At 40.1% G+C, this 72,089-nt stretch overlaps 1 protein-coding gene across 1 annotated transcript; it reads left to right on the forward strand.

The window, feature by feature from the left end:
* The first annotated feature begins 27,855 nt into the window (after positions 1–27,855).
* On the forward strand, positions 27,856–58,706 carry sfrp5 (secreted frizzled-related protein 5). The gene is made up of 3 exons (XM_079843014.1): positions 27,856–28,682; positions 37,720–37,797; positions 57,527–58,706. Exons 1-3 carry the CDS (start codon positions 28,157–28,159, stop codon positions 57,853–57,855), a joined length of 933 nt encoding a protein of 310 aa, XP_079699140.1. The 5' UTR covers positions 27,856–28,156; the 3' UTR covers positions 57,856–58,706.
* The last annotated feature ends 13,383 nt before the right edge of the window (positions 58,707–72,089 follow it).

Below are 72,089 nucleotides of genomic sequence, written 5' to 3' on the forward strand. Positions count from 1 at the left end.
CTACAACAGCAGAAGACCCCACAGGGTACCACTCATCTTCACTACAAATAGGAAAAAGAGGCTATAATTTGCACGAGCTCACCAAAATTGGACAGTTGAAGACTGGAAAAATGTTGCCTGGTCTGATGAGTCTCGATCGAGATATTCAGATGGTAGAGTCAGAATTTGTCGTAAACAGAATGAGAACATGGATCCATCATGCCTTGTTACCACTTGTGCAGGCTGGTGGTGGTGGTTTAATGGTGTGGGGGATGTTTTCTTGGCACACTTTAGGCCCCTTGGTGGCAATTGTGCATTGTTTAAATGCCACGGCCTACCTCAGCATTGTTTCTGACCATGTCCATCCCTTTATGACCACCATGTACCCATCCTCTGATGGCTACTTCCAGTACTGCACCATGTCACAAAGCTCAAATCATTTCAAATTGGTTTCTTGAACATGACAATGAGTTCACTGTACTAAAATGGCCCCCACAGTCACCAGATCTCAACCCAATAGAGCATATGTGGGATGTGGTGGAACGGGAGCTTCGTGCCCTGGATGTGCATCCCACAAATCTCCATCAACTGCAGGATGCTATCCTATCAATATGGGCCAACATTTCTAAAGAATGCTTTCAGCACCTTGTTGAATCAATGCCAAGTAGAATTAAGGCAGTTCGGAAGACGAAAGGGGGTCAAACACAGAATTAGTATGGTGTTCCTAGTAATCCTTTAGGTGAGTGTATTTCATCAACTTGTCTGTGTATGACACCGAAGGTTTCTCATTGAAATCGATAAAGCACCCTGCACGTCGAAAAAATTACGCCTAGGGGTACCTTTAGCGTCTTCATTGTTATACGAAAGGCACTTGACAATGCTTCAGATTTTGACACCTTGGGAGAGAGAACGGGTTGTGAAAAACTACTTTCTGTGTCTCGTTAAAAAAAATCACTGCTAATTAATTACAGTAATCAATACAATAACTTCTTAAATGTGTCTTAATGTAAACAGTTATATTCTCTTTATTTAAAACAAAGATCTTCAGAGAAGCAGGACATCATCGCTTGTGTTCTACCAATAATTAACTTTGAGAAGCAATACATAGAATCACTATAGTACTGATAGTATAGCCAGCAACACAGAAATATAGGTCTATGAGAGTGTCTGTTTTCATATCTCTTTTAATCATCAGTTATTTCAGTTGTTGGGATTGCTTGTAACAGTAAAATGAACCTATTAGTCAATGCTTAAGTGTTAGAACAAAGTCTGTCTTGTTTACAGCCAGATTTAATGCCTTGTGTCACTCAGCTCCCCTCAGGACACTGCCATCGCTTTCTCCCGTGAATGCAAAATGGCAATGACATCAAAATCGACTTTCTATATAATAATACATTTGAACACTCTTATTTTTCAAAACACATTGGAATGCATAACCATCTGTCTGGAAGACATTTTGCCATGGAAACAAAACATATCATTAAGTTTCATTGTGTTTGACAGCTTTTGGATGACATACTTAAATCCCCCATTTTTGAACAATTATTAAATGGAATTGTAAATGAAGTGCTGAGGAAGACCTAAAGTCTAAATGGAGGTGGAACATAAATATGAGGCTAAAGACTGGATGAACACAAACTCTCGTGCTTATTGAAGTTCTGATCTCCTTCTAATGAGTTAGTCTTTCTTTCAAACAGAAGGCTTATGTAATAACCAAGGGACATTTTAGAAAAAGACAGAATGCAGCACCATCAGATTTAATAAAATCCTTCTAGAGGGAAAAAGTTTTGTTTTACTCTCCCAAAACACTGGAAAAGCTTAAGACTAAAATATTCCCATTCGCCTTTTTAGACCCGTTTACTTTTGGACATTTTGTATTCAAACAAGTGATTTTTAGTTTAAGAAATCAATCTTCAAAATGTATTTTGGATGCTTGAGCAAAACACAGCATTGATCATCAAAGCTATTATTGGTGCGTTATTGTCATCCGTCCACGTAGTTTATTTAAATTAGTACTTATTTCTGGATTCTCGGACAAAATGCATTAGAAATATACGTTATTGTAACATTACAAAAAATTGCTTTACTATCACTTTTGATTAATTGAATGAATCAATGTATATGTTTAAATGTTACTTATCCCAACATTTTTAAATGATAGTGTGTATCATGTTTTCTCAACTGTTTACAACATTGATACTAATATCTGACACTGAAGACTGACGTAATGATGCTGAAAATTCATCTTTGCCATCACATAAATATATAACATTTTAAAATATTTTTAAATAGAAAAGTCAAATCATGAATTATAATATTAATATTTATATTATTTTTTCTCCCATCAAAAAAATGCAGTCTTAGTGATCATAAAAGACTCCTTTCCAAATGTTTGACTGTTGGCATATTCAACTCATCAACACACAAGACCCGGTGAAAAAAAAATATTCTTCTTCTGAGAGTGTCAACAAGGACATTGGATGATATTTGTTGTCTCTGGGTTAATTCTTTATCTCAAGATATCTCATGGCCTTCACAGGATTTAAGAAGCAAATTTTATGGACTATGTGTCCACTCCCACAGGTCAGAGAAAGCGAGAGAGAGAGAGAGAGAGAGAGAGAGAGAGAGAGAGAGAGAGAGAGAGAGAGAGAGAGAGAGAGGGAGACAGAGAGAGAGATCCTTGATAAGATAAGCATACTTCCCAAAACATGAACTTCTATATGATTACAATGTTAGGCACAGCTCCAGCTCTGATGGGGGGAAGTGTGTTTAGCTTATATTGCAGTGCTCAAGTATTTTTTTTCATGAAGAGCTCTAAATTAGAACTCCATCTCAGTCATGGTCCTGCTGAGATACGAGACATTGACTGATGCTCTCACTCAATAATAAGAGATTACATTACAGTTTCAGATCCCAGAAATGCTCCATTCTGTTGGGAATATTTTTGAAATTCCATCAGATAAGAAAGACCTCAGACCGAGCAGTATAGAATAACCAAGCTATTGTGACAAGAGTAAAAGTCCTCAGCACAGAGACTAACTTGACACTAAATTAAATTTCACTGTGTAGATTTAACAGTGCTGTTTAGATTTAACAATCTGTTGACAAAATATGCTAACATGTTTAGGGTCCAAAACAGAACTAGAAACAATGTTTGGCAGTAGCATTGCTTCAAATAGTGATGCTATTATTTTAACTGCATTTATCAGAAACAAAGCTAAATGTGTTAAAAAAAAAATCCTCAATTTTCTTTTCAGTGAATTGCTCAAATAGGTTAGAACAATGTTCTTAATCGGTTCATGATCTAGAGAGGCTTCTTACTCTGTAAATCAGTAACACGATATTACATTCACTAAAAAGTAAACCTATGGCTGCCAACAAGGAAGAACACTTGCATGTGTAACTTGTGAACAGTTCTATAATGCGATTATAAAGGGAACTAAAACACAAAAATACACAAAAGCACTTAAAGTACCAAAACAATATTTTTATAATGCCTCTAAAACATCAACCTTCCAAAATAAATAAAAAATAAATCACAGTATAAGAATTTCTTTGAATTTCAGTTCATTTGAATATTTCCTTACACTTAAATTAAAGCCCGATATACACGATATTGCCAAAGTTATTGGGAAACCCCTTCAAATAATTTAATTCAGGTGTTCTAATCACTTCCATGGCCATAGGTATATAAATTAAAGCAGCATGCAGACTGCTTCAACAAACATTTGTGAAAGAATGTCACGGATCATGAATTCACTGTCTCTCTCTCATATGTTTTACGTGTGTGTGTGTGTGTGTGTGTGTGTGAGAGTGATTGGGCGCTGCTGCTGATCGGGATCACCTGCGGCTGTTGATCAGTGCACCAGCTGCAACTGATCATCGCATCCTATTTATTGTCTCTCTTTTTGCCATGTCATTTGTTAGAGTGTTGTTGGATGTCTCCCCGTGTGCTCCCGCCTGCCCTAATGTTGATCTCCTGCTGTCGTCTGTGTTCCCGGTTCTTCGTGTCTGGGGTGTCCTCAGCGTCCCTGTGCTGCCAAGCGTCTGGTCACCCTGGACTTACCCTGCAGTGCCACTGTTCCCTTAACCAGTTGTCTAATAAAGACTTTTACTTGCAATTTAATCTGACTCTGTCCCACGTTACAAAGAATGGGTCGCTCTTAGAAGCTCAGTGAATTCAAACGTGGTACCGTGATAGGTTGCCCCCTGTGCAATAAGTCAATTCATCAAATGTCCTCACTACTAAATATTCTACAGTCAACTGTTTGTGGTATTATAACAAAGTGGAAGCAATTGGGAACAACAGCAACTCAACCATGAAGTGATAGGCCACGTAAAATCACAGAGTGGGGTCAGCGCATGCTGAGGTGCACAGTGCGCAGAAGTTGCCAACTTTCTGCAGAGTCTATAGCTACAGACCTCCAAACTTTGTGTGGCCTTCAGATTAGCTCAAGAACAGTGGGTAGAGAGTTTCATGGAATGGGTTTTCCATGACCGAGCGGCTGCATCCAAGCCTTACATCACCAAGTTCAATGCAAAGTGTTGGATGCAGTGGTGTAAAGCACGCCACCACTGGACTCTAGAGCAGTGGAGACATGTTCTCTGGAGTGACGAATGCTCCCGATGGACGAGTCTGGGTTTGGCGTTTGCCAGGAGAACAGTACTTGCCTGACTGCATTGTGCCAAGTGTAAAGTTTGGTGGAGGGGGTTATGGTGTGGGTTTTTTTTTTCAGGGTTGGGCTTGGCTTGTTAGTTCCATTGAAAGGAACTCTTAATGCTTCAGCATACAGTACCAAGACATTTTGGAAAATTGAATGTGCCCAACTTTGTGGGACTAATTCGGGGATGGCCAACATGACAGTGCACCAGTGCACAAAGCAAGGTCCATAAAGACATGGATGAGCGAGTTTGGTGTGGAGGAAATTTACTGACCTGTCCAAAGTCCTGACCTCAACCTGATAGAACACCTTTGGAATGAATTAGATCGGGGACTGCGAGCCAGGTCTTCTCGTCCAACATCAGTGCCTGACCTCACAAATGCGCTTCTAGAAGAATGGTCAAAAATTCCCATAAACGCACTCCTAAACCTTGTGGAAAGCCTTCCCAGAAGAGTTGAAGCTACTATAGCTGCAAAGGGTAGGCCAACTCCATATTAAACCCTACGGATTGAGAGTGGGATGTCTTTAAAGTTCATGTGCATGTAAAGGCAGGCGTCCCAAAACTTTTGGCAATATAGTGTACTTCAAGCGACATCGAAGAACGAATTAATGTGATGTCATTTCGAACAAAATCAGTCCAAAACGAACTTCGTTTTGCTACGGCTGGTAAACACCTTTGTACTACCATTGGTCTGTGACAACCCGCTCTCACTCTCAAGGCGTCAAAATCCAAAGCATGGTCAAGTGCCTTCCGCGTCACAATGAAGACACTAAAGATACCCCTACACTCTAAAAAAAAAGGCTCGTAATCATAGGGGAACCTTTTTTAGTGCTATATAGCACCAATTTTGGTTCTTCAGCGGTTCTTCAGAGGTGCTATATAGCACCTTAGTCAAAGAACCGGTGAAGAACCTCTGAAGAACCGCTGAAGAACCTCTGAAGAACCGCTGAAGAACCACTGAAGCACCAAAATTGGTGCTACATAGCACTAAAAAAGGTTCCCCTATGATTACGAGCCAAGAACCATTTTTGGTGCAATATAGAACCTTTTTTTTTTAGAGTGTAGGCGTCACTATATCGACGTGGTGGGTGCTTCATTCATTTCAGTTGTTTACCCAATGCGTCAGATCAAGATGCATTTTATTCTTTGCAAATTTTGTAAAAGCAGACATTATTTTATTAATGTTTTATTTATATTTAGAGGCTACATTTATATTTTGGAGCAACTAACCTAACTCCTACCCTAAACCTACCCATTTCTAAACTAAATAAAACACGTAACAAGCAAATACAAATACAGTCACATGTATTTATTGCAAAAACTGACCAAAAACAGTATAAAACTATTAACTCATGTTGCATTCCAAGTCTTCTAAAGTCATACGATGTCTTCATGTAAAGAACAGAGTTGATGTTTTAATCGCTGACATGATGATCCTGCCGCTCCGTGAACGCACTCATTCATATTTCATTCAAATAATACACACAACTCTTAGGCATAACGCAATCGGTCACAAGACACACGAGAGCCAATGACATTTTACAATCAAAGCTAACGTAATGATGCAATCGGTCACGAGACATACGAGAGCCAATGCAATTTCACTATGAAAACTGACGTAACGGGCGCCAATTTTTGAAATTTAATGTATTCATGATCTTCGGTGGAAGGAGACGATGATCACTTTTGGGGATTTTCTTCACACAAATCAATCGTTTGGCCTCGGAACACTTGGAATATTTGTACTTTTTGAATAAATTGTTCATGCAGTCGTATCTGCCTGTTATATCTGTGTTTTATATCATATAATACACAAATGGGTAGGTTTAGGGATGGGATGGGGTTGGGTTACATGTTAAAACGTGTCTAAATAGTGTAAGTAAAATAAATGTTAATAAACTTATGCTAGCTGATTAAATTAAGAATCACACTCCAACATGTCATAATGGCAAAATCATAACTCAATATATGATCATCATGACGATAACGTTCCCATGCCCAATGTGTTTGACGCCAAAGGTTTCTCATTGAAATGAATGGAGCACCCAGCGTGTCGAAAAAAAATGACGCCTAGGGGTACCTTTAGCGTCTTCATTGTGACGCGGAAGGCACTTATCATGTTTCGGATTTTTTACGCCTTGGGAGGGAGAACGGGTTGTCTGTGACGATTACGTGATAGTAAACCTTTTACTATTTAACAATAAACCTTTTCATCTTTTCTGGTTCTTTTCTTCTGTTCAATCCGTCGAGGTCAGATGTCCGCGAGTGAAAACACGAATACACTGGAGAGCTGCTATATAGTAGAAATAAGTTGTACTTGAAACGAAAGTACAACTTCGAGACACTGAGACTTTTTTCCATGTATAATACGGTAAAGCTGCTTGATTTAATCTATTGTATAAAGTGCTATATAAATAAACGTGACTTGACTTTACAAGAGTGCCGAATTGCAGAGCTTGGGCAAACATATCCCCGTTGCTATGATCAGATGCTTTGCTTATGCTTTAAAAAAATGCTTGCTGTTTTCTCAATTATGTTGTGTGCTTATTTTATCATTGAGAGGAGAGCGTGCAGCGCATATTTACATTTTCTTCTAAACACCGCTCTCAGCAGTGTGGGCAGCATCAGATGTTCGCTAACAGTATATCGCTGGTCACGTATTTAGAACTTCGTTTTACCCTAAAACAAAAAGCGAAAAACAAAAAAAGTTGTGTTTATATATATATATATATATATATATATATATATATATATATATATATATATATATATATATATATATATATATATATATATATATATATTTACATATACACACATTAGGGGTGTAACGGTACACGTATTCGTTCCGAACCGTTTCGGTACAGGGGTTTCGGTTCGGTGCGCGCTTGTACCGAACGGTTTCCGAATGCAATCAATCTTTAATAGTTAACAGTCGGCTTGTTTTAAGCGCGGAACACTTCAATCCGAGTTCCCACGCGAACATATTAAGTATTCAGTCCATTTTATCATGAAATTCAAACAATAAATGCCGTTTTGACGCTCTTTAATGTGACGTGACTGTTCACTGAACACAGCTTCCTAAAGAATAAACATGAATTAACATCTGAAGGTATGTTGAGGATACATTACAACTTACTGTCAGGTATCATATGTGGTGTAATTGCTCAATCAGTGTTTCAACAGCGTGAAGACCTCAGTATAACTGCTTATAAACTAAACAATGTCATGTAACCTTAGCATCACATTTACCTCAGGCAGTCATTGTGTCCACAGAATTGTATTCACTAGTGAAATCAACTCTTTCACTAAATATATGCACTATATTAGCCTATATATTCATTATATTCTACTTAACCTGTTAGTGATGTCTTGATTATTTCATGCATGTTTAAATAAATCTGTCATGAAAATGACAGACACTGTGTATAAATTATTATATTTCAACAACGAATTGGAGAAAAAATTTTTTATAATTCGATTTAGAAGTTATTGCAAAAACTGCATTATGTGAAGTTTAAATGTTTGGATGTTATTGGAGTGTTGATTATTATACCAAAAAAGAATGTGCAAGTAAGGGCTTCCTATATATTTTAAAGCAATATCTTCAATAAACTTTTAGTTATAATTTAATTAATTTAAGGAAAGACATTTTTTTCAGTAAACCACTGTTTAATAAAAATAAATAAAAAGCAATTTTGTAAAACTGCTGTACTGAACCTGTACCGAACCGTGACTTAAAAACCGAGGTACGTACCGAACCGTCAGTTTTGTGTACCGTCACACCCCTAATATACATACACATACAAAGTAGCATAGAAGTAGCTATGTTCTGCCTTTAAGCTTGTTGTGTAAGTACCTACTTTTTCTAAACAATAACCTTTACCTTAGCCAACTTTTATGTAGTTAGTGGAACAACTAGCTACATATTTTGAGTAGCACATTCAAAACTGACTAGCAAATAGCAATATCTTAAAAGCGTCATACTTTGGATAATGTCCACTGAAAGTTTTTGATTTTGCATGTTTACAGATCATAAAACATGCCTGTGCGTGTTTTAAATATTGCTCCGTGTATTCTCCTCTAAAAGACCATACATCAACCTCTGCAGTTGCTGCTCTTGGAAAGTGCTGCATTTTGAAAAGGAAACAGATCATTGAAACACAACGAAACACAAGGCCACAGAAGACAAAAAACATCATCCTGAAGGTGGCCAGTTTAGCAAAGCAAAGGTAAAAATTAAAGCACATTCACATTTTCATCAATAAGGTCCTGTGTCTTCTGAATGTAAGCTGTCAGAATGGAGTTTAGAACAGCCATTAGAACAGTCTGGTTTGGTTTGAGTCCAGTTTCCTGCTGGTGTTGAAGAAAAACTACACCAAACACTACGCTCCTCAGCACACATGATTACACAGCAGCTGTGACTGATCAAATGCCGTATGAAAGCATATTCGGTAATTATACGTCAGAGTTCCTATATTAATGTTCAAGGGGATAGATCCTGTTGCACACCCCTGGATTATGTCAAACTGGCTTTAGTCAGTCTTTGGACATAATAGATTCAGTAGAAGTTTATGACTTCGTATGCAGTGACCTGTTCTGGAGCCTGACAAAATTCACTCTCAACTTATGCAAAAGACCTGTCCAGCACATGAACCTTGCCATAAGGAGCAGCTGTCTCTTAGTAATGTCAAGAAAGGCCCACTATATCTGTCCTGTTTGCCTTCATACTGTCGACCCACTCTTGTGGTCGGGACGTGTGTTTGATAATCTAACATGGCTAGACCTGTGACGAATGGCATAACACTTGGTCCAAATTGCATGCTATTGGGCCACTCGCTGTCTTTGTGACCACTTGTCTACTTACATGACGTATTTCTGGCGTTTGGCCAAAGTGTGTGAAGTTGGTGTGAATACTACAAGTGTCTTAAAACTTTTTGTTTACTCAATGGGACACATTTAAATTAATAGGCGACACCTTTTAGTGATTGAGGTGCTTCATTTGCAAACGTTTTACAAATCTCTACAGTCGCTGCACCAATAAAATGTGCAACAATTTATGTTTACAACCAAATTCTTTGTAACATCTAATTAATTTAACTTACACAGGAAAGGCATGTCACAAAATCAGGGCACATACTGTAAGTTCCTGAACATGAGGAATGATGGGATTCGCTTAGCCAAATACCTCTCTGGATTTAGTGTGCATAAAACAATAATAAAAAAAAGAATTGTCCTAGTCCACTTAGCATTCAGATTGGCATTTTAACACCAAACCTAAAGGCATAGGGATATGTTCACAACCTGATTGGTAGGCTTTTGTTACGTTTATTTCGCAACGGAACGGAATATTCAAAACAACACTGTGTGCTGGGATATATGCGGTCAATGTATGTGTGTATATGATGGTATTTTGGCCAGCTGAGAACTTAAGATCTTATAATATGTGTAAAGGAGTCAAAACAGCGGTAGGAATCCCTCCGACACACACAAATGAAGATCTGCTCCAAGGAGATGGCTGTACTGAACTGTGATGGGCAACATTAAGACTATGAAGAGGAAAAAACAGTAGGCTATGCTTGAACACTTGAAAACTATCCTTTTTAGGGTCCCATCTTGTGACATCATGTCCCGTTTAAGGTTAATTTACATGTTTTTGGTCCGTGTTGCATTCATATTTCATTCAAACCGCACCAGAGTTTGTTTGGAAGTGGACCAAGACCCATCTTTTCAGAGGTCTCGGCTTGCTTGTTTGGTGCACACCAGGGTTTGGATGGCAGCGTTCACACTTAATCAAATGAACCGCACTAACAGAGCAATCGCACCAGGGTTGGTTTTAATCCAACCAAACATGCCAAGTGTGAAAACACCCTAAGTGTACCTAGGACAGTCAGACCTTGGTCTTGTGCAGTTACTTCCTGTCACGTTCACATGCTCTCAATTGGCCCTTCGCTATTAGGACAGGCCCTTCCTGTCCAAGAAATGCATACTTTTGTAACGGAGGCCAGCTAGTAGTTGCTGTGCGAGTAAACCTCACTCCTCTGATCTCAAGAGACGCTCTAATGACTGACACTAGAAGTTGCAGCCTTTAGCCTTCTTGTTAGAGCGTCTTACTCTCAAGCCGGCGGACCCAGGTTTGAGCACCGCTTGGCGCGGGGCGGTTCGAACAGGAGGGGTTACACTTACATAAGAATGAACAACATGTAAAGCAACCAACCCCTGTTCACTTTGTTTTTTATGTGAAATTTAGGGGTAGGTTAATCTAAAATGGTTGATGCCACAATAATAAAAAAAACAAAAAAAAAAACAGATTATTTCACAGTCGAAACATGGGTCAAACATTTTATGCCAATAATCTCGCACTTATTGTATAACTTGTTAACATTGCTTTTCCAGGCAGACTGGACCTCAATTACCAGAAATTGCATAGACGCCCAGTCAATCAAATTGTAACTGCCTATTTTCAGATAGTTCTTGCCAGTTTTCTGTAGAATATGCATAATATGGTTAGTGAACACACTGTGGGCTTTTCTGTCTGGGGCTGAATTTATTTGTTCTTGTGTTGAGTGCATGTTTGTGACTTAAAATGAAAGTGCAATTTGAAATCTTCCTCACAGCTGCTTTCTGGCTCCTCACACCACAGGCAACCGCGTGATCTTGTTTCACCCGGCAGCTACAGGAACCTGAAACGCTGCATGAAAAAAAAGAGAGTGAAAAAGAAAAGGATGACATTAGTAATACAATAGAATGAGGGTGATTCTGTCTGGTGAAGGAAAACAGTTGAGATCTGGCAGACCTCTGGGCATCTGTAATTGTTCAGCAAACAAGGAGGTATAATTGCATTAGAGCGCTTAATGGAATATGACAGCAAATTATAGAATGAGCATGTCTCCCTCAAACAAATGTTCTAAATGCTCAACACCTTTCAAACAAGGACATGTGAATTATGTAAGCAATATATACAAATCTAAAAAATAAAAATAAAAATTCCAAAAATCTCATTTCAGTATCAGCAGCCTGCAGGGAAATAAACAATGGTGCAAATTATATTTGGGGGGTTGGAGAGTTCTGATGTCTCTTTAAGAATTAAAAAACACAAAAATATAGTCATTTGTTCATATACTTTGCATCCAATATGGATGGTTCTGAATAGTAATGTTGTAGTCAAGACCTCCTGAACCAAGACCAAGTTGAGACCAAGACCAGCGTGTGCCAAGACCAAGACTTTGTGGGGTTGAGACTAAGACAAGACCAAGACCAAGGCAGGGCGAGACCAAGTCAAGACCAAGACCAGACCAGCACTCCTTAAATTAATCTAAACAATTCATATCTACTGTCTGAGAAATGTCTTATATTTAATAAATACAATTAGAATAGTAAGACACTATAGCGCTGTTACCAATCAAATCACTAACAATAAAATTCATGGCACAGAAGATGCATCTGAATTGGTACAATTACACCTGCATACATAATGTTCAGATTAGTTTAACATTAAAACATTAACAGTCACTGAATCATTTATTCAACCGATTTGTTTAAAGCAGCTGATTCATTTAATAACGAAATGTTGCAGAATTAGCAAAGACACAGTTTAAAATTTGTAATTTAATATTAACTTCTTGTTTATTGAACGTTTGTATAGATCAATATTATTTGCAATCACTCTTATATTCATGAAAACAGCTCTCTTGCTCGTGATATTGTTTAATCATATTCTATTTTATATTAAAAAAAATGAAATCGCAGAATTTTGTGGCCATTTATATTAATTCTGGGCATTTTTGAGACAATGCTGCATTGATTTTGAACCCAGCAGCACAGTAACAAAAGAAATCACATTACAAAGAAGTTATTGATTGCATTTTAAGCCGTGAGTTTTACATCAAATCACATTAATGATGTTAAATCAGACAATGCACCGGCAATTTAGTGATATCCTTGCAGTTGTGGTCTTGACTGGTCTTGAGATAAAATCCTGAGTCCTCTAAGTTTGAGACCAAGACAAGTCCGAGGAGAAATGCAGTCGAGACCGAGACAAGACCAAGACCTTCAAAAGATGGTCTTAAGACCGACTGAATAGACAACTGCACACAGAAGATGTTAATAATTATTAATAAAGAAATGAACTCTTTATGAAACAAACATCATAAGTGTAATCATTTCATAAAAATGATTCAATAAAGTACTCCAGTTCTTAAACTTTTTTTTACTTTAGTCATGTGACTCGTGTTTGACTGAATGTGCCGGTTACCTCAAATAAATGAGATATGAACATCAAGTTTGCTCCCTGACTTATAAAAATTATTTTAGAAAAGTTTGCCCCTCCTGAACGTCATTTTATAATCTGCCCGCTGGAATAGAGGAACGTGTGAAAGTGGTCAGTGTGGATCAGTATGGATATAGGACACATAGGTTACACACAGAGTAAATAATTCACATGGTTTGCACTCTTGTGTGCTGGCATACTCTCAGGAAAACTATGAGTCATATGAGAAGAATCTTGAGGAGATTCATGAAGACGAGTCGCCAAGTTCCTTAACACCTCGTGGAGTCGTTTCTCCACATGGGTAACACCACATACTGAGCAAATGCAAACAGAGCAGAAGCTAGCTGCTGATCTTTAGAAATTGAATGCTGTATAAGGTCACAGAATTACTGCATGCGGAAAGAGAAGAAGAAAATAAAGAAAACTTAATGGATAAAGCAAGACCAGGGCAGCTTAGTCAAATGCCAAAGCAAGACTAGAACCATACAAAAGTTGTTACTGACTCACTTTCCCTCCCTCTTTTTCTTTAGTTTTATTTTCATATATATATTTGATATAATTTACCTTAATTGAATAAAAACTATTCAGTAAGCATAGTATATAATAGTACAGAGAAATAGAGAAAAACTAAGTCTAACCTGGCATTGAAAAAGGTTTGCTGAAATATCACACCTGTCTCCGTGACAGCGCTTTGACAGATTCTTTGTTTAGCCAGAGACTTCGAGGCGCGTTCTGCCTGTCAATCATTTTGCGTGTTTAAAGGGTTAGTTCACCCGAAAATGAAAATTCTGTCATTAATTACTCACCCTCATGTTGGTCCAAACCCATAAGACCTTTGTTCATCTTCTGAACACAAATGAAAGGGGTGATGAATTGAGAAATCAACTTTCCATTGAGCCTTTGGTATATAAAAGTTAATTGTGATATAAGAATATCCTGCAAGTTTCAAAGCTGAAAATGTCCTTGTTAGTTGAAGAAAATCTTTTATTGACACCAGGCCCAGAAAAGGAGAGATCTCAGAATATGTCGACCACTGACGTAATAGGATGCAGAAGCACTGCCTCAAGTCTGCCCACCAACTTGTGGAGCTAAACGATGCCGGTTCCAGCTCACGATTCATTTCACCGCGGAATCGATTGTAAACAAGATAGAGGTTGAGACTGGATTTGCAGACATATTGAGATTAAAACACAATGCTGTGCCTTCTATATTGGATCCGACAGGAACGGTGCAACACACTTATGTAAGTATAACATGTGTGTAGCGACTATGAGTCAGATAAAATAATAACTCAACGGGGAACTGAATTACAATGAAAGAGACTCGAATGACACTATAGTTTATAAATAATTCAGAATTAATGTTTACACCTTAACTCATTCGTCCGCCGATATGTAAGAACTGAAAGGGGGCTCTGTTAAAGGGAAAGTATATTTAGCTCAAATGAATGAATGAATGAATTCATAGGGAATTTTGAGAGTCTATTTTACAGCCGAGCAAATGACTCGTCCAGCGTTCATTTGAACGGGCCGTAAATATCAACTCTGCAGCGGATATTAATATCCGAACAATAGTGAAACACTATTTAACAGCCTGGTAACTTAGATCGGCAGTTCAAGACATTAAATTGATAAGCACATAACACCAGAACAGTTATCTTTGAATACAAACGGAACTTTATTGATTAATCTAACACATCAAACTAATATCTAACATAAACACACGCACTCGCACATTCACACGTTGCAGAAAGGAAGAAGGTGAGGAAAGAATAAGTTCTAAGAGAGAGAAATTATGAAATCCTAAGCAATCTATGCATTTATGAAACTTGACCTGAAGAAACCATTGATCAGTAATTTAACCTCCTATCGTTTCTTAGGCAGGGTTATTACATTTGATCTAATGCACCAGAGGCATCAAGAGGCATTACTTGCGTTTGGTCTCGTGTGTCGTCTGACAAGGGGATCCCCTTTTCCTGGCTGGACAGGGGTTTTCCCGGATCTTTGATTCGCTGAAGGTCTGGTCGACGTCTGGGGAAGCCAACCACGTGGCTGTCACAAATACTGTCTGTCTCTGTTGTGTTTTGTACTTCCTGGTTTCAGTTATCACATGTTTCTTTGTCTGAGTTTCCCGCCACTTGTCTGTTTCCTTAGTTACCCTCATCTGTATCACCTGTGCCTCTCGTTAGTTAGTCATCTGTGTTTGTATTTAAGTTCCTCCCTTTCCTTCAGTCTCTGTCCGATCTCGTTTGCGTTTGTGTACGTATATGTTAGGTGTGCTTCTTTGTTATATTTGAGTCTTCTAAGTATTAAATGTTGTTTGAGTATTCTACCACCTGTCTTTGCCTGTTCCTGCCTGCACACCCGTAACAGAAGATCGGACCAATACAGCGAAGGGACTTCAGCGAGATGGGCATTTTCCTGTTCCCATTCTCTCCAGTGTCCCCAGAAGAAGGCACTTCTGCAGAGGATCGCCTATGGGGGATTAGGCAGAACGGTCGCCCACTGGAGAGGTAAGTGGAGGAATTCTCTGAGCTTGCTTATCTGGTGAACTGGCCAGATGCGCCGCTTAATGCGGTTTTTCTGATGGGCCTGGACGAGGACACTATTCGGTTCCTGGAACCTGCCTGTTCCTTTTCCCTAGTCGAGACAATCAACCTGGTTTTGTCCCTAAATTGTTCCGAGTTCGAGATAACAGAAGAGGTTCCTATGAATATGTGTCTTCCTTGTCCAGTCCCCTCAGAAAAGCTTGCTGCCTGGTCAGTTCACCCGCAGCCAGTTTCCTCTGCATATCCCTCCAGTGGGCCTGCCGGGAAGCTCCTGCCTGTCCCCGAGCCCAGGAGGAAGAGGAGAGCTGCCGTTAAGCGCTCGTCTCGGGGCGTGACGGCCGCTACCACGGCAGATTCACTGGAGCGGTGGTTGATAGACTTTGGGAGCGATCCTACCGCTCCGTGTTTCCTTGACTCCGCTCCAGCCCTCCTGGACTCCGCTCCAGCACTCCTGGACTCCGCTCCAGCACTCCTGGATTCCGCTACAGCACCCCTGAACTTCCTGGACTCCGCTCCAGCACCCCTTGACTTCCTGGACTCCGCTCCAGCACTCCTGGACTCCGCTCCAGCATTCCTGGATTCCGCTCCAGCACCCCTGAACTTCCTGGACTCCGCTCCAGCACCCCTTGACTTTCTGGACTCCGTGCCAGGCTTTCAAGAGCCCGCTCCAGGCTTCCACGAGCCCGCTCCAGCCTTTCACGAGGCCGCTCCAGCCTTCCACGAGGCCGCTCCAGCCTTCCACGAGGCCGCTCCAGCCTTCCACGAGGCTGCTCTATATCACAGGACTGTCCCTTTCCACAGGCCCTCCATTCCAGCCCTTAATTCCCCAAAGAAAGTTTTGGGGGGGGGTTATATACCTGTGGGTGGGAGACATGTGGGTGGGGCTCTGGTCCTGCCAAGGCGCCCAAAGACTCCTGACCCGCCATGGTCGCCCACGGCTCCTGACCCGCCATGGCCGCCCATGGCTCCACCCTGGAGGCACCCCAGCCAGCCAGACCCCAGTACTCCCGTCCTCAGGACTCTAGGGTGCCCACCCTCCCTATTTGTGTCTTTTACGGCGCGAGGACGCGCCTATTGGGAGGGGGGCGTTATGTCACATATACTGTCTGTCTCTGTTGTGTTTTGTACTTCCTGGTTTCAGTTATCACATGTTTCTTTGTCTGAGTTTCCCGCCACTTGTCTGTTTCCTTAGTTACCCTCATCTGTATCACCTGTGCCTCTCGTTAGTTAGTCATCTGTGTTTGTATTTAAGTTCCTCCCTTTCCTTCAGTCTCTGTCCGATCTCGTTTGCGTTTGTGTACGTATATGTTAGGTGTGCTTCTTTGTTATATTTGAGTCTTCTAAGTATTAAATGTTGTTTGAGTATTCTACTACCTGTCTTTGCCTTTTCCTGCCTGCACACCCGTAACAGTGGCGTGTTGGCGGCTGGATGAAAGTCTTGTGGGCGTTGTTTGAAGTTGGAGCGCGCTGTTAGAAACTCGTTGTTGAGAGACTTTTGCGGCGAAACTTAACAGAACCGAGACTTAACGGAAATAAAATAAACTTTAAGTAAAAGAAAGGAAAGTGAGAGAAAAGCAGATGGCCTGAATGAAATCGTTGTTAACCCATTTTCTCTGATGTTGGTCTGTCACGACCGTCAGATGGTCTCCTGGGAGCTCTCCATTCAGAACTCACTCTGGTCATACTGCTAGGACTTAGCTCATCTCTGAACTGCGAACAGGCCGCGAACCAGCTCGAACCGAACTTGAGCTGACTTGAACAGAACAGAACGTGAACTGAACCGAAACTCTAAACTGTGCTCTGAACTGTTCTGAGATTAAACTCAAATATTTGCCCATCCCCTGGATGGGTTCTGACCAATTAGGCTTCAGGGGTGACTGTGTCTCCACCCCTCCCACAAAATTGGGTTATCTATAGAATTTAGTTTCCTGCTCTTAAGCAGAGAGTAAATTTAGACCTAATTTCTTACTATAAGGACATGATCAATTCTATAAAGATTTCATTCAGCTCATTTGTTGGATTATACCCATACGAACACAACGGTATCAAACATAATGCCTTTTCATCCACTCATTCAATAGTTACATAATTGCATGAATTGTGAGTAATATACATGCCTAATAGTCTAACTAACGTGTATTAGTTGTAAACACACTAACAAGCTATGTCGAAGGCTATTTGAATGAAAGTCCAATAATCAGTTATTTGATGTACTCCATAAGCTAACAGTTTCTGTGAGCTTGCTTGGAGTTTTAGCTGTCACGTGGAGTTCATTTACTGCTGATTGCAAAGACAGAGGTCTGGTTGTTTCTTTGTCTTGTGACACAACAAATCCTTTGTCCTCTTTAACTGAGTTTGGTCATGAGTCCATAGGAAGTCAGTTGGTAGGAAGTCACAACTAGTAGCTCCGGGCAGAATCGAGCCCCCATCTCTCTCGTGATCGATGGTCGATTTCCTGAGGTCTAGAGCTGAATTGGGCTTTTGTGAAAAGGATGTTAATTTGATCGAATCATTTGGAAGATTAAATCTATATGTCTGCGGCCATAATTGCTACATGTGTTTTTATATGTGTTAGTATTGCATTGTTACAGATCGTTTGATATCTATTGATTACATACCTTAGCACGCTGTCACAGGCTGGAGAAGGTGTTATTTGTTCATTCGTGATCAGACTCAGACTTAAAATACCAGCTCGCAAAGCCCAAAGTTCCGGGGCTATGTGTTTTTCAGACGGGCTATCACCCGCTTGCCGATGGGCTGTAGTGAAATAACATTCCTTTCAGAAAAAACAAAAAAATTACGACAAAAAAATACAGCCGACGCTGTTCACGTGAGCACGACGACACATGATGCTGATGCAGGAGCTACACTCTAAAAAAAAAGGTTCTATATGGCACCAAAAATGGTTCTTCGTCGTAATCATAGAGGAACCACTTTTGGTGCTATAAAGCACCATATCTTAACATGTTCTGTACATGGTAGTGGTGCTATATAGCACCATAGTTAGCGGTGCTATATAGCACCTTAGTCAAAGAACCGGTGAAGAACCTCTGAAGAACCACTAAAGCACCAAAATTGGTGCTATATAGCACTTAAAAAAGTTCCCCTATGATTACGAGCCAAGAACCATTTTTGGTGCCATTTAGAACCTTTTTTTTTTTTTAGAGTGTAGCCAGTCAGTGGCCAATACTGAGACGGCGTTCTGACATAGTACCCGGAAGCGTTGCACTCTGTTACGTGAACAGCGTAGGAGGCTGACGTGGAAGAGAAGAAATTGTTGAATAAAGTCATTTTTTTTTGTGTATGCACAAAAACTATTCACGCTTCATAAAATTAAGGTTGAACCAATGTAGTCACATGGACTATTTTAATGATGTCTTTACTACCATTCTGGGCCTTTTCAGTCTTTGGGGGGGTTAGAAAGCTCTAGGATTTCATCAAAAATATCTTAATTTGTGTCTCATGGGTTTGGAATGACATGAGGGTGAGTACTTAATGACATAATTTTCATTATTGGGTGAACTAATCCTTGACCAGCTCATATAGGCTATAGAAATATGCATTTTCTGAGATTTTCGGTGACACTGGGCAGAGTAAACATGAATATTCATACGTTTTTTGTTTTGTGTTGAAGCGACAGAGAGCTCTAGTTGTTTCACCTGACTGCTGCAGATTCATTTCGGCATTGAAAGTGTTTACAAAGAAACGTATAAATCTGAGTCTGAGGACGTGAACAGCTCCAGGTAGAACGTCACGGGTTGCCATCTCGTAATTACATTTATGACATGAAAATATAAGCAGCATAAGCTCGTTGTTTTTGCAGCGCTCATTGACTGTTTGTCTACAACTCTGCATAGCCTTACGCTGATGATGTCCGAAGCATGAGCAGGTTGCGCGAAGGTAATGAAATACATATGTTGACAGGCAGGACCGAATGCAATGATTGGACAAACATTTTTTGGTCCTAAGACTTCCACAGCATATATACAGTATGTAGGCCTACCACTTCTGTTATCGATTGCTATCAGGATGTGAATAGAGTTTCAACAAAGTCCCTTTCAAGGAAACTCTGTTCACTTGGTGGCCATATTTTTCAAAGCCTCCGGGCAGCTATTCCAGGCATCCAAGACCAAGTCCTACCTATTTGAATGGGGGAATCCTGAAATATCAAAAACTGCTTGCCAAACTCACAAATAAGCAGATTTCAAATCAGCAACTATATCTGACATGAATCATACATGTTGTTTATTATGCCCAAAACGCGTTAAAAAAGCTTATTTTTTTCAAGCTAGATGAGCCAATGCACATGCAGTCCTAGCGCAAGTCTCAGGTTTAGGGTTGGGTACCGTTCACATTTTAACCAGTAACGGTACCCAACAGTACCTTTTTTCGGTACTTTAGGCATGTTTACATCAATAACTGTAAAGAAACTAATTTATATAAGTTTTTCATTTACATTATGAGGTGCCCTGGTCTCTGCCATTGTCTGTGATGTTTGTATACTGTAATATTTACTAGTAAATAGTAGGGAACTAGCTTCTTAATTTAATTAATAAAAACAACCATATTTTTTTATTTTTAATTAAATTTTTATGAAAAGATTTACCACAAATTAAGTGTTGTGTATTTTTTGGTAATCAAGACATTCATTTAATTAATCTATCACAAAAGGTGCTGCACAACTGTGCATTATACGGTTAAAATTAAAACATGAACAAAAATTGTAATGTATTACTTAAAAGATACAGTTTTGATCATGTATTATTATTACATTAGTGTTAGTATTATTATTACATTGAGAGGACCTAAATTCTACTGTACAACAGTAATGTATTTGTCAAGTTAAACCAAACTTTTATTTTGACAGGTTGCCGTGAAGACCTTTTGAGTTTCTGTGTGTTTATGATATGACGGTAGTTTTTCTCAAATGACACGATAAAATGCTCATAAAGTGACTCTCGGTGGCTTTGGAGATGACGATCGTGCGTTCATGTCTTTATATGAGATGGCAGAGATGGAAACATGCGAACGACACAGGCCATTCTGAGAGTGTGTGTGTGTGTGTGTGTGTGTGTGTGTGTGTGTGTGTGTGTGTGTGTGTGTGTGTGTGTGTGTGTGTGTGTGTGTGAGGTGAATTAAACCACGCCTCTGCTCCATTCATTCGCACAGAGATACGCAAGACACGCAGGATTTGTATTTAAATAGTCTTTTTGCAGTTTAATATTCACAGACAATAGTGTATATCACCAGATGCGTTCTCAGGTACCGGAATTTGGTACTGATTGATTTAATCCTTCCATGTCACCAAAAATCTCAGACACAGAATATTTCAGAACACCAGCTTTAGCCAACTAACATCATGGTAACTATGCAAGGTCATTGTAAATTTAAAGTTTACTGTTGAAGTTTGCTGACATCAAATTGCGTGCTTGTTTAATGTTTTTTTACATTTTTAAACAAAAAAAATTCTCAGTGAGGTGAAGCTTGTCTCCGAGCGTTTCTGCTTGCATGTCATTAGGGGCGTGGTTTCGGGTGGAGTAGGTGTGTCTAATTCAGTAACTAAAGGTACGGTCGCACTATGCTTTGAGAATGTGAAATGAATGGAGACACAGCATTGAATATCGAATATCAGAATATTCTAGGGCTTCAGATTTTACCAAATAATACATGGCGATTAAAAATCATAATCAAATATTAAAAATTTTAATATTTTACTCAAATATACAGTTTTATTCTTATTAAAATATACAATTTATTCCTGCATCATTGAAAACCAATGCAGCTTTGAAGTTTATATTTTTTTTCGAAGTGTACTGTTTGTTCGTCCAACAAATGCTCGTCCAATCATTGTATTCTGTCCGAATGCAATAATACGATGTCCTGCCTGACAATATACACTCACCTAAATGATTATTAGGAACACCTGTTCAATTTCTCATTAATGTAATTATCTAATCAACCAATCACATGGCAGTTGCTTCAGTGCATTTAGGGGTGTGGTCCTGGTTAACTCCAAACTGAATGTCAGAATGGAAAAGAAAGGTGATTTAAGCAATGTTGAGCGTGGCATGGTTGTTGGTGCCAGACGGGCCGGTCTGAGTATTTCACAATCTGCTCAGTTACTGGGATTTTCACGCACAACCATTTCCAGGGTTTTCAAAGAATGGTGTGAAAAGGGAAAAACATCCAGTATGCGGCAGTCCTGTGGGCGAAAATGCCTCGTTGATGCTAGAGGTCAGAGGAGAATGGGCCGACTGATTCAAGCTGATAGAAGAGCAACTTTGACTGAAATAATCACTCGTTACAACCGAGGTATGCAGCAAAGCATTTGTGAAGCCACAACACGCACAACCTTGAGGCGGATGGGCTACAACAGCAGAAGACCCCACCGGGTACCACTCATCTCCACTACAAATAGGAAAACGAGGCTACAATTTGCACGAGCTCACCAAAATTGGACAGTTGAAGACTGGAAAAATGTTGCCTGTTCTGATGAGTCTCGATTTCTGTTGAGACATTCAGAGTCAGAATTTGGCGTAAACAGAATGAGAACATGGATCCATCATGCCTTGTTACCACTGTGCAGGCTGGTGGTGGTGGTGTAATGGTGTGGGGGTGTTTTCTTTACACACTTTAGGCCCCTTAGTGGCAATTGGGCATCATTTAAATGCCACGGCCTACCTGAGCATTGTTTCTGACCATGTCCATCCCTTTATGACCACCATGTACCCATCCTCTGTTGGCTACTTCCAGCAGGATAATGCACCATGTTACAAAGCTTGAATCATTTCAAATTGGTTTCTTGAACATGACAATGAGTTCACTGTACTAAAATGGCCCCCACAGTCACCAGATCTCAACCCAATAGAGCATCTTTGGCGAAAGAGGGTCAAACACAGTATAAGTATAGTTTTCCTAATAATCCTTTAGGTGAGTGTATGTATTTCCAAATCTCTGTGCACCCTGCTTGTGCAGACATCACACGTCATCAGCGCGTTCTGTAAGGCTATGAGATCGCGAATATGATCCAGATGCTGAATATACTGGGAAATGAGCTCTGACGAGTGTTGATGGTATAAGACATCTGCTCAAACTGAACCCTTCCAAACTCCAAAAGGTAACAAAATGTAAGGTTTTATTAGGTTTTAAATAGGTTTTATTTTTTTCTTCTGTAATTGTTGCTCTAATATCAGGAGTTTTATATATTATTGCGACAGGTATAGATCTGTCCATGTTAGATATAGATCCGGGTCGCTAAAGACCCGAATATGTAAGAATGTTTGGCCAAACATTCATGCATTTAAGGGTTAAGCTATAAACAAACTACACAACGGTCACATGACTTCAATGTCAACAAGTCTTTCAGTCTTCATTTAAAATATACAAGTTGAAAAGTTTGAGATAGAATAGTTTGCAATAGCACAAGTATTACCACAAAAAGACTGTAAAAGCAGACTAGTGAGTAAATGAGTTTACATGCTCGGAATGAGGACGTTTAATATAGGGTTGCTAAATGGAACCGTTTAGCAACTTGTTAGTAACCACCTTTTTCAAAACACACAAAAGCGTTGAGTGTGGCACTACTGATGGTTTTTATATTGTAAAATATTTTGAGTTTGTGTATTTTGGACTTTAAAAAAAAAACTTGTTCAAAAAGTTTGGCTTCAGGACGATAGAACTGGAGGTAAAAAAAAAAAAAAAAATTAATACATTTCCCTGCAGCACTCTATTGAGCCTAAAGGTCAGTCTGTTACAATTGAATTCTCTATTGGTAAAATGTCATTATTTTGTATAAATTTGCAAGTCAGAGTTCACCCAACGTTGCTATGCAGTAAAAGTCAAAGCTTTTCCGCATTTCATTGCATTTCTTCTCTCCCACATTCACATGTCTACGGAAGTGAAGGAAGTACTAAGACTAGTGTTAAAGTCTTTTAGTGGAGTTCCTGAATAGCTTACATCGCCTACAGCACCTTTGAAGCCCTCTTCATTCCACTGCAGTAATAGACTGTTATGGCAGCTGAGCCACGGGCTTCCTTGCAGGGCATATAAGATGATTAAGAAAATCCTCTGGAGGGAATTTCGAGTCAGCGTGTTCAAAAGCCACATTCTGCAGAGACATTTTGCCAGCGAGACAGTTGAGGAAAGTCTGAAATTGTCTGAATACCCGTTTTGTTTCAACACTGCTGACACTTGCCATGTGAAAATAAGACTGAGACCTTCATAATTACACATTCATCAAGTGACACATGCTAGACTATTAGATAGCAGAGATTTTGCCCAACACAAACTACCATTTGTTTTCCAATAGTTAGTTTGCTTTTATAAGCAGAAGCAACATGCAAACTAGTGTTACGGAGTGATGGATTGATCTGTTGGGACTGTGTGTGTATTTCCTAAATATCTTCAGCTTATGGCATGTCATTTGGAAACCCCATTTAATTATGAGAACATTACATAAATGCTAAATGTGCACAGAAAAAAGCTGGCAGTAGTGTGATTTAGTATGGTACTCCAGTTCTTCCACTATAAGTGCTGACAAAGTAAAACAGATGCCAAGCTGAATTGTGGCATATTTTATTCTATCCAGGAGATACTCCAGAAAACCTCCTTGTGCAAGTCCACTGAGGTTTGTTTTATTATTATTATTGATTCCTTTTACATATAAAACTTAAACACACGGGATTCTATACTTAATTTTCATCTCTTTTAATGTTTTGTTCATCGTGTGGCAGCTCGGGCATGTCAGTGGAAGTTTCACATCATTGCCTGCATGTGCAGACCCCCAGGACTCCCGGACCCCTCCATCCTCTGTAGAACCTGGCTTTGAGGGCCTTTTATTCTCTGATCTGTCCCTTTGAATTCTGCTCCATGACCACAATCTTTTCAAGGGTCTCTTAAAGACCTGTCTGTGATTGGGGGAAGCGCAATCCAAACTGAAGTGCGTTTCCCGCAAGCATGCCTGACTCCAAGGCTGCCTTGCAAGTGTGGCGTCCCTTCAGCCGTGCCAGGCAGTGAACCTAATACAGTGAAAATGTGATCTTGCATTTCCAGGGATAATAAATAAATTGTTTCACAGTCCGGTTTGTCCAAGTGGTTTTTGTGGAACTCATTTGCCAGCTAAAGTACTTATTTTGGGTCTATCCCGAGTCAAATCTGCGGTAAGAAATGTACCCCTGTATTTCATCACATTTCAGCGACTATGCGATTTTATAACAAACTTCCCTTGAAATACAGTGTCAGTGGACATGCATTTTGTGATTCAGTTCTAAGCGAAAATTGTACAACTGACAGGCCTACAGGAAGTCAAAGAGAAGAAAACCCAACATCTTTTAAATACATTTTTTTCTCTCATTTTAAGGCACAGTGTTCCTTTGTTTTAGATTTGTCACAAGCACAAAACAAAAATGTTTATTTCCACGCTTAAATTAGATTTAGAATCCCAGATTTTCAACGTGGACCCCAAAATCTGTTCAATCAAGAACCTCCAATAGTTTTCAGATGTATAAACATTTTATGGTTATTATCTACGTCTGAAAATGTTTACAATTCTTTGAAATATATCAAACACATTGCATCCTTTGTAACATTTCCCTCTTGAAATATATATACATTTGTTACATCAGTTTGCAAAGAATGTGAAGATAAACCAATCGATTAAGTCTCTTGTTAGAGCTGGCATCTGAAGTGCTCCATACGTTAATGCTTTTATTGACAAGGCAGATTTGAAGTAACATTCTACTATCACAGTCATTCTGCCAGGACTGTGTGCCCATCAAAACCAAGTGACATTATAATTCCGTGGATATTATATCCTAAATAAATTTGGCCCTGTTTGAACATGTTCCTATTGTTCATTGTGTTAACATGTACATATTCTTTTAAAATAACATTTACTATAAAGAAATAAACATCCCGTGCCCTCATTTGACCAACGCGTTCTCTCTATTCTTCAGGGTTTCCTTGCCCGGCTTATCCGGAATTTACTGAGCATATCTGGGCAGTGGGCCACCTCTCCAGCACCCTGAAACCCTTTTAATAGTCACTTCAAATCCTTTCTTTAAGCATTTGGCTGAAGGTGCACTTCCAGCAGTGCTTGAACTTAATCTCTAAATGCTGAGCCAATCACAAAGCTGGAGAAAGTTGAAGTGTAGAGTTGAATAGCCAATTAACACAGCCCTGCATGCTGATGAAGTCTGCTGAAGGAGTTTGTCTTTTACTGAACTACAATGAAAAGCATGTCAATCTAATGAGAATCTGCTCACACAGCAGTTTCCATCATACCTACATCTGATAGTAAGGAGCTATATTCAATCGCCCCTATAATTATTTGTGACCTGTGCTGGCAAAATGAGTCGCAATGAGCACATTTTATTATTGTTATAAAACTTCAAAATTTTGTTAGATTTGTTTGAATCGGACAAAAAATGACTGAGCTGTTTGATGTTTGATGTCGATAGAGTCTTATAGAGTCTATAAGTCAGATTTGAGAAAAATCGAGTTAAAGTTTGTTGCACATCAGATGTTTTTCATGGACAAGGGAAAGGTACTCCTCTCAGAAAACGTACAAATAAAGATAGTTTTAGATGTTTCATTGCTTTTTGGAGCATTGGGATCGCTAGACGAGGGAATTCTCACTCATCAACCCGGGTCACATTTAGTATTATATTGGAATCAAATCAAGGCCATAAAACTTTCATTGACTGTTAAAATACTATTTGACCCCAAAAAGGGAGAAAGAAAATAAATGCAAATTGATCAAAGTGCTACGAATTAATTAAACTAATGAAAAATGCATTGCATATGTAGGCCTATACCTAAGAAAAACCATCAAATGTATGTATGTAAATAAGTAAATACATAATTAAAATTCCAAACATTAAAAGCAAAAAAACCCTGCCACTATGCCTTGATGAAGTATATATATCAAAGCACAGAGTACTTTCCATGTCAACTTTTTTGGGATCTATTGGGGCTGATTCTCTGAAATGCCTCATGGACACAAAATCTCATCAGAATATTTGCCCCAATAACATTCCTCATCATCACTATAATCTCATTTATATCCGCTGCGGTGATTATTGATTTGTAAAGAGCGTAAAATTGTGCCTCTTTCAGTCTTTGACACAATCTGGGCAACACAAAACAGGAATGAATGAGTTTCAATTTCTAGAGAGAGAGAGAGATTATTGTTCAGTCCCAAAGAGATCAGTCGTGGCTGAAAAATTTTATGAACTTTGTAAAGAACCAACAACGGAGGCCTGTGCGATAAAATTTCAACAGAAATTGTACAAAAATAAGGATTTCTGTACTTTTTGCAGCATTTATGCAATGGTGTGACATCCTCTGCCAGCTTGTAAAACTCGAAGGAGTAAACATTCAAAGAGCCTACTAACCGCATTCTGTTAGCTTTTTAGATTTACTGTAACCACCGTTTGCTATGTCATTTGAATGCCGCCCCTCTGATGGACTATTCTTGGACTGTTTCCTGTTTCTCTCCACTGCACTAATGTCTAAAGATAACTCATCAAAACCTGGCTTTTTCTACACTAACTTGGGAGGTTTTTGAAAAAACAACATTTTTCATGATACGTTGAATAAATACATGAATTGAAGTAATGAATTCTGGTCAAAATATATTTTAAATATATGCTAAATACTAAATTTCCTATATAAATATATATATATATATGAAATGTATTTTCTTGGCCTGAAAGTACATATAGATAACGATACTGAGTGAATGCTCTCCCCATATAGTATTGGTTCATAAAATACTTTCACTTCAAACTCACTAAATCCCAGCTTCAGCCCATTCAGAATACCGGTATATATATATATATATTTGACATACAAAAAGAAAAGCAAAACAAAATGCACCTCACTTATATGTATAAAACTTGATAAGTGCTAATAGATAAAGATCTGTCAGTAAGGCTTCTCAATTTGGGCGGCTGTAATATGGCAGTACGGCCCCCTGCTGCTGGGTGGCTGTTATGGGTTGGTTGAATTTTGGGCCCCATGGTGTGACAGCAAATGATACAAGGAGACAGAGAGAAAGCGGGTTTCTATTCACATCCGCCGGCAGAATTAGCATATCTCAAACAGCACATCCCAAATGCCCTGACCACCTGTAGGTGAATCTTTTTTCCTGCCTTCTGATTATTTTCTAATAAAGTAGAACGTGAAAGGCCAGGGCTGAGAATATGTGTGTCCTCAGAGCTAAAGAGAAATTGAATGAGCCAAGCACACTCCACACATGCATTGTGCTGCAGGACAGCGCGTGGTCTGCCTGTAGAAGTGTCTGCGAGGGGGGTGGGCTGCTGGGGTGCCGCCCACTGCGCAGCAGTTGGCTGTAGCTGGGAGGGGGCGGGGCTTGTGGTGGACAGGGGAAACCAGTGGGAGGTGGGTGGGCAAGCTTACTCAGGGGTTGTCAGCTCATAGGGCCCTGAGTCCACTGTCTTTTTATACTCTAGGTGCATTTGAGGGAAGCTAGAAAAGAGCTCGGCTCTGAGATCTGCCACTATTGCCTGCTACCAGGAGTTTCTATTAAACTGCAGGACAGCCAGAAACAAGGAGGGGAAACCCAGAACAAACCCAGTCTTTTTTTCTACTCAAACACAACAAAAAGGATTACAATTCTTCTTTTTGAACCACTTCCCCCCCATTCCCCTTCTGAATCACACCAGAACTTCAGGAGGATGGCAGAGCAGAAGAGGCAGGTGTCTCTGACCCAGGCTGTGACCCTGGCGTTGGTTCTGCTCACCTCAGCTGCTTCGGCAGAGGAGTACGACTACTACAGCTGGCAATCGGACAATTTCCACAACGGCCGCTTCTATGCCAAGCAGCCACAGTGTGTGGATATCCCAGCCGACCTGCGGCTCTGCTACAACGTGGGCTACAAAAAGATGCGCCTGCCAAACCTACTGGACCACGAGACCATGCCTGAGGTCAAGCAGCAGGCGGGCAGCTGGGTGCCACTGCTGGCAAAGCGATGCCACGCTGACACGCAGGTGTTCCTCTGCTCACTTTTTGCTCCAGTGTGCCTGGACCGGCCCATCTACCCCTGCCGGTCTCTGTGTGAGGCGGTGCGGGACAGCTGCGCCCCGGTCATGGAGACCTACGGCTTTCCCTGGCCAGAGATGCTACATTGCGAGAAGTTCCCCATTGACAACGATCTGTGCATTCCCATGCAGTTCTCAGCGAGTCACGCCACTCAGACTCCAGGTAGGACCTGCAAGAACACTGTGGTTTTAGATGACTTTTATTGATTCCTTCAATGAAAATCAAAATTTAATTTAACCAAGGAAATAAATGCAACGCAGATGTGACAATCCTGCACCCGTAAACCAAAATTTGGCAAAAACAAGCAGGGGGAAAAAACAACAACTAAAAGTTAAATTTAACAGCATTACACTGATAAAAAAATACATAAAAATAAAATACATAAATTCATGTGAGATGCATGAAAAAAAAAATATTTAAAAAAAACAGAAATATCAGTTTTTAAGGGGTTTTTTTTAATAATAAAAATATTGTAAATATATATATATATATTTAAGTATTGTTTCTTAAATATGTTTATGACCTAAAATAAGCACCAGTACTTGATTTTAAAACCACCACTTTTGTTTAAAAAGTACAAAAATTATAATCACCAAGTCTCCATAGATCTATACAATAAGGCCCATTAGTGGATTTTCTCTTGCTTTGTATAGCCTAGAGCTCTAGAGAAAGTAAAATTAAGAAAAGCTCTTGGAAGGACAAAAACCTTTCACTATCTAAAGCAAACATCTCATGTGGAATGTGGAGAGGAGCGTTCCTGCTGCGCCCTGCCTCTCTCTCTTTGTTTAATCGTGCATTTAGGTTTCCAATTAGCCAGGCAGCCAAACCCTTTGGATCACTAATTAGTCTGAAAAGTTGTACATTACTTTGTCTAACTGAAACGAGAAGGACTATTGTAATAGAAAGAGGAAGGACAAGAAAAGCGAAATGGAAGTTAATGCTCTGTTTGAGGATGGTGTTAAACCATGATGTATGGTGTATAATCAGGACAATAGATTATCAAAAGAAAAAAGGAAAAATATGTGGTGCAAAAATGAATGACACAAATATTAAATTGCACGTCCCAATACAAAACAATGAGAAATATATGAATGCATCATACTGTATGCTGTGTTCAAAATTATATATACATATAAAACTAACAGTAGGACTATTACCAAATGGTACCTAATGATAATTTTCATTAAAAAAAAGAATACATAGAAAATGTGTTTACTTTTTTGGAACATCCTGAAATGTGAAACTGATTGAAACTGTTTTTTTTACATATTTTTTTTAATTTATTCTAAAAATTACATTTTCTAATAGTGGGAAGATTAGATAATCTGTAGTCATAATTTGCACATAATTTGCATATATATATATATATATATATATATATATATATATATATATATATATTAGTCGAGTAAACTTTCTAAAGTTTCTCTTTTCACTGCTAAGATTTGATGGATTACAATGTTCTCAAAGAAGAAAAAAGGAGGCTTTTGAAAAAATGTGACTCTACAATACTGTTTTCATACTTCAGAGTTAAGTAGCTTGGCTTCTGTTAGAAAAATAAGCTCCTTAAAATTGCAGCAAACTCAAGAGCAAGCAGAGAAAGAGTGGGACCTTCGAGACAATATCAATTACAACCATAGCTGTTCTGAAATTACATGATACTGAGAGTATGAAAACTAGCAGAACTAACTAAAATGCTTTCTGCATCGCAGCTGGATGGGAAAGTAGCTCACGGCCAAGCGTTTACAGCGATGTGTGTTTTGGTGTGCGTGCACATCGACGTGAAACAGGACTCTAGAGATAACATGACAGCACAAACCTTCGTTTGACACGGCCAGTCGCTCCGGCCTGCAGCCGTCAGCTCCGGGCACACGCGAGCGGCGGACCAGTGACATGAAGAGCTGTTTTTTCCCCTGTGGTTTGAGGTGAAATCCTGGGATGGGGCCCGTTCGCAGCCAGAACCACAGACATGTTTCACGGGCTGTTTCTGGAGATACATTCCAGTAAATCACATTGGACAGTGCAACAAAAAGCTTCTTTAAACAACATTGTTCATTCTACAAATAGAAGACTTGTTCTTATAGCCAAAATAGACAAATAGCCAAAACAAGAACCATTTTTATTGGCTCCTCAGAAAAATCCAGCATACAGCCTGTTTTATGACATATTTACTGCCTAAAATCTGTGATTATAACGTTCAGCTGAATTTAAACCTGAAGCACTTCACTTTAAATGTAAAAATATTTTTTCACATCCCAGTTTAATATGCAGAGACAATTACATGGCCATTGTGATTTTGCCATGTAAGACATCTTTTGTCGATCCAAAAACATAGTCCAAACCCTATCCTTACCCCTAAACCTAACCCTATCCATAATTTATCCCTAAAATCAGAGGGAAATGATAGGTGAATATGTATGGCGTAGAAGCCCCTAAACCTTGTTGTAAGCATAAACATTAACTGTATACCTATCCCTCTAATCTGATTGGTTGATGGGATGTTGATCCAGGAACATTTTCTACTTGGTGAAATCATGTTCACCCAACTGCATTGGTTCAGCAGTTTGGGCGGGGCTATTAGTTGGCTGACCAATGGCAAAAGGGGGGAGTGTCTGTGAAACCTGTTTGAAAATCATTAGTTTTCCTGCTCTAGATTTTAGGGTCACGTTTTATTTAAAGAACTGAACGGAGACAATGAATTAGGCTAAACATAGAAATGTACAAGATAAAACAGATTAGAGTGAATGTGTATTCCATTGTTTGCAGGCTTCTGTTGAATGCAGAGGTGCTGTTGCCTGAGGGGCGGCTCTGGGAGACATGTAAACCTGTCTCTGTCTCCGCTCACTGCACGTTTAAACAGACATAAATCACAGCAGTTTTTCATCCGGATTAATGTTTTATGTCCAAAGTGTTGCTGCTCATAACTTCAAGGGTCCAAATGAGCCATAAAATTATGACCTGTGCATAGTTTAAACAGAACATTTTCCTCATAAACTGTGATACAGAAAGTCAGCGATGCAGAAATCACTCGGACACGGAAATACCTGTAGGCTCTCATGAGGAAACTGTGAGGACTTAAAAACCCACTCTTATATCCACGGTGACAAACTGTGAGAAGGTCTTACTGACAGATTTCATCACTTACAGTTTTCTTGTTTTTCTAAATATGACATCTAAATATGACATTTTGTTCAAGTACTTTAAAAGAATAACGGAAGACCAGGGCTAGTTGTCTAAATTCCCGTAACACTTTTTCAACAGGGATATATTTTTAACCCATTTGTGCCCAAATTTTTCTGAATGGTTTCATGCATATATTCATGTTAATAGTGTCCTATGTGAACATGTTCTGCATTTATTTTCCCCAGGTTTTAGTTTTTTTTCTTGAAAATCGTATTTGAATGTGCGGCAACTATAGTTGCCGGTGGGCAAATATGTCGTATGCACCCCTTCTATGTCAAATTGGACTAGGATGAGAACATTTGGCATCTAACTCAAAATAACTGCTTTCAACAGATCAATCTTTACACAAACAAATTTATTGTGTATAAAAGTCGAAGAACATTCAATGCAAACTCCAAAAAGCTGCATCTATCTTATAATCTGTTGAATATGAAAATACAACAAACAACAAATATCTTAAAACAACAACAAAAGTCTTAAAGTGGTGGAACATAGTGTAGGAAGTTGGCAGTCTCATGTGACAGGAAGGAAGTTAATCCTTAAATCCTTTATTTGGTTGTTTTCTTGCATGTCATTGAGATGGATACTATCTAGAAAAATACTTACAAAAGGAAAATGACAACTATACACTGCGGCAACTATAGTTGCCGGTGGGCTTAAATGGGTTAAAAGTTGATATATAGGTACATATTTTAAAGTCATGGCCACAAAAAAACAAAACAAAAAAAAAACTATTTGGCATTTTCTTACATGTACTGACCATAGTAATAACAATAAATTTTTCATAATTACATGCAACTATCCCTCAACCAAACCTTAATCCTACCCTAACCCTATAGTAAGTCCATGTTGTTAATTAATATTACTCAGTACTTAAATATACAATTACACTGTAATAATGACTCCTTAAAATAAAGTGTAACCAAAATCTGTTCAGTTAATATGTTTACCTTTTGTGACAGCATAGTGGGGCATGTTGTCACACTCTGGAGTGTATAGTCACAACGAAACCTGCCAATAAGTCATCCATTATAGGTTTCTCAATCAAATGTATCTAGTAAAACAATTTTGTTACAGCATAGTGTAGTGTGAAAATATAAAAGTTAGTGTAAATCATCGTTTTGGGCAATAATCTATGAAAAATACCCTTGTTCAGTTCAGGCTTTCCAGTTTCAAAATATACATTCATTAAATCAATGACTCTTCTCTGAATGTTTGGTTTGAGCCTTTGTGACAACTTCCTTATGTGGCCACTATAAATAAAATAAATAAAAAAATCTGTCTAATTAATAAAACTGAGACAGACAGACAGACAACCTAACCCTACACTGTAAAAAAAAGTTGCTGCCTTAAATTTTCAAGTACAATCAACTTGAATGTTTAAGTCATTTCAACTTAAATTACATTAAACGGACTTTAATTGAATCTTGTACAACTTATAGAAAAAAGTTGACTTATTTTGATGAGTTAAAGCAATGTAACATATGCAGTCATTACTTATTGATTATATGATTTTTTTACTGTGTACAACCAATAACACTTAACTGGCTTTACACAATTTTTACCCCCCAAAAATAATATTTAATATAACTGAATCAACCTAAGTACAGTAGGTTATTTAACTTTTCGGTCATCATTTTTTGATCAATACACTTGAATAAAAACAACCGATGTTACCACATGAATCACATTTTTAGGTTACCTGACAAAACAGGTTTTACAGTGCAGAAACTGCTTTAGGACTAAAGCACTCTTGCTGATTAAAAAGATTTCTTTCAGAAGCAGTTATGTTGAGTCCTTACACATGTTTCAACGAACATAAGAGAGTATTCAACAGGAAATTTAGGGAATAGATTACAAAAAAAATTCAGTTTTGCTCTGATATCACTCAATCTCTGAATTGGCACTTCTTGCAGAAACTCGGTTTGCAGAATTACCCTCGCTCAGTCTCCTGACACATGCTTTGGCTCCATTTCTACCAGGCATCCTGCCAGCGAGCCACCCTGCAAAACAGAATAAATCGCTCTGCTGTGCAAATAAGACATTTCAGCTTCAAGAATGCAGCTCACGACGGCCTGCGAGTACGAAACAAAAGTTCCCTTCCACAACACGCTCAGTGTGTGCAAGTCACCGTACACGTCATGTCTTCGACCCGCTGAATGTATGGGAACTTCTGCTCAGGGACCAACCGACAGTTGAAATGTACAGAGGGGTTCAACTCCCCACGACCTGTGCACTGAAGCCTGGTGAACTTTGACCCCTCCCCTCATTATCTACCGCTATGTCTGTGCTTGAGGCTGGGGTGATAAACTCTGACCCTTGGTTTTTAACCTGGAAGGGGGAGTCTGGAGACGAGCCATGTAAGTTCTTGTTACCAGATGCTTTTGTTTTGTGAGCTCAAGGGAAGACCTGTGCTGAATACATGACAAAATCATATTCGACACCTCAGAGATCAGATACAACACACATTATTGTGTGGTTGATTTCAGTGGAGAACTTTACGTTTTAGCCTATCTGGTCACGTTTGTTCTGTCTCCACAGGGATCAAACAGAGCTTTCTGTATTTTTAGCTGTGCAAATGAATAATTTTTTTCCATATTTTCACAATAATAATAATAACAATAATTTACAAAAATATATATATATATACTTCTGTTCAAAATTCGGGGTCTTTTGAGGGCTAAGATTTTTTGTGTATGGTATGGGAGTGACAGATGTTAGTTGTCACAACAAGCGAGAAAGGTTGAGCACACTAAATACAGAACCTCCGGGGAATCATCCGTTTAAAAAAAAGCCAAACAGATGACAGTCTGCCGGAAGAAAAAGAGAATGTGACAGAGCTCGTAATAAAACGAGAATCAACATTGGCTTGGATTTTTTCGGAGATGGCGTGTATTGAGGAGTTTGAAATGTTTGAAATGTTGTGAAAGTGATGGCGTAAAAGAAAAGGGAGATGGCGTTTTAATTACTTTCTTTTCGAGGAAGTACCATGTCTATTAATGGGTACAGCAACGTCTTCAGCTAGTCAGCTTGAGATCCTTTAATCTAACCTGGTTATATCTCTTAATCCTAGCAGTGAATGTTTAGTGAGCAGTATGATAACCATATTCATCCACACAGTCATGAGCCGAAGCACAACTAAAACCATGTTATTTTTAAACGCTAAAGTCACACAGTGTACTAAGTTAGAGGGAACCTATTATGCAAAATTCACTTTTATATTGTTTTTGTACATAATTATGTGTCTGCAATGTGTGTACACAACCATCCTATTGTGATACAAATCCATCCACTCTGTTTATTTTTTAATTATTATTTGATAATCAAAACCCAATGGATGTTTTGTTTGTTTTTAGAGTATCTGAGGAACAAACTGTAAAGGCTCCGCAGGTTCCTTTTGATTAGGTTTAAAATTAACATACATTTTCTTAATATACGACAAATGTTGGCCATTAGGTGTGTGTCATGTCAATTTAGAGAGGGCTGTGCTTAAAACAAGAACAGAATGCCAATGGAACATAACAGATATACTTAATTCATGATACACTATATTGCCAAAAGTATTGGGACACCCCTCCAAATCCTTTAATTCAGGTGTTCCAATCACTTTCATGGCCACAAGTGTATAAAATCAAGCACCAGATATGCAGACTGCTTCTACAAACATTTGTGAAAGAATGGGTCGCTATCAGGAGCTCAGTGAATTCAAGCGTGGTACTATGATAGGTTGCCACCTGTGCAATAAGTCCATTCGTGAAATTTCCTCACAACTATTCTACAGTCAACTGTTAGTGGTTTTATAACAAAGTGGAAGCAATTGGAAACAACAGCAACTCAGCCAAAAAATGGTAGGCCACGTAAAATCAGAGAGTGGGGTCAGCGCATGCTGAGGAGCACAGTGTGCTGAAGTCGGCAACTTTCTGCAATCAATATCTCCAGACCTCCAAACTTCATTTGGCCTTCAGATTAGCTCAAGAACAGTGCGTAGAGAGCTTCTGGCCGAGCTGGTGCATCATAGCCTTACATCACCAAGTGCAATGCAGTGCAATGCAAAGCGTCGGATGCAGTGGTGTAAAGCACACTGCCACTGGACTCTTGAGCAGTGGAGACGTGTTCTCTGGCGTGACAAATCACGTTTCTCTGTCTGGCAATCCGGTGGATGAGTCTGGGTTTGGCAGTTGCCAGGAGAACGGTACTTGCCTGACTGCATTGTGCCAAGTGTAAAGTTTGGTAGAGGGGGGATAATGGTGTGGGGTTGTTTTTCAGGGTTTGGGCTTGGCCCCTTAGTTCCAGTGAAAGGAACTCTTAATGCTTAACGCTCCCAACTCCGCCATGACTGCGCACCAGTGCACAAAGCAAGGTCCATAAAAACATGGATGAGCGAGTTTGGTGAGGAGGAACTTGACTGGCCTGCACAGAGTCCTGACCTCAACACGATAGAACACCTTTGGGATGAATTAGAGCGGAGACTGCGAGCCAGGCCTTCTGGTCCAACATCAGTGCCTGACCTCACAAATGCTCTCCTAGAAGAAGGGTAAAAAATTCCCATAAACACACTAAACTAAAATTCCCTAGACCTTGTGGAAAGCCTTCCCAGAAGAGTTGAAGCTGCTATAGCTACAAAGGGTGGGCCAACTCCATATTAAACCCTACAGATTAAGAATGGTGATTAAAGGTCATGTATATGTAAAGACAGGTGTCCCAAAACTTTTGGCAATGTAGTGTATATGCTCTCAAAAGTCTTCTTATATTTTACAAATTAGCTGTAAGTAAATACATATCGTTTTAAGGCTGTAATAAATGGAAGCTAGGTAGTGCTTAACAGAACTGTACAAACTTTACTCTGTCTATTTGCATATCAATCTTAAAGTGGCAGCATAACATAAACTAGAACCTTTCTTATAGGTACCATAAATCATAACAAAGGTTGTTTATATAGTTTCACTGATAAACAAGACAAAATACAGATTAGTATAATGATTTTTTTCAATGTAAAATGTGCCCATATGAGCATGTGTACAGTATGTGTGTTAGACAAGCCCACTGAACAGAAACCCAGTACCCCAGTAGGTGGCACAATAAACATCTGTATCTCTACAGTTAAAAATACGATCAGCAAATAACTATCAGCGCCAAGAAGGTCATGTACAGCTGTTTGCATGTTCCAGTGAACATTTTCACTGTCAGACTGCTGAGAAGAATGTTTTCACAGTGTTCTATTAAAAGCGTACCCCTGCATTTGTCTTCGTACGTTTGCAATGAGTGTAAACTATTCTGGTTTCTATGACATTTAGACACATCCTGTTTCGGAGAGGCCAAAAATATTTTTCCTCAGATAGTCCAGGTATATGCAAGACATACTGTACACAATACAGATCTGTAGAGATGTGATTTCACAGGGATGAACCACTTAAAGTCTTAATCTTGTTTTATAACTTCCCTTCCTCTGTGAGGATATAAAACTAGCAGCTGCCAAACCTCTCCCTCTCATGGCTTCAAACTCTGCGGATTAAGCTCCATTAGCACTGGCCTGCTGCCCCTGCATGAGTCCAGCACTGCAATGAAACAGAGTTCTACTCACTGCACTAAACCAAACACCCTATTAGAGCTGTTTGCATAAACAATCGCATGAGAGTTTCTTTTATTGGAGACCAGTCATTTTAGTAAATATGAAACATACACCCTTCATTTGTTTGTTTGAGTCTTCTGTGATTAGCCGACGGTAGTTGCACTGAATCTTTCTGTGAACTTACTGTATCATTGCTACTGAACTCATATAACAGTTTATCTCATCAATGATAGATAGATTTGTTAGAACAATAGCAAACAAAAATACATGTAGTCGGGTTCATTTAATCATCAGGTAAATTATATTTCTGACTAGAATAAAAACAGTTATTTTTGAAGTTACCATCTAAAGCATTCAGTATTTTTAGACTACCTATTACATTTTCTGTTTGATAGTTCTTTATGAGACACTCATTTTTAACTACCTTTCCCTTTCTTTTCCCTGTAGTTTCAAAAGTGTGTCCACCCTGTGACAACGAGTTGAAAGCGGAGACCATAATGGAGCACTACTGCGCCAGTGATTTTGGTAAGATATTAACTTTTATTGAGACATCACATTTGACAACTTAAATAACTCTAGAGTTGGGATCACTTCATAATGGTGAAAATGTGTAATTCAAAAATTGATGAGAAAGGCTGCGGTTTGCTTGTATGGGAAAGTGGCCACTTTAATATTTAGGGTGAACATAATAAATGTGACATCATGAGAAAAAGCAGATAGGCCTACAGTGTGAGGTTGCACAGCTATATACGTAATGTGATTTTTATACTGTACAAACTGTATATTCTTTCACCTTATACTAACCTACCCCTAAACCTACCCATAACACAAAACTTTCTGCATTTTTACATAAAAAAAAAGGTATTCTTGTTTCTTTATGGGGACCTCAATTTAGGTCCCCACGGTGACATGAGTCCCCATGAGTCTGTGTGCATTCAGTTTAAAGTCCCCACCGGGATAGAAAAACATGAACACACAGAGACATACATACACACACAAACATTCAAACTGCATCAAAACAAAAAAAATATTATACCAAATATACGACATTTCATGCTTCCACCATACAAAGAGTTGACTTTACTTTTGTTAAACATCCCATCTTGCTTTATCATTAAATTACAGAAGGAAAGTTAAAATGCATTAAAACATATTTTCAAAGTAAAGAAATATCACAAACATACAGCAAAGTGACCTGTTTTCAATGCATGGGACACATACATGAATTCATATGGAATTGACATCGAGTTTTAAATGGTGCTGGAGAATTCCCGTTGTAATAGTTTGGGATTCTTTATGGTTCGTATAAAAGTGATGTATTCTGACTGGAGGTCCATTGATCTGTCAAATGTGAATCTCTAGAATGAGTCTCTGGCATTGAATAAAAGAGTTTCAAGGTTAAAAGTCATTTGAAAAGCCTTCCCTTTAGAGAGCAGAGGATTATAGCACAGTAGAGTCACATACGCCTGACTTATCTTTGGCTGTGAAGCCTGTTTCTCTTGGATTTGCATGTATTTTCCTTGATAACTATGACAGATGACATTCGAAAATATGTAGTAGCCTGAGTATATGTTCTAGATTTTACACATTAAAGTCAGAAAGTAAAGAGCAGACATCACAAAGAGAGTTATAAGTGTGGTATTTTTTATTTTTTTTGTTCTGGCTTTTGAGATGTAATACTCCACCATACTGAAAGCATAATGCATGACAGGATATTACCGCTTGATTCATTTCTTCCCCTGATCTCAATTTCACTGGTACCTGATCACATGACTTGTTGTTTGTTAACTAGTGCTGCACAGTTTATTATGATACTAAGTTTGATAGTGTTCTCCAATAGTCTTACTTGGATGTGGCAGCCAGTTTTCACAATCTAACAATAATCAAAGTACAATCAACACATACTGGACAGCAGCACACTTATCAAATGATTTAAGGTTTGGGCATGTGCAGACCGCTGATGGAAAACCTCTCCATTAGAGTGCATTCACTGGCTCTGAATACAGTTGATTTTAATGTTTTATGGAGCGCTAAGGAAATTAATTGTTTTTAAGTTTGGTTTTTAGATTTTAAATGGCTCAGTTTTGTTTATATCTGATTTGTTATACTCATTTTTGAGTAAGAGCCTTTTAAGTTCTCAAGTGCTCAAATATGGTGCTCAGAAATAAACAAACAATAATACTAATAAAAAATTTAGTATTTTCAGTGACTACAGTAAAATACAAATGTAGCTGCAAGTAGCAATGATCGGCACGTCAGCAATTATAAAAGTTTCAAGAGTTTTTGAAGTTTGTTGAGGCCCCCAAAAGTGGCAGAGAAGAAGCCGAGTGCCATAGGCCAGGGGTTTTCAAACTTTATGATGCCAAGGACCCCCAATATGAAGAACCTTTTATGAGGGACCCCCTTCTTAAAATCAATTTATATTTTTTGATGTATGGAAAAACATTAAAAACTGTAGCTAAACTTAAATTGGCTATATTTAAAAGGTTAGTTCACCCAAAAATGAAAATTATCCCATAATTTACTCACTCTCAAGTCATCTTAGGTGTATATGACATTGTTCTTTCAGACGAATACAAGAAATACAACGAATCTCCCAAGCTTTATAATGGCAGTGAATAGCTGCCCAAAATTTTAAGCCCAAAAAAGTGCATCCATCCATCCATCCATCCATCATAAAAGGCTCCGGGGGTTAATAAAGGCCTTCTGAAGTGAATCGATGGATTCTGTGAAATTTTCTGGGGACCCCTTAGAACCTTCTGGAGGACCCCTGGGGGTCCCCGGACCCCAGTTAGAAAACCCCTGCCATAGGCAACCATAGCCGTGCTATATACATACACCGATCAGGCATAACATTATGAATAATATTGTGTTGGTCCCCCTTTTGCTTCCAAAATAGCCCTGAGCTAATGGACTCCACTAGACCCCTGAAGGTGTACTGTAGTGTCTGGCACCAAGATGTTAGCAGCAGATCCTTTAAGTCCTGTAAGTTGCGAGGTGGGGCCTCCGTGGATCAGACTTGCTTGTTCAGCACATCCCACAGATGCTCGATTGGATTGAGATCTGAGGAATTTGGAGGCCAAGTCAACACCTCAAACTTGTTCTCCTCAAACCATTCCTGAACCATTTTTGCTTTGTGTCAGGGCACATTATTCTGCTGAAAGAGGCCACAGCCACCAGGGAATACCATTTCCATGAAAGGGTGTACATGGTCTGCAACAATGCTTAGGTAGGTGGTACGTGTCAAAGTAACATCCACATGGATGGCAGGACCCAAGGTTTCCCAGCAGAACATTGCCCAAAGCATCACACTGCCTCCGCCGGCTTGCTTTTCTTCACATAGTGCATCCTGGTACCATGTGTTCCCCAGGTAAGCAATGCACAAGCACCTGGCCATCGACGTGATGTAAACGAAAACGTGATTCATCAGACCTGACACCCTTCTGCCATTGCTCCGTGGTCCAGTTCTGATGTTCACGTGCCCACTGTTGGTGCTTTCGGCGATGGACAGGGGTCAGCATGGGCCCTGACTGGTCGGCAGCTATGCAGCCCTGTATACACAACAAACTGTGATGCACTGTGTAATCTGACACCTTTCTATCAGAACCAGCATTAACTTCTTGAGCAATTTGAGCAATCCGTTTGATCAGACCACACAGGCCAGCCTTTGCTCCCCACATGCATCAATGAGCCTTGGCCGCTCATGACCCTGTCACTGGTTCACCACTGTCCCTTCCTTGGAGCACTTTTGATAGATACTAACCACTGCAGACCGGGAACACCCCACAAGAGCTGCAGATTTGGAAATGCTCTGACCCAGTCGTCTAGTCATCACAATTTAGCCCTTGTCAAACTCGCTCAAATCCTTGTGCTTGCACATTTTTCCTGCTTATAACACATTGTGGCAAGCAGTGAGGCCGGGGGACCCTGAAAACAGGGCGCCAGCTGCGCACAGCACTGGTCTAGTGTCTCACGGTCCCTCTGCCTCGCTGCTTGCCACACACATCAACTTTGAGGACAAATGTGCACTTCCTGCCTAATATATCCCACCCACAGGTGCCTTGATGAAGAGATAATCAATGTTATTCACTTCACTTGTCATAATGTTATGCCTGATCGGTGTGTATGGCCCTGTTGTTTTTAGGGCCCCCTAAAAAATTACTAACTAATGACTGATTTTAAAAACATAATGGATCAAAAAAACATAACTTAAACAAAAATTCTGATATAATTTACCCACCCTCATGTTGTTCCAAATCTCATGTTTCCATCCAAAGCTGCAAATTGAACCTGTGTGCCAAATTGGAATATTGCATAAAACATTTGCGAAGGAACTGTGGAAACCGAATTTTGCGTTCTGGGGTCTGCCTGGTGTTTGGGAATGCAATGGGGCTCTTCTGGAAGGGAATTTAACAAATCATTTTGATGACAGACTTTCACGTGCTATCGGAATCCTTCACGTGCTATCGGAATTATCGTAAATACTAGTTTCCTAGTTTAGAAATTGGACATGAATGCCCTCTCAATTAAAAATTTGAATGTGATGAGCTTGAAATCATGACTTCAGAAGTGGGAAGTAGGAAATTTCCAATAGCACGTGAAGGCAGCATTAAGATGCTGTGCGATGAAACTCATCTGCTTGTTAGTCCAGTTATCTGTGTGAATGAATGCAGGCGCGCATTTCCCACACACTGAAACACGTGTGACCTCACAGTGTTTTCAGCCTCTGCTGCCTCACTATACGAGGACTTGAATGCATGAACTTCATCTCCAGAGTCACTTCATGAGCATTTTACCGTTTCATTTGAGAAAACTCATAAACACACAGAAACTCAAAGGTCTTCACCCGTCTAATTAAAAGTTTGGTTTTACATGACAAAAAAAAAATTCACTTGTCTAAGGCCTTAACCATGTCTTGAACATTTAATTCTAATTGGCAAATAATAATTTTGTGACTATTTGAAAATAATATTTGCATTAATTTGCGTCATATATATCATTAATCTCAAGATTCTTATTTATTAGTGAATAAATACATAGATCTGCTAATAACATTTAAATTCCTTAGTGGTCTGGTGGTAAAATTTTGTAAACCATGTCGAAGGTTACAGGTTCTAATCCGCCCTCATATTGTTTTTTTTTTCAACATTAACATCAAATATGTTTAATGATTGTATATTAAGAGTATGGACATGTTTGTGTGCATTTTGTTTTGTGATTTCATCGGAAAGAATAGAGTCCCTGCAATGGCATTAAGTGATAGACTGACATGCTTGTCTGTGTGAAGACTGGCCATCTCAATCATTTTGACATTGATGAGTGCTGTTAGACCTGAGGCAGACTAAATATATAACTTTTAAACCTTTTTGTCATCCTAACATACAGAGAGCTACGTAATGGAGTACAGGAGAGCAGTGCAATAATTTCAAATATTTTTTTGGGGGTGGGGGGTGGGGGGGGGGGCACCTTGAAAATTACACCAAAAACGTTATGTGCACCCCTGCTTATAACGTGTCAACTTAAAACAATTCCTCCAATGAAACCTGCGTGGATATATTTGCATGGCCTGACATAAACAATATTATAACAAAATATATATTGATTGACACTTTATATTGTCTCAATGATATACTAATATATATAAAATATATGAACAATGGCTAGACTTCAATTTTTAAAACAATAAGGTGTCCATTAATGACTTTATCCATCAGGATAATGCTGGAAATGCAGGAAATGATCAAGTCCCTTGATCAAGGACTCTAACCCCCAATCAACTCCCCGGGTGCCACAGCAAAATGGCTGCCCACTCCTCCGGTTGTGGGTGTCCACAGTTTGCAGTATGTGTGTGTGTTCACTACTTGGATGGGTTAAATGCAGAGGACATAAGTATGGGTTACCATGCTTGGCCTTCACATTTTACTTTCACTTCACTTTCACTGAAAGGCAAGTTTTTTGTTTATTTTACATTTGATTGTATGTGCGTTTTGAATATTTGCAGCACGTTTCTGTATTTGGCTGTGTTGTGAACTTTTGCAGCGTGTTTCTGAATTTGGTTGTGTTGTGAACTTTTGCAGCGTGTTTTCTGAATTTGGTTGCATTGTGAATGAGAAAAGTCAGTACCCGTAAAGCCATTCTGGAGAAAACCAAAACCCCATCAGGTGACCTAATGGAGAAAAATAAACCTTGTGAGAGACCAGGCTCAGTCGGGGTGCCAGTTCTCCTCTGGCCAATTAACAAACAGCGTATGATTATTATTCTGACAACTTTACAGGTCAGAGGTCATAATAGATTGGAATATTCGAAAGATCGGAGGCAACACGCCGGATACGGGTTTATTGAGATGATGTGTCGATTAAACCATTATTAAATAGGAATAATCGAAATACCGGAATTATCATGCCGGAGATGTTTTTTTTTGAGGATGCCGTATTGATGAAACAAATATTAAAGTGCAATATTCGAAAGATCGGAGGCAACACGACAGAGATTGGTTTTATTGAGGATGACATATCAATTTAACAATTATTAAATAGGGATATTCGAGCAATCTGAGTCATCACGCCAGAGACGGGTTTATTGAGGATGCCGTGTCGATGAGGCAATTTCAGGGGGAGTCTAATTGACACGGTCTCAGCAGACACTTCAGGGTCATGCGTTGGTCTTGTCTGGGCGCAGGTCCACCATCTTGAACTGGATACGGCCCGGATCCGGCTGACTGCAGTAGACCTCGGGATAAAACAGAGAGACTAACATTAGCATAGATGCCATTCTTCTGATGATGTAACGTGTACAACAGATGTTATGGGAAGTGTTCCCAGTTCCGGCTGACCTAGTTAATGAGTGAACTCTGCTGTTGCGTTTTGGACAGGCTGGAGTTGTTTATTAAGTGAGCAGGGCAACCACCCAGTAGAGCATTACAATAATCTAGCCTTGAGGTCATGAACGCATGAACTAACTGTTCAGCATTTTGCATTGATGGTAGAATGCAATTTTACAGATGCTAGAAACGTGGTTTTCAGACGAAAGATTGGTATCAATGAGCACACACAGGTTCCTCACTGACGACGAGGACTTGACAGAGCAGCCATCAAGTGGCTGACAGTATTCTAGGTTACTACTTGTGGAGCTTTTTGGTCCAATAATTAAAAATTCATGAATTTGAGTTGCAGGAAATTACTGGTCATCCAATTTTTTATATCAGCTATGCATTCCGTTAATCTTGTGAGTTGGTAAGTTTCTTCAGGGCATGAAGAAATATAGAGCTGAGTATCGTCAGCATAACAATGAAAACAAACGGCATGCTTCCTAATGATATCTCCCAGTGGTAGCATGTACAGGGTGAAAAGCAACGGTCCTAGCACTGAGCCCTGCTGAACAGGCAAGTTTTGGTTTCAGAATTATTGAAAGAAGGCTGCAAGTACTCAGGGCCACACTTTTCCTCTTTGCCTTCCTTCATCTGCTGTCAGACCTACTGCCAGCATTTTAAAGCAGCTCTTGTGGTTTTCGGCTTGTCACCACGATATTGCCCAGGCGTGCTCACTCCCCACAAGCATTATGGGTCATGAGCGATCACCTGAATCAGAGAGAAAAACCCCATGTGCGGCTGAGCTGCAGTTAGGTATGTGAGCTGTATGGTTTTGTAGTTTTGCAAAATCTCTTAAAATATATTAAATCTAACTGCTATGTAAATAGAGACAACTATGTAATTTGAAAGCTGATTTCCCCAAAAAGCGCAAATAAACACCATGGATCTGGGAGCCTTCAAAATGGCTTTGTTTGAATGTCCCGACACAGTAATAGTACTATATTTTAAGCAACAAGACTTCTCATAGACTTACATTAAACGAGGGACCCACACTATAATTAGGCACAAGAAATTATTAAGCGACTTGGCAGTGGGCACTTTTAACTTGGACTACTAAGAAATTCCCTATCAACCACCAAAACACCCAAGCAACCACCCACATGTCTGCAACCACCTTGCATTGGCCTAGCAACCACATTCAATAAATTAAAAACGTCTTAGAATTGTGGCATGTACACATTTTCTTACAGTCTTCTTTTTCATCTTTCCTTCCCTCATTCTTTCAGATTGAGTATTCATTTTTCAATGGGAATACACATTCATCATATTATACACTCTTTTCAGTTTGAAATTTTTTCGGATTTGATTCTTCCAGTAAGAAATCTTATAGGATATTGAATAATATTTATGCCAACAAATATCCCAACACCAAATATCCCAATGCAAGTGAACTAAAACCAGTTATCATCAGTGAAACCATTTAAACATACATTCCTGCACTTCCAGAGATGCATGAATGTTTATGATATTAGACATGGAGCCTAGCTCACACTGAAGATGCAGGACAAATGTTGCCATTGATTAATGTGCTCTCAGCACGGTTGGATAAGTTCTGTTTCATAGCATCAGTTACAGGTTTTACTTGCCACTTTCATGTTTTTAAATGAATTTTAGAAACAAGAGAACCTGGGAATGTAGTCATTTTTTTTAGGCAGGCTTACTTCATTATGGTTTCTAAAGGAAAAACCAGACCTGATCCAAACAAAAATTGTGTAGATGGAAGCTGAGATTTCTGAGCAACGCAGATTCAGGAAGGAAATTGTTTCAGTGGAGAAATTTAGGCATGCACAAAAACACACAATAATGTAATGTCTATGAAATATATTTTTAGAGCATTTTCTAAGCAAATGGTCGGGCTGTCAAACAATTAAAGGGCATATTGCATGTTAGAGACCCCAGTGAGTCAATGTATAGAAAAATAATGTAGGAAGACATTCTTTAAAATATACTTATAAATACGCTACTAAGGCTTTTGTAGTCGTTTTTGTGAGAAAATTTTACTTCAGCATCTAAAAATGCCAAAACTGGAAGTGACGTAACGGGAGGGAATGCGTGAATTTCAACGATAGGAAACCAATGGATCGCAATGACAGTTCGGATGCTGAGGAAATTATAAATGTTTATTAATACTCATATGGCAGACCACAGCCATACAATTATGACACACAATTAGGGACAGGCCAGGATTAGACAGAGAAACGATTAGAGGAGACAAATTGAGTTGCTGTGTGAGGAGAAACAGTGGAGAAAACAAGCTTTGACCATCAGGCATAAGTCACACTCGTCAATTTCCGTCAACACTAAACGTTATGTGATATAACCTTAACGGTTTCTCATCACGACTGAGTTGGTAGTTAGAAAATGTTTAAAAAAACAAGACTTACGATGCACAGTTCACATTTTCTTTGAGCTGCATCTCTGACGGATCCGTGACCATCACATCTCCCACCAGCGGCCGAACCACAGACACTATAGTGTTATTGTATGTTATCCTTTATTCATTAATTCTGTGTTCTGTGTTATTTTGTGCCGATTCACTGATAGTGTGAGGATGTATATGACGTTATAAGTATGTATTTGAGTGAACTTGAATGTACATGTATGGCATGAATAAAATATTTACATTACCAGCACATAATTCCAAACTTTTTTGAAAAGTGTGAGACTGTATGCATTTGTGTTAAAGAGCACCTATCATGGCATTTAAAATGGTCCAAATATTGTTTTAGAAGTCCCCAACAACAATTTTGCATGCATGCAATGACAAAAAAGACTTTAGTTTTCTTATAATATGCATTTATTTTTACCTGTTTTGACAGCGATTCTCAAATGATTACTTTAGTGATTCACTTTTCAAAACCCCGCCTTTATGTGACGCTAATCTGCGGTGATTGGTCCGATGACCCAGTCAGTTGTGATTGGTATAGTCTGTGCAGATATTTTCGGAAACGGAACGCCCATCAAAGTCTTATAGTGACAGTAATTTGTTAATATGTATCAGGAGTTATGAATATGAAAACCGCGTCTGTACCGTTTGATTGTAATATGAGCCTCAGCTGATCTCATTCATAAAAAAACTCCTCTATTCTCGTCACGAAGACTCGCGACAAATCAACATCCCTCAGGGCTTTTAGTTCAAAAGTGTGCAGATGAGGAGACATATTGATAGATTCTCATATGTCTGTGTCAAATTTCTAAACAGAGGAGTATTTTTTATTCAATACTTCCTCAAAATGCGCAGATATAGCCTAATCATGAGCGATTGAGTCTCTTATGTGTTGTTTTCAATTCATACTGGCTGCCGGAGGGCGCTCTGTGCACATGTAATCCATGTACAGACAGACGAAGAAGATACCATGTGCCATAATAGAAGTCCATAATAAAAGCTTCCTGAGATTGCGAAACATACATTTGACGACTAATAAACACTCAATCGCGACGATGTATGGTTTGTCTTCAAGCCACTTAGTCTTCAAATGCTAATCCTTGGGCAGATAAAAAAAGTTTGCTTTTGAGTCGCACTTCAAAACACAGCGTCTCGTCGCCATGATGTTTTCTAGTTTTCACTGGCGTCTTGGAGCGCAATAAGTGGGCGTATCGTATTCAAATAACTTGACAAGTTGACGTCATCTAGTCAGAGAAAAAGCTTCGGTCTTCTAACGATTCTTAAAAATGACTCAGAGTCGACTCTTACTTTTGAAAGAAAATAACTATATATACGGTGCACTGTCATATTTCAAACTATGCAGGATGTTTTTGTTCACTTAGATCTATGTTACACACTACATGAAAGGTACATTTCAAAATTCCATGATAGGTGCTCTTTAATGTACTTTGTATTCACGTAAAAACAACGGCAAAGAAGCGTGTGTATGTTTATTAATTTAATATCATCCTTTACATGAGTATTACAATGTTTGACTCCATCATATCACCAGGATGATAATCCCCCGGTCTAAAGTGAACACTATACACTAGAGGTCTTCACGGGTCCACTTGGATCCGAAAACCCGAGGTCCGACCCGAGACTCGAGCAGGTTCGGGTCCAAAACTCAGAGAGTGTCTCGGACACGGGTCGGGTTCGGTATTAGTGGCCTCGGGTCTCGGGTGATTTAAAATAAATATGCCTTTTCCAAATGGACCCGAGAAGATCCGAATGCTCTTAAACTATTTTGGGCATTTAACAAAATTGCAGTATTTAAAACAACTCTATGACACCGTTCTCTCACTTTTTCTAAGTGAGAGAGCGAATCCGCGCTTCTACGTGCACCGTTGCCTCCGCGACCGCATTTATTTACTCAGTTGCTCGCTCCACATAAACCAACCCCCTCCCTTTGCCTAGTGCGCCATCATGTGGATGGATGTTTGACTAAATGCAAGTATTTGAATTGTCGTTAAGCCAGGCCTGTCAATCAATTAAAAATACACGACACTGTCAGAAAAGCATGGAGGCGATAACAGACATTGCTAAAAAGGTGAGGGAAAATGAATATGTAGAACAGAAACATCCAGGGTCGTCATCGGTGTGGGCAACTTTTGTGATCATTGTTGACAAGGAAGGAAAAAAAACTGGAGCAGTTAAATGCGTTGACTGCAATACCATATTAAGATTTGATTCAGCTAAAACTGGAACGTCCCATTCGCTGAAGCACCAGAGATCATGTCGGCACAAAAATGCATTCGTTTGTGAGGAGGAGCAGTGGGGTACCTGCCCAGTATAAAAAGACAATACTTGAAAACTGCATTCGAGTCTGTGCCAAAGATCTCAGACCATACAGAATGTTTGAAACAAGCTCATTTCGTCAATTAGCACAGAGCTTGATCGAGATTGGAGCTACGCACGGCCACTGTGATGTCAAAGATATTCTTCCCTCGGGAGTCACTGTTTCTCGTGCCACTTTGGAGAGATGCCTTGCCTTGAAACAAGAGCTTTTACCTAAAGTCAAGCAGGCTAATTGCTAAGGCATTTGCTTGTGGAGCATCCACTGACATGTGGACAGATGATTTTAGAAAGGTCAGCTACACATGCATCACTCTCCACTTCATAGATGAAGACTGGATGTTTCAGAGCCGGGTAATATGCACCAGTGCTTTCCCATTTGACTCCAAAACGTCCGCAAACATAAAAACGGAACTGTTGAAACAGTTGCATGACTTCGGACTATCACAAGCTGAAATAGACAAACTTGTGTTTGTTAGCGATCAAGGCGCTAATATAAAGGCTGCTCTCAGCAGCTGGAAACACAGAAGCTGTAATGCACACTTTCTCAACACTGTGCTGAAACACACTTTCAAGAAGGGAATTGATGAGGAGGAGGAAGATGCGTTACAGCCGGTGAGAGAATGTATTAATCAGTGTAAGTCACTGACGACATATTTTTAGCATTCTGGTTTACAGCTACACCTGACACGCACCCTCAAACAGGAATGTGAGACTCGCTGGAACACTAAGCTCGCAATGGTTGAATCCTTTGATTTGATTTGATTTGATTTGATTTGAAGAATTTATTTTCACACACTTCATCATTTTAAAGACAAAGTACTCGGTTCTTTCGATGATGTGCAAAGACTTCTTATGGCAAGAGGGGAAATACACAAAATGAGTCACATCTCAAAAGATGTTCTCCAAATTCTAGTTCATTTTTTGACCCCATTCAAAACGGCAAGCGATGAACTGAGCGCATCGAACTATCCTACAATCCATCTGCTGGCTTTATGGAAATCTACACTACTTGAGCACTGCGTGGTTACACCGGCCGACCCTAAAGCACTGGAGATTCTGAAACGCAGAGCCAAAGACCTTCTGAGTGAACGAATACTACTCGACCAACAAGCAAAGCTTGCAGTGCTTTTGTGGCCTAAGTTTAAGCAGCTACACATGTTCACAAACGAGGAGAGAGACGAAATATACCAAAGTGCCCGGAGCGAGTTAGACAGCCTTCCCAGCCCAATAGACACGGACCCTCCAGTTCCAAATATTACTATCGCAGCCACAGAACGTGCTGCAGTTGCTGGTCCGTCAGCGAAGTTCAGCCAGTGGGAGGATGTGGATGACCGAGACATGGCAGTGGATGAGTTGAATGCCTACTTGAATAAAAAAATGGTCATGCACGATAGTGACAGAGACATTTTAGGTGTATGGAAAAACACAGAACACCTCTTCCCAAAGATGGCAACTCTTGCACGGAAGATTCTGTGTGTTCCAGCCTCCAGCGTTAGTTGCGAGTGTGCTTTCAGTGTGTCTGGGCGCACTCTGGAGAACCGACGTACCTGTCTTGATACAGCAAGTGTCAATGCTTTGCTCTTCCTGAACAGCAACGACAAGTAGGCTGAGATGAGAACTGTACAGTGTACACTGTGACATTTAACTGACTTTATTTCGAAACCTATATAGGATAAAACAGCATGTTAAATAGGGTTATCTCTGTTCTGTTCTGCGGTAATCTGCCTGTAAATCGAGGCAATATTATTTTTGATGCTTTGGTTTTAAAAGTTCAAGTTTTAAATATAGCCTAACAGTTAGCCTAATAGTTAGGCTTCGGATTGTTATTTTAAAATGCTCTGGCCAATTTATTACTCTGCGATGAAATGTATATAGTGCGACCATAGGTCTATGATGTAAAAAAAAAAAAAAAGATTTTTGGAAGATGCGTGTCTGTTTTGCATGCATTGTGGTGTAGGCTATTTGTTTGCATTTTATGATGATAACAAAGATTTTGTGTTGACATAAATTTGGCTTCATAATATTATCATCAAATGTTTAAAGTTATTTATTGATTTATTAAAGTAAATTACCCCTGTTCATTCTAAGATGAAATAATAAACTAATGATTGATGTATAATCAAGGTATCTTCCGTCCATTCCAAATCCGTTTTCAATTAAAAAACAGAAAACGAAAAAAACTATAAAGCTTCCTATGCATTTTGTAATAATAAAGCACATTTTTATAATTGACCATATTTGCCAGAAAAGTCGGACCGAGTGTAATTCACATGACATCGGGTCATGTTGAGAGAGAAACACGCGAACGTTGCATTGTAGTAAAATCTGGATTTTATTATTAGCCTTCTTTTAGAAGTAGCTAGTGTAAAACACAGGTAAATAAAATACAACATTAACATTATTAACACTTCTCCTCACTGTATAACATCCTTAAATGAATGGTATTCAGAAAACAAGAAGAATGAAAAATATAAGTAGCCATATAATAAAAATATACACAGAAGCCTATAAAAATAGTCTATATATTGTGCCATTTATTACAAACAACATTTAGCCTATAAATACCAAGCCTAAATTAATTTATTTTAAACTTTAAAAAGTCAACATTTCGATTATTTGATTATATGCATTAATGTTTTATTATTTGATTAAATGCATTAAGTTTATTAATGATAAAAAAAATGTAACTTTACAGTCCGGGCTATATCATTTATAATTTGAATAAGAGAACAACCCCAAAAAACTTGGGGTAATTAGAAAAATTATTTTATTCATTAGGCTACATCATAGGGGGTGGAGAGAGCATTTTCTTGTGGTGCCCCCCTGAGCACTTGGTGCCCTACGCGCATGATGCGCATGATGCGCGCATGATGCGCGTAACGGGAGTGGCGGCACTGGTGATTGACAATTCAGCACTTCAGCGCGCCTTCTATGTTAAGTGCATTTTTGAGAAATGCAGGGCTGCAGGCTGTGCACAATGTAAATGCCGTTTACGTTCGGGTCCAGTTGGGTTCTAAAGGAAATGGCGTCAGGTTGGGTCGGACTCGGGTCTAATTTTATAGGGTCTGTCTCGGGTCGGGTTTTTCTTAAAAAAAATAATTTATGCACGTCGGGTTCGGGTATGTAGTTATTCGGGTCGATTCGGGTCGGGTACAGTTATTAGGACCCGTGAAGACCTCTACTATACACACCGCCGCGTGTTTCGAAGCAGATGCAGAAGTGAAGTCCCGTCTCTTCACCTGCACAAAACACCACCATGCAGGTTCCCTTTCGAGGGAACTTCACACTGCGTCCACTAGGGACAGCTCTGGGAACGCCCACAGCGTGATAGCGTCTGAGGCACGTATGTCAACTCAGCCAATGGCGAAAGTGAGCGTCACAGACGGGTGACGTCACGTCCAGGAAAGGATAAATATACATCAGGTCCGATCGCACTTCAGCTTTTCTGCCTCAGCTAAGCGATCTGTATGAAAACTGTCTCTGTCTATTTATTTGTTGTCTGTCAAAAGCACAATAAGTCTCAGTTTAAAAATGGCGAACACATCCGTATTCAATGTACTCCTCCGTGTCCCCGTTTCCTTACGGGTGGAGATACACATGATTTGTGTGTGATGTGTTTGGGAGTGAGCATGCTCTATCAGCCTTCGAGGGGGCTGATTGTGAGCATTGTGAGAAGCTGCCGCTTTGCATGCTCCGCTCCCGTCTGTCACTCTTCGAGAAGGGTGATCAGGATCGCGTTCCCTCTGATTCTGGACCATGAAGGACATCATGGGGATCGCAGATGGATCTCTCGGCGGGGTTTGAGACAGGCGCGAGCGCTCTTTCTCTGCCTTCACCCGAGAGATCTGTCACTCAATCTCTGGTGTCGGAAGCCCGCACTGCGGCTTCTTCTGCCCAGAGTGAGAGCCCGTCGCTTCAACACTCCAGCTCTGAGGAGGTGGATGCGTTGGCCGTCGGATTGGGGGAAGATGATTCGCCATCTCTTTCCCCAGCACACATAGAGATGGTGGAGGTGATTACTCGCGCTGTGGCGAAGTTAAATATTGATTGGCCAGCCGAGAAACAAGGCACCCGTCCTAAAAGCAAATTAGACGAGCGCTTTTTGTCATCAAATGTGTCACCTTCACCACGGGGTCTTCCTTTCTTTCCTGATTTACACAGCGAGCTGTGTAGATCATGGAAGAAACCATATTCATCACGTCTCTTCAGCCCTCAAGTTATAGTGATATAAGGGGGCTGAAGAAATGTGGTTATGGGGCGATGCCTAAATTAGATCAGACACTTGCTAGTTATCTGTCCCCTGCTTCGGCATCGTCCCTGAAGGCCCCCAAGCTCCCCACTAAGCCGTTAAAAACAACATCAGGGCTGGTGGGGAAAGCGTACACGGCAGCAGGGCAGGCTGGTGCGTGTTTGCATACAATGAGTATTTTGCAAGCGTACCAGGCTGAACTGCTGGGGGATTTGGATGGCGGTGAAACGGTGAGCCCTGAGGTAGTTTGCGAACTGCGTCGTTCCGTAGCAATGCAATGTCTTTACAGCAATTATGTCAGCTGTAAAGAGAGTGAAAATAGGCCAGTCATTCACTGTGAAGCAGTTTCAAAAGTTGCTGGGGTTAATGGCAGCGGCGTCCAACGTGATTCCTTTTGGCCTGCTGTACATGAGACCCTTACAGTGGTGGCTCAGGACCAGAGGGTTTTCCCCGAGGGGGAACCCTTTTCGTATGATCAAGATCACGTGGCGGTGTCTCCGCGCCTTGGTCATATGGAAGAAAACCTGGTTCCTGTCCCAAGGTCCTGTGTTGGGGGCACAATGTCGTTGAGTCACCCTGACGACAGATGCCTCTCTCACGGGCTGGGGAGCGGTAATGGAAGGCCGCTCAGCTCAGGGTCTGTGGGGGGACCATCATCTTTCGTGGCATATCAACTGCCTGGAGATGATGGCAGTTTTCAAAGCATTTAAATTTTTCCTCCGGGACCTGAGGGGCCATCATGTGTTGGTCCGTTCACGCCCATTGTGCAAGCTAGGGCACCAGATCCTCCTGTGGTCTCTGGGGAAGTTACTCTCCTTGAGAGCAATCTTTATTCCGGGGGCCCAGAATTTAGGAGCGGACATCCTGTCAAGACAGGGGCTGAGGCCAGGGGAATGGAGACTTCACCCCGAGGTGGTGAAGCTCATTTGGGAGATTTACGGCCAGACGGAAGTGGATCTGTTTTCGTCTCAGAATACGACGCACTGTCCACTCTGGTTCTCGTTGACACATCCAGCTCCTCTGGGACTGGATGCCATGGTACAGACGTGGCCGAGGCGGCGTCTGTACGCATTTCCCCCAGTTGTTCTGCTCCATGGAGTTCTGGAGAAAGTTCGCCGGGAGGGGATAAGTCTACTGCTAGTAGCTCCTTACTGGCCGAGCCGGATTTGGTTTTTGAACCTCGTAGCACTGCTCGATGGCTCACTCTGGAAGATTCCGATCAGGAGGGATCTTCTATTTCAGGCGAAGGGCTCAATATTTCACCCCCGCCCAGAAATGTGGAACCTGTGGGTTTGGCCGCTGAGGGGGCCGAGCTCATAGAGTCTGGTCTCTCTACCGAGGTAGTGGAGACCATTCTCAGCTCCAGAGCTTCATCCACGAGGAGACTATATGCCCTGAAGTGGAGGTTGTTCACTTCTTGGTGTCAAGAACGACAGTTAGATCCAGTCAACTGCCCTGTTGGTTCAGTGCTAGATTTTCTACAAGAGCGTTTCTCTTCTGGGTTGTCCCCTGCTACACTAAAGGTGTATGTTTCATCTATTTCTGCTTACCATGCCCATTTGGATGGTATTACTGTGGGAAGGAACCCGTTGGTAACTCGTTTCCTTCGTGGCACTAGGAGGCTGAGGCCTGCTGTGCGCACTAGAGTTCCTACTTGGGATTTGGCTATAGTGTTGGAGGGTTTATCTGCGGCTCCGTTCGAGCCACTTGACATCATCTCAGAAAAGTTTCTGACTCTGAAAACCATCTTCCTTCTTGCCATCTCTTCTATTAAGAGAGTAGGAGACCTTCAGGCCTTATCAATATCCCCTTCGTGCTTGGAGTTTGCACCAGGGATGGTTAAAGCTTTCCTTTACCCTAGATTAGGGTATGTTCCGAAGGTGTTAACCAATGTTCCACGGCCTATAGTGCTGCAAGCTCTCTGTCCTCCTCCATTTGTTAATCCAGACCAGGAAAGATTGAACCTTGTATGTTCAGCGCGAGCACTGGATGCTTATGTCCACAGAGCTGCCCTGTGGAGGAAAGCGGATCAATTGTTTGTTTGTTTTGGACCTCAGAACAGGGGTCTCCCTGCGTCCAAACATACAATGAGCAAGTGGATAGTCGAGGCTATCTCACTGGCTTATGGGTCTTCTGGTCAGCAGTGTCCCTTAGCTGTCAGAGCCCACTCTACTAGGAGTATGGCGGCCTCTAAGGCCTTGGTATCGGGGGTTTCCCTCAAAGAAGTCTGCGATGCGGCTGGTTGGTCCTCGCCTCTTACGTTTGTGAGATACTATGATCTTGACCTGGAATGTGCTCCAGGTTCTTCAGTGCTCTTGTCTTGAATGTACCACAGTTTCACACGACAGGCATTTGGTATTATGGCGTTTTGGCATTTAGTTCCCAGAGCTCTCCCTAGTGGACGCAGTGTGAAGTTCCTTTGAAAGGGAACGTCTCAGGTTATGACTATAACCATAGTTCCCTGAGAAGGGAATGAAACACTGCGTCCCTTTGCCATACTCCCTGCATCCCTGTGATCCCTTGCTTCGGCAGTTTAGCTGAAGTGCAATCAGACCGGATGTATATTTATCCTTTCCTGGACGTGACGTCACCCGCCCGTGACGCTCACTCTCGCCATTGGCTGAGTTGACATACGTGCATCAGACGCTATCATGCTGTGGGCGTTCCCAGAGCTGTCCCTAGTGGACGCAGTGTTTCGTTCCCTTCTCAGGGAACTATGGTTATAGTCATAACCTGAGACGTTTTTCAAACTTTTTTTTTTTAGGAAACCTGTGGACTCGATGTCCTGACAGGCTGGACACAATAATCTACCATGACAATGATAAATTGAAATAGAAAAACTACAGAAGATACACAGACTCGTACTGAAATCCGACGCAGAGCCCGGCAAACGACTCCCTCTCGTTACGTAATGTGACCCGATGTTGAAAAAAGCAAGCGTTTTTTACGGAACGGTCACTTTATCTACTAAATTTGTGCTTTTGTGTCTTTTTAAAACATTTTAAATCCTGCATTACCTTTTCATATGGTATTTTCATACAAGGCTATATATTAATTTTGAAAAAAAAAAGAAAAAACCTGCAGTATGCCCTTTAATCGTGATTAAAAGTCGTGATTTATCTAAATTAAAAGTTTGTGTTTACATAATATATGTGTGTGTACTGTGTATAATTATTATGCATATTTTTTTATATGGAATTTGGACTCTAGCCAATATTTTTGTTGAACAGAATTTTTGTCAATATTTATTTTCTTGAAACTTTATGGATTATTTAAAAATCTGTTGTGACTGCTCTGAGTCAAGATTTTTCCTTAGACACCAACCTGAATACACATATCTCCCTGCGGTATAGTAGGTGAAAAGCAGTTTGTAAAATGAGTAGCAAGTCTGAATTCACAGTGTTCATAACACAGTAGGCAAAAAAGTACCCAGATGACCTACTACTTCTACCATGATTCTGAAGTTCACATCCAACAGACTCTTTCCAATGGAAAATGCTGAAACCAATGTTCCAATGTTGAAATTTGTTGAAATTCTCTGAAAGAAGGTTAACAGGCTTCCAAAATAATGTTTTTGATGAAAATTCTTTAAAAAATATGTAATATGAAAATGTCAAAAAACTTTCAAAGGAAGGTTTGGGGGCTTATGAGGACGGACTACCGAAGGGGTGTTCACTTTTCACATCTGTCTTTAAAACTTTCCGTTCCACTCTCCGTCCTCTCCCGGGTGAGAGCAATTAGTGCCGTCCATGTTTAAATGATGCTCCTCCGGGGAGGTGTAAACTATTCCAGCGCTCTGGATAGCCTTGGTTCTTCCTGTGTGCTCGTTGTGAAAGGTCTTGTTGCTTGAGACAGCAAAAAATATATGGGAGAACCGGAGTGTGACCAAGGGTCCCATGAGAACATTTCCCATTTTTTTCCAATGGATAAAGTTAAATGACAACACATAGTACCCAGAACTTTTTCCAAGGGTCTTTCTGGTCTTTCCTTGTTGTTTTTAAAGGGATAGTTCACTCATAAATAAAAAGATTGTCATTATTTACTACCCCTCACATCTTTTCAAACCTGTATACTGTTAGTTGTTCTACAAAAAAAAAAAGAAGTATTATTTTTGATTAATGTGACACTAGTAAACATCAATGACAAACTTTTTGAGGGTGAACTTTTCAGGTTTCGCAAACATCTGGGAGTTCATGAAGGAACTGCAGGGGCTTTGTGAGTTGATAACAAGCTAATAATTAAAATAATTGAAAAATAAAAACCCCCAAAAAAATGAACATAGACAAGTGAATCTTTAAAGTTACTGAAATATGAACTAAAAATCTCAAGGGGTATTTTACAATCAAATTTGGCTGACAGAATAATTTTGGGAATTCCTGCTCTAAGTCTTTTTCTTTCTATATTTTATCTACAGCACTCAAGATGAAGATCAAAGAGGTGAAAAAGGAAAAAGGCGACCGCAAGCTTATCGCCGCACAAAAGAAGAAGAAGGTTCTGAAGATGGGAATACTAAGGAAGAAAGACCTAAAGAAGCTCACGCTATACATCAAGAATGGAGCGAACTGTCCCTGTTCGCAACTGGACAATCTCGGGAGCAACTTCCTCATCATGGGCCGCAAAGTGGACCAACAGTTACTGCTCATGTCCATCCACAAGTGGGACAAAAAGAGCAAGGAACTCAAGTTTGCCATTAAATACATGAAGTCTCATCAGTGTCCCACCTATCACACTGTCTTCCAGTGACCAATGACTCTTCTGTCTGCATCTTCCAATAACTCTTTCAGAGACCGTATCCATGCCTAATTACGACCATTAGTACAGATGTATTTTATTACTCATGAAATGGCTTTTGGAACCTGCTTAGGACTTAATTCATCATCAAGTACAGCTACATTTTGTTAGCAACTGTATCTACATAAAATGTATTGTTTATGAAGCAATCAGCACACTTATGATGCACATGCATATTTTAGTGAAACTTTCCTGGTTCCCTTATTCAGAGCACAAGCTATGAGACTTTCCAGAAAGACAATGACTACCCTTTCAATCAATGTGAGAAAAAGAGAATAGTAAACAAGAGCTGCACTCATATTTGATTTCAATGGCGAGATTCCACAAACAAACGAAACAGAACAAACACAGTGCCAACTGGTTTTTATTTGTATCTTTTATTTTGTAGATAAGGAATAAAAAGGTTTTATTATGTACTATGGAGATACAATCGTGGTCATTAGCACCAGAATGGGACATGACTGCATGGGAATGGGACTCCGGTTGTGGCTTGAAACTTGGGAGGTAAGAAAACTGATGGATTGAAAAGTGTTGGTCAGGACGGCGGCCCAAAATACGTCAACCGCAGCCCTGTGAGCAAGTCCGGACCATTTTTCTGCTCTAAGAGCGCATGTCATATCAGCCAAGCTTATGACAGACTCTGGACTTATTCAGTCATTTTGGTTGGTGAGGTGTTTTTCATGATTTCTATACAGTATGCAACATTATTTTTTACTAAAATGATTATATATTGCTACAAATATACAGACATGGTATGGAAAGAGCCTTCTGACTTTACATCACTGTAATAAAAGTTAAAATCTAACTGTGCTAGTTCTGTTTAATCAGAGATCACATTTGAATGATATTATCTAATGTTGTTGATCACATTTGCTCATCACAATTAAGGATTTCATCCGTTTGGTATTTATCTTCAGGAATTAACAATAGTTCAGCCAAAAAAGCATTATTGTCATTTCAAACCTCTATGAATTTCTTTCTTCTGTGGAATACAACAGTAGATTTTCTTTCAGAAAACAACTTAAATATTGGTTCTGTCCAGTGGCGGCTTGTCATTGGAGGCAAAGCCTACAAAATGTTTAGGTAAAAATGGGAGATGGGCAAATCTGCCAATGTAATTACAAATGTGCTAAGGTGAGTCTGGGGGGATAGAGAAGGGCAGAGGAGGCAAAATCCATAGCTGGAGACTTTTGCCTCCATTGGTAAAAAAAATAAATAAATAAGTTTAAAAATTGCCAATCATTGAGTATTTCACATTCAGCAGTTAGAGTGTTGCTAAAAAATACATAGCAGAGAAGTCTAGCCTCCCTTGGTATATCAACCAATCATTGTAGAGATATAAATTATGTGATATTAGTTTGAACTGCTAAGGCTGATAATGCATCAACTACCTTAATTATAGAGTAGAGATATTGACTATTTAATCACCAACAAATTGACCAATTTACTTGTTGAGTGAAATTATATTTATATTGTCTTGCTGTATATGTGTAATTTTCTTTAAATGATCAGTCTAAATGTGACCAAAAATAGCCATTTTAAAGTTAATCAATCAACCAAATCCATCCATCCATCCATTCTTGGGAGGGCATCCCCAGACTGTTACAATTTAGGTCCTTGTCAAGCAGCAACCTTCCGGTCTCTCTCTTGAATCCAACACGGAAGTGACTTAAACTGCAATTAATCGACTGGCCGCTAGAGACAGGCTACAAAAGGGAGTCAGTCCCATAGACACCCCACCCCCACCCCTAATGTTAAAATGCCCAACTTTACAGCAGAAACAAAATGGAACAAAAAGTGGTTTTGGTCTTTAAAGTGAATTTTACCCTTCATGACAACTGTGAGGGGGGCGATTTTTATAACTCATCTGTTTAAATGATATTAAGCCTTAAAGTTATGCATGATTAAAGGCAGCTGTCACTACTAGCCATTTGTTTGCTCAACCCCCGTCCCGCCTCTTTACCCATTTTCAGTTATCCTGGAGTAACGCGCTGCCAAGATGGCGACGGCTGGCTCCGCCCACTTTGGGCTCCAAAAATGCTCTTCAGAAACCTACGAAGGACGTCACGGACACTACGTCCATTGTTCTATACAGTCTATGGTCCTTGTCTGGTTTTAGAAGATTTGAATATAGCATAACTTTTGTACAGACTACTTTTATGATCGTTTCTGGTGCCTTCATGTTTGGAGTTTGACAGCATATGTACAGCATTCATAGCCTGACAAGCCAGACCCACATCAAGATGTTGGGTCTGGAAACTCACCATTGACAGGGCTCAATCCGAGGGGCGGGATAAACGGCTGTCTTTCAAATTCCCTCTGCACGCAATTGGATAGCGCCATGAGCCACACAACCAATCAGAGCGAAGAAAAAGGTGAAGCAGAGCTAACGTTAGTTGATAGACTTTCGCCGTATCTGGTCGGCAAAACTTCGAACATATCTTCCTTTCTTAAGAATGACTTCAGTGCCGTTCTTTGTTCTTTTCTCAAAGAAAATCTTAACTCCAAGTCTTCCAGAGTCGCGGCCAAAGCCGATTCAAAAGACCACTGTTCGCCAGCTTTGTTTACGAGTAGCACGCAGAACCTCTGCAACTCTGCCGTGACGTGCCGTCATTATGTTAAGCCCGCCCACCGACTCTACACACGCTGTGATTGGCCTGACCAGAGTTTGGTTTTTCCAGCTCTCAGCTCTACCGAGAGTTGCTAGACTACACTCGCGGCAAAATACATTTTCTGCCGCTAGGGTGCGTCTAGATTTCTAGGCTACAGCATTCACTTACATTGTATGGAACAGAGCAGTCCCAAAACATGTCATTCCTCAGAAGAAAGAAACTAATACAAGTTTGAAATGGCATAAGGGTGAGTAAATGTTGACAAGTATTATTTTTGTCTGAATTAACCCTATAAGGCAAAGCACTATCCATTTAAAATAATGACACTGAGCAATATAAATACATACCAAAACCACAACTGGAGAATGCTATGAACTAAGTCTAAAACAGGAAGTATTTATCAGATATCTAAATCCAAAATCAGATAAAGACAGACACTACAGTACATGTGTTTCCTCTTGACAATAGTTGTTCCTAAGATCAAATATATGTGCCAACCTGTTTAAACAAGAAAGAGAGCAAATTACCAATTCAGTGCTAATCTCTGTTAAAATGAATAGAAAAAAATCAGTGCCATTTATCTGAGATCAAGGAGCAAATGCCTCTCTTCCAGTAGATGGATAAGCAACCCCTCATTACTGGCCTATTGTCTACAGGGATCTGCCAGCTCATGCCACCCCCACTCTCACATTCAAACACTCTCCACACAGCTTATATCAGACACATCTAAACATCACAGTCTGCTCTGGGCTCCCCCACATGTTCTATTGTGTCACAGTACCATCTCAAACATCAGCTGATCACCAAAGGTGTTACAGACATATTCATGCTGTCCAGTTAAAGGATGTTCACCAACACACAACTTGTACACTGCCCTTTGCAGACCCTTAACATATTTAATCAGGGTTTCCATATATACTATATGTACATGTATTTTTTTTTTTGGTTTAACACTCAAGGATGATATAGCAATATGTACATGTACACAATATATACGTTATTGTGTGTTACACGTTATTATGCGGTTTGGCTACATCTGTTTGGCATCTTCTAAAACATTTCAAAATAATTAAAATCAACATGAACTGAAAATTCACCCCAATCTATTTTAATGCATGCATCTTTGTAACAATGTTAAAGCTCAGAGAAAAAGGAGGCGAAAGTTCAACATAGATTTAATTATAAAATAAACAAACACAAAACCAAAGTAAAGTAAAGCAGCACCCCCTAATGGACGACTGCCATACAAACATAAACAAAACACAACGTAAAATCCAGGCCTGGTCCTTCACTGCCGTTGCTCCTCCCAGAGCTCCCAGTGTGGCGTTCAGATTAACAATCACGTCTCTGGCTTCGCTCCGTTCACATGGCTCTTGGCCCCGCCCTGCTTGCCACATACCCCCATTGCCCATCACAGGCCAGGGTTAACCTTGAGACTGCGCTCTACTCCCCCAAATCCAAATTCTCCACCAGCTAGGTGAACGCCTCTGCGATGCCTGGTGGTGGCACTGGATAGCCCTCGTTGGACGGCCCTCTGACTCTTCCACCGCCTGGTGGATGGCGACGGCTCCTCCGAGTTTGGGCAGTCAGCAGCGGCTCCCCTGTTGTCCCCATCATGGCGGAGGGCAACAGGCAGCAGGCTCCGGCCTCACCGAATGGCGAAGACTCCTCTGCTCCCTCTCGGACTACAGCCGCCCCTCCAGAAACCTAGGCAGCTGGCAGCGAGTTAGTCCGTCATCCTGGCAAATCACTCCAGCCCACCACATCAGCCACCAGTGTAACAAGGTTTAGCAGTTCGGGAAGAAGGGGGTGGGAACCGGCAAATGTTCAAAACACTTATAAAATAAACAAACACAAAGCAAATGTAAAGCGACAGACCCTCATGGATGACTGCCACACAAAAATAAACAAATTACAATGTAAAATCCTGGTCTGGAGCTGTCTTGTCCTTCACTGTCCTTCACTGTCTCCCCCTTTTTTCCCTCTGGAGATCCTCCATGAGAGACACGAGGGCAGTGTGGCATGCAGGTGGCGCTCATCAGCAAGAGCATCACCGTTCCCACAGCTCTCGTCTCCTCCCTGCCTGTTACAATCTTATTGTGAAGAATTCAGCATGTATTTTATTTAATAAAATGTCATAACTGGACCTTCTGGTGAAAAAGACAGATCTCTCTCTGGTGACGTATATAGGACTTCTATGATTATTTAAAGGGATACAACATTTTGTCATCATTTACTCACCCTCATGTCGTCCCAAACCTGTATGCATTTCTTCTTCTGTTGAACACAAAAGAAGATATTTTAAAGAATGTTGGTAACGAGACAGTAGATGGTAGTCATTGACTACTATGGAAGTCAAAGGCTACCGTTAACTGTCTGATTATCAACATTCTTTAAAATATCTTCTTTTGTGTTCGACAGAAGTGAGTAAGTGATGTAAATTTTTTCATTTTTGGGTGAACTATCCCATTAATCCGCTTAAAATCCAAGCTGCAAGCTCATGCTCATCTGTCTCCATTTGATTGCAATGCCCAAATCCAGATTGGTGAATATCACGAATTTCCAGTGAAAAAAAAAAGAAGACTTGTCACTCACATAACGTTATATGATGCCTTTTAAGTCATCAAGTCATTTCCTTGTCATTTTGAAGCGTGATCTAGTCCTAGTCCCCATTAAATAAAATAAAAAAAACATGTTTAATTCAATTTAAATGACAGAATTAAAATTTTGGACCAAACTAAAATGTTTTTCTTTCTTTTTTTGACAAACAAATTCAGAAAAACAGCTGCATACAATTTTGAATCAGATTATACAAACTATGTACAAATTTGAAAGTAATGAACACATGCTCAATTACACTGGAGAGGAGAGGAAAGATTCAGTGAGACATGAACATGAGATAACAGTGCTAGAGAAAGAGAGAGGACACCAGAAAAGAAAGAGTCTTCTCATAGAAGCTTATCAGACGGACAGTCCTGGCCCCTCCTTCTCATCGTTCTGTCAGCATCACCGCAAAGGTCACTTACCGTGATTAAAAAAGGCCTGACGGCAGCAGACAGAGGGAACAGGGCTCCGCTTTGTGCCAGATGACCGGTGATATAAACAGCCCACCACACCAGCAATCAAAAGATAATTTAGACCCTCTGTCAGCTTCTGTGTCATACTGATTTCCCTGAAAGGTTAATATCACGGGGAATGCAGGGCCCAGCCAAGAGCGGCCCCCAACCCCTTACTCTCTCTGGTTTTATCTCACCCCAGTAATCTCGGATCCATCAGCAGGGATGGAGAATGGCGCCTTTGTGTTGTTCAATTGCTGCTACTGTGCTTGCAGGCGCGTTGTAGTAGGTTGATTAAAAACTGGCTGAGAGACCAGCAGACCCACCAGTGTCTATGTAGACATGGAGGGGCGAATTCACCGGACCTGTTGTGCCATTTTTTTGGGTACTTCAGAGCAAAAACCTGCGTTTTAATCACTAACCATCCACAATCATTTTGAAACCAGGCATTAAATGCAACCCAGGCTCACTGGAAACACTTGCTTAAGGCGAAATTTCTATATGACATTACATTGCTTCTTGAACATTTTGCACCTCCTATAAAGTGAAATTTCCAGTGAGTGGTGCTAAACGCAAGATCAGTTTTATCCGAAACATCAGTGAGTGGGTGCTAAAAGGTTAATCTTTGAAAATAATGTGTTTCACTGGGCTCGTACCAAGTGCTTTACATTGCAAGTGCAACCTTTTACCAGCTGAGCTACCAAGCAAGTTTACTAAATCAGAAAAGCTATACACATGGAGCTGGATATGTGATGTAAACATCAAAATGTATTAGTTTACAGATCATGAAGTATGGTAAGTGTTTTGAGGTCATAACATAGTATGGAAACCACGGGAAACTGCATTAAAATAAGTATTTATTAATCGAAAATCCCCCCCTGAAATCATAATTTGTGTGAAAATGGATAAACAAAGTTTTTTTTTTTCCTGTATTTGATTGCCGTTATTGTTCATTTCAGCTGGAAATTGCAGTGAATTGTATGTAAAGGTGCATTTTTGAAGTTGCAAAATGTAGATAGAGGCAAGGTTTTATGTGTATGTCTATGATGAGCTAATACACTGAAATAGCCTGTTTCATTCTTTTTATCTCACATGATCTTATTAAAGGGATAGTTCACCCAAAAACGAAATTTGATGTGTTTCTGCTTACCCCTAAGGCATCCAAGATGTAGGTGTCTTCGTTTCTTCAGTAGAACACAAATTAAGATTTCAAAAGATTTTGACCCGGCCGCTATTTTGACCTCACCTACGGGAAGTGATGGCAGTCTGCAGAGCTAAAGCGTTCGTCTGATATGAGGTGATATTTTGGCATAGATACCGTTGGGTTTCTCTCAGAAACCGATCGGTTCGTGTCTTAAGGCGAGACACGGCAGGTGAAAACATCGTTTTTTCATGCAGTGGTCAATTTTGAGATTTTGGGCCAGTTTGCTCCCTTAACATGTAAGCTTTCATGTCAAAATAAAAAAAATGTCAACATTACACATTAAGTTGGTTATATCATTATATTTTGTCACCGTGCGCCTTTAGATTTCTACCCGAAATCATCAAAAGTTATTCTAGCTCGATCTCTCGTGCCGTCTCCATTCACAGAAACATGTCATGCTTGGTCTCATTATAAAGCTCGCAGTCTCACACACAGCACTGTCTAATCCAAATATGGATATTTCCTTTGTAGAACTAACCAACCGCGAAAGTTTGCAGCCGAACACCACATCTGATTGGTCGATGTGAATTTCTCACGCGCTGCCGCTTGCTTGTGTATTCTCTGCTTGAGAGAAAGTGCAGACAACGCTGAAATCGGCTCATAAACGCTCACAGAAAAGACCAAGTAGCAAGAGCAAGTAAAAAGAAAGTAAACAACAACAGATTAGACGACGAAACCCCGTCAGAATTAGATTCAAATAGTTATAGATGGACATATGCAACAAACAGGGACAGTTCGTCTGCAGTTTTTGTGACTGGTGTTTGTTAAGGTAGTTCTCTTAAGGTAGTTCTCTAATAGCTATTGCTATTAATAATTTATTAATTTATCAATTTCCACGTGTTTTAAATATTATACACTACTGATATTAATTAACTGAATATATATTTTGTTTGTAGGTTGGGGGTTTTATAGAAATGTATGCAGTTATACAGTATAAAACTTTAAAGGCCGTTTTCTCAGAATTAGTTTTTTCTCACACTCAGAGTCAGATATATCCACTTCAAGAGCACCTACAAGTACCAACTTTAGCAGTCTTATGCTGAACTATATTCTGAAGGCTTTTACAGAGGGATTTGTTGATATATCATTCCTATCCTGAGTTATAGGTCCTTTAACTCCAAAAAACATGGCGAAAATTGATTTTTTAAGGCTATTGTCAGTATTCTCTAATTTACTAAAGCACAAAATAAGATATCCAGAATCCCCTCTTTAAAAGCCCTCTCATCTAACATGTCAACAAATAGAACCAAGAATTTTAAACATGGTCCTTTCCAATTTCCAGATTTTGTTTTTGGAAAAGTATGCAAATGAGCGTATATTTAAGTATATAAGGCCTCATTTGCATATTAAAACATTAATTTACACAAAACTTGTAATACATTTTTTTCTTATGTTTATGCCAGTAATAAACTGGAGAAGTTTCACGGTGATATCTTGTAATTTAAAAAAAATCCCTATTCACCTGTAGTGTCTCGCCTTAAGACATCAATGTGTCATCACAAGCCGCGGGGTTTAATTTGAAGTTGTCTGTCCATGTTTTTTTTACTCTAATAGAATAGTCTCCATTGACAAGCATTATATGAGTGACACACAGCAACGGTTGGAGTAAAAAATCTTCATTTGTGTTCTACTGAAGAAACGAAGACACCTACATCTTGGATGCCTATAGGGGTAAGCAGAAAAACATCACATTTTCATTTTTGGGTGAACTATCCCTTTAAGAAAATGACCAAAAAAAAAGACTAGATTGAAACATTTAGGAGCCAAATAACAACATACAGAATCCCTCAATACAGATGGTTGTTTCATGAGATTCATCTATTCGTCTGATTTGCTTCAGGAAAAAAAACAAAAACATGTCAGCATCAGGTTCTGAAGCAATGGCAGCTTTTAGTAACAAATTAAATATGCTTAAATACGCACCACACACACACAGTGGGCCTCATTCATGAAACACAAGCATAACTAATTTCTGTGCAAATTGTTAATAAATCCATTCTTAAATAAATTGCTGCATTGAATTGAATGCAACAATTTATGTAAGAATGTTTTTGATTTGAACAGAAATTCGTTCTGCTCGTGTTTCATGAATGAGGCCTGATGATTACATGTAAGACAGGGAATTACAGACAGGATGCTTTTGAATTCTGGCAGCCGATTTCTGCTGAAAGAAAGCTCAAGAAACACTGAGATCAGACTATCCTTTCCATCAAATGTTTTAACACAGCATGTTTGGCTATCTCTAAAAAAAAGTACATTTACCATCTGGTCAAGCTAAAATGTCCTTATAGGAGGTTCAAAGAAGGTTCATCCATTGCATAAAGCTATAAGCATCCCTTAAAGCAATACTTGGTCAGTGTTGGAGAGTAACAAATTAAAATAAAAAAGGGCAATACTACTTACTTTTTCTAGCAGCATAAATGCATTGTACCGGTTTCCACGCTGTATGCAATGCACTTTACTAGTGTGATGGATGTGATGGGATTCTCAGAAGTAATACCAGCCAACATTTTTTCCCCCATCGTTTTAATATTACATATTACATCATATTACTACACATCACATCAAGACATTTTTACACACAATTTAATTAAAAATAATTTTTTATTTCCAAGAAGATAACTGGACGTCGCCTGATAAAGTCATATGACATACGACTGTATATACATATATACCTGCCCCATGTCACAGTGTGTCATGGTTTGTTTCTTGTTCATGTGTCATGTTCTTAATTTGTCATGTTCACTGTCATGTTTCCTGGTTGTCATGTGATTCCCATGCCCTCATGTGTTCTTGTGTCATGTTGTCATTGGTACATTGTTTAATCATTGGTCACAGGTGTGTCTTGTCTAGTCATTAGTCTTGGTGTATTTAGGCCTCATGTTTGCCATGCGTCTTTGTCTAGTATTGATGTTGTAACCCGTTGGTTGGTGGGTTTGTTTCTGTTCTAGTTTAGTTCAGTTCATATTGTGTCAAGTCAAGTCAAGTCAAGTCTTTGTTTATTGTGTATCTGTGCACTATGGGAATTTAAATAAACTGCACTTGGGTTCTGCAACTCGCCTCCAGTGGACTCGTATGTTACACCCCACTGGTGTCTCAAAGCTCCTCGACTCCGCCCTCACTGCTGATCCCCTGGGCTACACCTAGCCCAGCGCCTCCAAGCCCAGTTCTTGACCTGTCAGCCCATTGGATCCGCCTTGGCTCTGCGCTTCCTCAGCTCCACTGTGGTCCTCCATCACTGAGGCTCCACCGGACTGCCTCGTCCCTCCAGCTGCACCTTGGTCTCTTGTCACCCTGGTTTTGCTGCAGACTTCCAGGCCTCCAGCTGCGCCTTAACCCTCCACCCCTCTAGCTTTTACGGAATCCTCCTTCCCTTTGCTTCCACTTTGGTCCATGCTCGCTCTGGTGTTGGCTCGTTCTGGCAGGCCCCCGCCTCCACCTTAGTCACTTGAGCTGCCAACGTCACCCCGGCCCTCCAGGCCTGCTATGTCGCCCTGGGCTGTCGTCCTTGCAACTTCACTAGGGTCTCTACCTCTTCCTGCTCAACCGACATCGGGCAATGCCAAGGCTACACCCAGTAAGACTTTTAGAACTCTGCCAGCTTCCGCTGTGGTATTCCTCTCTGCTAAATCCTCCTGTCCATCTCCAGCCACTCCTTGCCCTCCTGCCTCCCTCCAAAGTTGGACTTTTGCATACGACATGAGGACATGCCTTGTGGGAGGGGGGAGTACTGTCAGGATTCATTTGTTTCATAGTTTCATTCCTGCATGTTTGTGTCTTGTGCTTGAGTTCAGTTTAGTTTTCGTCTATGTATTCTATGCTAAGTTAGGATTTGATATTCATCTTTATGATTCTGTTATCAGTTGTGACCGTGTGGCCGATAAAAAAAATATATATATGGAAAATGCCACATGGAGACTTCAGTGATTTTTGAGTGATTTGCAAACAAATAATTCACTCAGATTTCTGAACTAATTCACTTAAATAGACAGTTTGAACTGATTCACAGAAATTAATCACACACACACACATACATATGAATACTTGATGCATACTATTGAGAATGCAAGACCTTGCACTCATTCCTAATGTAAATTACACTATAGAGACATGAACATGTCTGCATTCCTGGACAAACGGGATGTGCAGTGAGACCGCTCTGCTTTGAGAGATGGGTGTTAATGGGCGCTCTGTTCCACAGGATACAGCGAGACCCTCCGCAGTGTAGGCACTTATGGCTTCTGACTTGAAAAATCATTTGAGGCGGATGCATTGGTTGACTCTCATCAGCAACACAGAATTAATTGCGAGCACGGGAGCTCATAATTTAAGAGCGCAGCATCTGTAAAGTCCATCATGCTGCTGCAGTCCCACTGACTGCCGCACAGAACAAACACGTCCACCGGGGAGATTTATGCCACTACGGAAAAAACAACAGAATCTGATAAATAAATCCATTTCCCCTGCGAAACAGCTCTTCTGTCACCGCTTTGTGAGAGGAACCAACGCGGGGGGCCCCTGAGGGGTCAATGTTGTTGGAAAGGTCACATGGAGCGACAAACCTCAGTGTTTTGGCAGAGGGGTCGCAAACTTTGACCTCTGGGCCCTGAGAGCCCTAGCCTGGGAGGGCCGCACAGGCAAGAGTTAAACGGGGACCTCCATCTCTTGCTAATTGACATAATCTGTAAACTTTAGTATCTACCCCCGTTTCTCAGCCGAGCGGGTGGGTTAATCAATAGAGCTGAGACAGTGGAGGGTGAAAGTGGGCCAGCAGTCTGAAGCCATTCAGCCTTTCCAAAAGCTCCTCTATATACGGCTTGAAGAAACCTTGACAAATAAAGCTATTCTCTGGCATTGTTCATTGGGAATGGCCAACTGCCATGTCTGGCTCTAGCGACCCACTCCTTACAGCACACACTCAAAGTAAGTTCCCATGAGGCAAGTGGAGGGAAAGCACAAAGCCCCTTTAGCAGGAGAAATACGGGTTTTTATCAGGGTGGTAGAATTGGGGTCATTAGGGTTGTGCCACCCCCTCACTAACCTTTACCTCCCTCATTGCTGTAGTCGAGCCCACCCTCTTTCCTCCAGAGGTCCCTCATTCATATGCATAAGTGGCTTGTGAAAAGCTGCTGGGGAGCTCAGCCACTGATGACCTGCCAATCAATATGTCACTCTCAACTGTCAAACAGCATGTATATGATGGGCTATTGGACTAAATCACAATGCTGGAACCAGTGTTGGGCAGTAGCATCACTACAAACACCAAAGTGATTAGATTAACTGTGTTTCTTAGTGGCGAAGAGGCAGCATTACTATTTTTTAACCCTCATGCTCTTTTGAGAGTTATTATTTTTGGGATCCCAAAGATGTATGAGTAAAAAAACTATATTAGTCATTTTAAAATTCATTTTCATTTCAAATTTCCCTTCACATTCTTTATACACTACATCTTAAAAGTTTGAGGTCTCACTAAGGCTCCATTTATTTGGGCAAAACAAAAATATTGTGAAATATTATTACAATTTAAAAGAACTGTTCCATATTTTAATGTAAATTATTCCTGTGATGGCAAAGCTGAATTTTCAGCATCATTACTCCAGTCTTCAACATCACATGATCCTTCAAATATCATTCTAATTTGCTGATTTGGTGCCTAAAAAAAAAAACATTTCTAATTATCAATTTTGAAAACAGTTGTGCTACTCAATATTTATTTTGTGTGTTGAAACCTCTTAACATAATAAAACTAAAATGCCATTACTGTACAAAAATATGAAGTAGCTTACAGTTTACCAGTCTCACATAGTAATATACAGAATAACTTATTACTTTCTTTAGGGGGTAGCTTAAATTATCTTATCTTATTTGTTCTGTAATGTATTTGTTAGCATAGCTAGCTACATTTTGTGAATAGCTTGCCCAACACTGTCTGGCACTGTAATCTATGCCTGCTGTCTGAACCATGAATCCAATGTCAAAGAAAATCAAAAGGAACAGACTGACGATGGCAATGATTCAAACAGATGGTCTATTCTACACTAGTTTCAGCCAGATACAAAGCTGTAACACATTTAATCTGTGGTAAAAATCACGATGAACATGCGAGTGACACCATCTAGTACTTAACTGGAAATGGAAGATAAAAACAAGTAATCAATAGTAGTATAATCAGTATTATTTTGACAAGACAAATCACAAATGAGGTCTGTTAAAATATCTTTCTCCTAGACAGTAATGAGATTATTGAGATGTTTTCCTAAATTGCTTTTAAGGACTTTTCTCCTGAGAAAAATATATTATCATGTGTCTCCACTTGTATGTCTCAAATTGTCCAAAATATACCAAAGACTGTCACCGATTGCAATTTTTTAAAGAATTGGCCATTGAAAAATGCATCTTGGTCAACCACTCACTAATGGATATCTTTTTTTGTGTATTATAGACATAATTGTATGAAAGCCTCTTACTTTTTCAACCCAGTCCCTAAAACCGACTATGTCTATTCCAGCATATAACGACCATGTTTAACAGTCCAATCAATTGCCAATGGACCAAAGTCCCAGCCTATTTTTTTTTTTTCTCGTTGAATATCCTGTTTCACTCAAAAATACATCAGATTACGTAAGTAAAATCACTTGCGAACAGCGTGACTTTAATTGTACAGCTCTATACTCTTACTGTATGCCAACAATTGTCTCATTTAATAAAGGATTAAAGGATTTCCATGAGATTCTCTGTGAGCACCTGGTTCTGTGGGACCAGCATGGATCTGGCCACTCACCCCAGAGAGAGGAAAGCACATCCACCTGGCTATCACCCAGAAACACTCCTCAATGCCTGCATTCAAGTGCAGAGCTGAACATAACTAACAGAACAGCCAGCCATAATGCTGTCATCCCACACTTCACATACTGTAACTGTTCCCCTGGATTCCATATGTAGCACTGAGCTCAGGTTGCCCATGTCCACAGGAAGCAGGTTGACAAAGGCCCAATCCCAATTCTATTTTATACCCCTTCGCCTTGCCCTACCCGTTCCCCTTGCCCCTTGAAACAGAGTGCCAAGGCGTAGGGGTGAAAATATTCCCCTAAGAAATGGGACACCACTACTATTCCATTACACGTCATCACACGTCATCATACCCCGTTTATTTTATTAGTGTCCTGTGACATTTAACCAGTTTAAACAGCAATGAAGTGCGTAGGCTATTGTTACATTCCATGTGTTTTCATTAACATGTTTTGGAGGGTGTTTGTTTCTCTTCCACTTTTTGTCTGTTTTGTTAATTTCTTTAGGGAATCCTCACTACGGACG

This window comes from Gobio gobio (genome assembly GCF_949357685.1).
Source record: "Gobio gobio genome assembly, chromosome: 18".
Classification (NCBI taxonomy): domain Eukaryota; kingdom Metazoa; phylum Chordata; class Actinopteri; order Cypriniformes; family Gobionidae; genus Gobio; species Gobio gobio.

Bases quoted from the DNA above. Each gene is read 5' to 3' on its own strand.
- sfrp5 (XM_079843014.1), top strand. From the start codon at position 28,157: ATGGCAGAGCAGAAGAGGCAGGTGTCTCTGACCCAGGCTGTGACCCTG. The intron at 28,683-37,719 runs GTAGGACCTGCA...TTTTCCCTGTAG, and splicing joins TCACGCCACTCAGACTCCAG to TTTCAAAAGTGTGTCCACCC. The intron at 37,798-57,526 runs GTAAGATATTAA...TTTTATCTACAG, and splicing joins CTACTGCGCCAGTGATTTTG to CACTCAAGATGAAGATCAAA.